General features: G+C 46.0%; 4 protein-coding genes and 1 long non-coding RNA gene across 17 annotated transcripts in view; 1 reads left to right on the top strand and 4 right to left on the bottom strand.

The window, feature by feature from the left end:
* ezh2 (enhancer of zeste 2 polycomb repressive complex 2 subunit) overlaps positions 1–6,027 on the bottom strand; it is a 7,901-nt gene extending 1,874 nt beyond the window's left edge. The window contains exons 1-15 of one of the 4 annotated variants that reach the window (XM_011618280.2): positions 5,883–6,027; positions 4,647–4,770; positions 3,297–3,425; positions 3,110–3,229; positions 2,893–3,013; positions 2,597–2,776; positions 2,235–2,337; positions 1,946–2,109; positions 1,775–1,872; positions 1,463–1,700; positions 908–1,074; positions 632–767; positions 442–567; positions 195–373; positions 24–119 (exon numbers count right to left, since the gene is read on the bottom strand). In XM_011618280.2, the coding sequence (XP_011616582.1) occupies positions 24–119; positions 195–373; positions 442–567; positions 632–767; positions 908–1,074; positions 1,463–1,700; positions 1,775–1,872; positions 1,946–2,109; positions 2,235–2,337; positions 2,597–2,776; positions 2,893–3,013; positions 3,110–3,229; positions 3,297–3,425; positions 4,647–4,763 (1,974 nt within the window). In that variant the 5' untranslated portion in view covers positions 4,764–4,770; positions 5,883–6,027. Of the gene's footprint in view, positions 1–23; positions 120–194; positions 374–441; positions 568–631; positions 768–907; positions 1,075–1,462; positions 1,701–1,774; positions 1,873–1,945; positions 2,110–2,234; positions 2,338–2,596; positions 2,777–2,892; positions 3,014–3,109; positions 3,230–3,296; positions 3,426–4,646; positions 4,815–5,521 lie in introns of those variants that run through there. The other 3 variants (XM_029842663.1, XM_003977157.3, XM_029842662.1) reach the window with 3 other exon arrangements.
* Positions 6,028–12,335: 6,308 nt separating this feature from the next.
* LOC115251274 (uncharacterized) lies at positions 12,336–13,660 on the top strand. The gene is made up of 2 exons (XR_003889848.1): positions 12,336–13,050; positions 13,424–13,660. It is a non-coding gene; the product is annotated as an uncharacterized lncRNA (long non-coding RNA).
* A 160-nt stretch (positions 13,661–13,820) lies between these two features.
* Positions 13,821–17,912, bottom strand: ssr1 (signal sequence receptor, alpha). Of its 2 annotated transcripts, XM_029842942.1 has the most exons (10): positions 17,744–17,912; positions 16,804–16,937; positions 16,595–16,691; positions 16,404–16,507; positions 16,165–16,323; positions 15,927–16,003; positions 15,766–15,844; positions 15,577–15,670; positions 15,215–15,229; positions 13,821–14,985 (listed from the first exon to the last, which is right to left on the bottom strand). In XM_029842942.1, the coding sequence occupies exons 1-10, from the start codon at positions 17,811–17,813 to the stop codon at positions 14,918–14,920; spliced, it is 897 nt and encodes a 298-aa protein (XP_029698802.1). In that variant the 5' UTR covers positions 17,814–17,912; the 3' UTR covers positions 13,821–14,917. The 2 variants fall into 2 exon arrangements, with proteins under 2 accessions (XP_029698802.1, XP_003977310.1); XM_003977261.3 differs by lacking the exon at positions 15,215–15,229 and having other exon boundaries at positions 17,744–17,911.
* A 1,619-nt stretch (positions 17,913–19,531) lies between these two features.
* Positions 19,532–21,217, bottom strand: LOC115251268 (nebulette-like). The gene is made up of 5 exons (XM_029842915.1): positions 21,077–21,217; positions 20,875–20,967; positions 20,417–20,518; positions 20,144–20,268; positions 19,532–19,979 (listed from the first exon to the last, which is right to left on the bottom strand). The coding sequence occupies exons 1-5, from the start codon at positions 21,183–21,185 to the stop codon at positions 19,803–19,805; spliced, it is 606 nt and encodes a 201-aa protein (XP_029698775.1). The 5' UTR covers positions 21,186–21,217; the 3' UTR covers positions 19,532–19,802.
* LOC101080091 (nebulin-like) lies at positions 21,119–42,548 on the bottom strand. 9 transcript variants are annotated; one of them, XM_029842909.1, is made up of 67 exons: positions 42,387–42,548; positions 42,174–42,301; positions 41,296–42,024; positions 40,868–41,178; positions 40,661–40,732; positions 39,467–39,568; positions 39,278–39,388; positions 39,010–39,120; positions 38,593–38,703; positions 38,239–38,349; positions 38,055–38,168; positions 37,855–37,965; positions 37,682–37,792; positions 37,438–37,548; positions 37,229–37,339; positions 36,694–36,798; positions 36,508–36,615; positions 35,881–35,991; positions 35,674–35,775; positions 35,477–35,587; positions 35,275–35,385; positions 35,030–35,140; positions 34,835–34,945; positions 34,639–34,749; positions 34,158–34,265; positions 33,751–33,861; positions 33,527–33,634; positions 33,329–33,439; positions 33,060–33,170; positions 32,875–32,985; positions 32,687–32,797; positions 32,328–32,438; positions 32,155–32,265; positions 31,970–32,077; positions 31,783–31,890; positions 31,486–31,596; positions 31,295–31,405; positions 31,091–31,201; positions 30,902–31,009; positions 30,421–30,531; positions 30,235–30,345; positions 29,997–30,104; positions 29,421–29,531; positions 29,107–29,217; positions 28,803–28,913; positions 28,591–28,701; positions 28,328–28,435; positions 28,144–28,254; positions 27,958–28,065; positions 27,591–27,701; positions 27,052–27,162; positions 26,237–26,347; positions 25,884–25,985; positions 25,513–25,617; positions 25,326–25,439; positions 24,479–24,583; positions 24,295–24,399; positions 24,080–24,187; positions 23,614–23,724; positions 23,414–23,530; positions 23,207–23,317; positions 22,605–22,709; positions 22,418–22,522; positions 22,209–22,313; positions 21,862–21,954; positions 21,678–21,770; positions 21,426–21,606 (listed from the first exon to the last, which is right to left on the bottom strand). In XM_029842909.1, the coding sequence occupies exons 4-67, from the start codon at positions 41,165–41,167 to the stop codon at positions 21,454–21,456; spliced, it is 7,173 nt and encodes a 2,390-aa protein (XP_029698769.1). In that variant the 5' UTR covers positions 41,168–41,178; positions 41,296–42,024; positions 42,174–42,301; positions 42,387–42,548; the 3' UTR covers positions 21,426–21,453. The 9 variants fall into 9 exon arrangements, 7 of the variants coding, with proteins under 7 accessions (XP_029698770.1, XP_029698769.1, XP_029698768.1 ...); XM_029842910.1 differs by adding an exon at positions 21,119–21,254 and having other exon boundaries at positions 21,406–21,606; positions 41,296–42,548; XR_003889839.1 differs by adding an exon at positions 21,126–21,254 and having other exon boundaries at positions 21,386–21,606; positions 41,296–42,548.
* Positions 42,549–68,933: the final 26,385 nt, after the last annotated feature.

Below are 68,933 nucleotides of genomic sequence, written 5' to 3' on the forward strand. Positions count from 1 at the left end.
GGCGGCGCCCGGCGGCGGCGTACCTCTCCGCAGTACTCGGAGATGAAGTCGTTCTTCTGGACCGGCTCTTTGATGAAGATTCCCCATCCCGCCACGTCGGACGGCGCCAGCAGCAGGTGCTGAAATCCACAAGTTCAGATGAGACTCGTGGCGGCGGCGCCCTAACCCTAACCCTGTTTATTGCGGTCCGGTACCTTCTTGGCTCCTCTCTGGATGGAGCAGTTCTTGCAGGACACGTTCTTGCTGTCCCAGTGGTCCGCAGCGCCGCAGGTCAGGCACAGGTCCGGGTCGCACTCCCTCACGGCCAGGTAGCAGGGACACTGCTTGGTGTTGCACTGGGCTTTGCACCGGCACCCGGGGAAGCGGTTCTGACCTGCGGACCGGCGGAGGGGGCTGTTAAGGCTGCAGAAACCGGGCCGGAGCGGCGGGAACGCCTCTTACATTCGGAGCTGCACTGGCAGAACTTCTCGCAGAAGTTCTGGGCGGTGACGCAGGGGCAGGAGGAGTCGCAGGGCTGCCGGGGGTGGTCGCAGGGCTGGTAGTTGTACACGTGGTTGGAGGAGCCGTCTGCAGCGGGACACAACGGGTCAGGAAAGGGGCTGGAACGGCACACGGACTCCGGTTCTGGTACCTTTCTTCAGCTGGATTTTGCGGCAGTGTGTGGCCCAGAGCCGGTGTTTCCTCTTCTTCTTCCTCGGGGGAGTGTCTTCGTCCTCAGCAGGCGCCCGAGCGATGATGCTCGACTCTTTGACCCGGAACTCGTAAACCTGCAGACGAGACAGCCTTGAATCCTGGAGCGCGACAGCCTTGAATCCTGGAGCGCGACAGCCTTGAATCCTGGAGCGCGACAGCCTTGAATCCTGGAGCAGCTGAGGCGCGCTCCAGGTGACGGCGGCCACCAACTCACCTGTCTGCAGGTCTTGGTTCCGATGAGCCGCGCGATGGCGCAGAAGTTGTCGTAGTAGGTGCCGATCAGAACCCTGAACAGGGAGGCTTCTGCTCCGTTCCACTCCACCGCTTCAGCCTCGCCGCTCAGCTTCATCTTCACGGGAGTCTGACACCGCGAGTTCCCCTCTGCACAGAGGAACCAGAGGATCCAGAGAGGAACCACAGAGGATCCAGAGGGGATCCAGAGAGGAACCAGAGAGGAACCAGAGAGGAACCACAGAGGATCCAGAGAGGAACCACAGAGGAACCAGAGAGGAACCAGAGAGGATCCACAGAGGAACCAGAGAGGATCCACAGAGGAACCAGAGAGGAACCACAGAGGATCCAGAGAGGATCCAGAGAGGAACCAGAGAGGAACCACAGAGGATCCAGAGAGGAACCACAGAGGAACCAGAGAGGAACCACAGAGGATCCAGAGAGGAACCACAGAGGATCCAGAGAGGATCCACATTGGATCCACAGAGGATCCACCTGTGGCTGCACCATGCTACAGGAGTGTAGCGATCAAAAGCACCTGAGCTGCTGGTGTTCTCGTCCTTCTTGTAGTCGTCGTCTTTGTCGTTTTCTCGCTCGTCGTCCTTGCTGCCCTCGCGGTCGCTGTCGGCGTCTTTGGTTTCCGAGGAGACGGTGGGCGTGCTGGGCCGGCTGTTGCTGTTCGGCTGTCGTCCGCGGCGACGGCCGACCGCGCGCTTCGACGGGGTCTTGGCCCGCTCGGCGAGGCCCCCGGCTGGATACTCGCTGGCGATCCCGTCCTGAGCGGCGAGAGCGTCCCAGCAGTGAGGACAGGAGCAGACACGGGCTTTAAGCAGGCGGGTCACCTGCTCACCTGTAGCAGGTACATGTAGCAGTCGAGGCCACAGGGTTTACTGTCCACCAGGTTCTCCAGGTTCTTGCGCTTGTAGGTGTTGGGGGTTGCGTGAAAAGCTGAAATCAGAGCCGGGATCAGTGGTGCGGACCTTATCTCCCGGGGGTTCGGCGCCGAGGCTCTGGGACTCACGGTGGAGGAAGCAGTCGTATTTGAAGCAGCGCCTGCAGAACAGCGTGTGGAAGGAGTGCAGGCTCTGCTCGCGCTGCACGGACCGGGCGTTTGGACCGTCGATGTTGGGCGTGCACTCGGGGGGCAGCGCACCGGGCAGCTGCTGCTCCGTCAGCTCCTTGTACCTGACGACACACACACACACACCCTCGTACTCCTATCTCTGTGAGGACATTGTGCATCATTTTCCATCACAAGTGATCTGTTCAACCACAGCACGACTCCAACAGCCCTAAACCAGGACACTAACTTCTCTTTGAGCTCCTCGGTTGAGCCTTTGTCGGGGAACATGGCAGAAATGGCCTCAAAGATCTTCTCAGAAGGAAACTTCTTGCCGTCAGCGCCGGTGCGGCCTGAATACAAACACACTCGCATCAGAGGACATGTCTCACACACACACGGGGACGGGACGAGGGACAGGAAGAGGCTCGGGGACAGCTTGATGCTCACTTCTGCTGCATGTACAGAAAATAGAAAGGATGAAATTTCCCTCTGCAGCTCTGCTGAATGAGCTCGCAGAGGAGATCTGAGTTGAAGAAAAGAAAGAAAAGCCTTTCATGTAGCAAAGGACGACTTTCTCTCTTCTACAGTTTTGTTTGTCGTTGGACTCACTCTCGCTGGTGGCGAGCACGTCCTTGCGGGTGTCCTCTGGACGCTCCTTACTGTCACACAACTCCAGCTTGTCCACCTTATAGTCGTGTTCTTCCTCCTCTTCGTCATCTTCGTTGTCACTGTACTGGGCCAGAGCGTTCACCAGCTCCACAAATATCTCATCGTTGATGAAGCCACATTCTGTACAATAGAAGAGGATTTGGGCACTTTGAGCAGGATTGTGAGAGATCCAGATGTTTTCTGGCTGCCAATCACAACTATAGGACCAAATATTAGCCATTGCTCCCAGTCCTCACCTCTGTCTCCGTGCACTTTCCCATCATAGTTCTTTATCAGCTCTTCGATGAAAGTACCGTCTTGGTCCAGGATCTCGTCTCCCATGTAGGGAATATTATGAAGCACCGTCTCATCCTCTACCTGATGGTTAGAACACAACCACCAGCGGACCCATCAACCACTGCCAACAGTAAAGTCCTGCGTTTACTCAGTGAAAGGTTCTAAGTTCTCACACACCATGAAGTTCTGCTGCAGGGGCGACCAGGAGTACATGACTGGGACTGAAGCCACAGCGTTCAGGGTCTTCAGGGGGATAACCTGCCTGGGGAACTCCGAGAAGCTGCTGTCCACCGTACACTGGAGACAAACCCACAGTCAGAACACGCGTCCACCCTTAGAGACGCCCCAACACGGCTGCACCCACCTCCCGGGTGCCTCTCAACGAGCCCACGGATGTCATGATGTGAACTGGCTGGATTCGCCTGGTCTTCCACTCCTGGTTCAAGATATCAGTTCGCTCCACGATCTTTTGCCGGTTGGTGCTGAACATGCTCTGAGAGAAGGGTCAGAATAAAACGGTGAGACCTCACAGGCTGTTTGTGGAATATTTTACTAACAGATGTGCAGCGATCGTCTCAGCGCCGTCACATTAAGCCGGCAGAAAGTTGAAGGAAAAAAAGAAAGAATCTGGTCCGCTTCTATCATAAAATCTCAGCATTATACTGGTGTGTTCCTCCGTGCTTTCTGGCTCCATCCCTGTTCACCCTCTACTCCTCAGACACCCACAGCTCCTTCACCTCCCACCTGCAGGAGTTCTCTGACGACTGTGATTGTCGGCCTCATCACCGACGGAGATGACGAGGGTACGAAGGACCGACATAGAACTTTGTGGATCTCCAGATCAACCCTGGAGGTGGTGCTGGGCTTCAGACAACAGGGTTGAGAGGGTGACCACCTACATGACAATAAACTGGACAGGTCCCACAATACGGACGTTTAGGAAGCTGACTCTTCCTACTCAGGAGACTGAGGTCTTTTGGAGAGCAAGAGACACTCAAGACCTTTTATGGTGGTGCGGTTGTCTCCTCCATCTGCTAGTGTTCCTGCTGGGCAGGCAGCATCTGAGCCCAGGACGGAGCCAACCCTCCTGACTAGCCCGTCCAAGCTCTCTGGACTCTGTGGAGAAGGTGGGCAACAGCTGATGCTGGCTAACTCGAGGGCTACGCTACACAGACCCCCTCCAGGGCAGCAGACTGTTACACCCGCCCAACCACACGTCTCTACACCCGTGTGTGTGTGTGTATATATATCCTTCTGTACTCTGTAGTTAGTTCTATTTCTTGCATTAACCCTTTCCCTGCATCTACAGACCCCCAATATTGTCCCTGAATTTTCTTTTTTCCCCTGTACCTTGCATGTGGGTGGTGATTCTTCACCATTGTGAGACTATTAAAGATTAATCTTACCTTTCCTGCACTTTAATATGAAATATGAGTGATGTTACTGACAAGATCAGCCATATACATATGCATATATTGCAGAATTCTGTTAAATTCAAAGTAACTTTTCATCTGCAACTAAACCGTCTTTCATATTAATAAAAAAAGATTTTAAATTGCAATCATAATATTAAGGGAAAATATTGCAATTAGATTATTGAAAAAAACTGTCCAGCCCAAATGTGTGAACAGGATCTAATAAGTTACTCAGAATCCAGTTTTGCTACTCAGAACTGAGTTTGTGCACTGAGTGTTTTTATGGTTGGAGGCCAAACCTTGATTTCATCGGCCCGTCTGAAGCGTTTGAGCTGGCGAAGCCTCATGTACTCGGACTTCACCCTCCTTTTCCAGCAGGCAGGTCCTTTCTCCGAGCGCTTCCCTGTCAGCACCATGATCGCCCTGCAGCCAAACAAGAAGATGCTCACCATGGCGACGGAGGCTCTGAAACGATGGTTTTAGCAGCGGCTCTGTGGCCAAAGAACAGCAGCATGAAGAGGAGAACATCTAATACATATTCTGGAAAGGCATCTCCTCAACCTCGGTGTAAATGCTGGATTACTGGTGAAAAATGGTGAACAATCCTCCACCGTAAAATGGCTTCATGCCTCCTGTGGGCAGGTGTCTCCAGGTGGAGCTTCTTTCCACAAAGGAAAGATAAACAGTCCTGACAGTTATTAGGATTCTAGCACCTGAACATTTAAGACAGACGGAGACGAGTCACTCGTATAAACTTCTACGAATGACACACGTTGGGGGAAGAAAGGCAAGAATGAATCACAAAGTCATTCAAACAGTTTCAGAATTAACACGAGAGCTGGGTAACAATAATGTCAGACACATTCCTTCACTAACCAGATGCAACTGTTTAACTCTCACAAACTTTTATATGATGCTCCCGGTGTGCTGCATTAGTTTGTAAGGGTCTGGGGCTCTTTTACTTCTAAAACTGGTCGCAGGGATATTTTAACACCGGAAGCTTAAACTCTTTACAGCGGTACAATGTTTGACACGAAGCCTTGGCGAGCTAGCTAAGAGTTGGCCGGTCAACAAAGATTGGGGCATCCGCAGAGCGTCAAGACGAGACCCGGGTCTTTTGAATCACATAGAACAGGCTGGAAATAAAGACACCGGCAATGACACCCTCTCTTACCTGCGCCAAAGGTCCTGTCCTCATCCAACGTCGCGATTTAGGGTTGATATAATAAATAGTGGCAAAGTCGCCCTTTGTGTCGAGGATTAGCCGTCTCCGTATCCAGGCTAGCTGTAACGTTAGCACGATAGCTAGCTAGCACTTAGCACAGTATGGGGAGCGACTCACTTTGAGCGACACCGGCTTCACATTCCCGGTAGTCGGCAAACAAGACACGTCGAAGATTCAAGTTCGAGGCGACGTTTCACCAAAAGTACAACATTTATAGATATCGATTTTGAAAATTATTTCCAACATTTGTTCTAAAATATTGTCGAAACACTGTTTCCGCCTCAGAAGAGCTACAGTTCAAACTGCTCACCGTCTCACATTCGCCGCCCACTACAGCCGCATCAGATTCAAGAGGCGCGAAACGGTTGAGCCAATCGCAGAGGTCGATGGAAGAGCTTCTCAGTATTGTGCTCGGCGATTGGTTGGATCTTCGACCAATGAGCTCCACAGCTGCATGGGGGGTCCAGAAAGGGGGACATGTGGACGGTTCTCTTTGTTCTCTGTAGTGTCAGCCGAATAAAATGTTAAATATGCTGGTTGACAGCTGAAATAATAAAAGTCAAACATCATTTCGTTTTTTTACCAGCGTTGGTGGCCTTTAACCAATAAGCAATTCAACAGAAAATGTCATGTACCTAATATCAAGCCGAAAACCAATTTTTATACGTAATTAGTTTTTACTGTCTAAATATCTGTCTTTCGGATTTTAATCAAGCGCCAATTGGTCCAAGTAGGACATTAGCGTGGATTAGTATCGTTACTTCGGCGATAATAGACGCAGGAGGCAAGGGTCGCCAAGTTTGTTTAGCCCCGCCCCCTTCTCGGCGTCGTCACCTTGTCTATGTTGAGTTTACGTACGTCGGAAATTCGAGTTGCAATGAAACAACATGTACCGTGCACGCTTGATACTGTGTGTGTGTGTGTGTGTGTGTGTGTGTGTGTGTGTGTGTGTGTGTGTGTGTGTGTGTGAAACATGATCCTAATATACTTGAGGGAACCTCTCAAACTATAACGTTGTGAACAAACACACGTATTAAAACTTGGTTGCAGCCTGCAAGATGGAAAACACCAGCAAGAACAAGTGGAAGTTTTTCCATCACAACAATTCAGAGACAGCTGGGACAAACCAGACCAGACAAACCAGAGGTCCCTCACAAAGCACGAAGATCTGATGCAGCAGACACAGACGTGAAGGTGCAAATGCAACAGCTCAGGCTGCTGCAGCCAAACCGCCACCTGGTGGATACTTGTGGACAAATGCAGAAGAAAAGGAAGAAATGTCTCATCAAGGTGGTCTAAAGAATACAGTCGTGTCTCAAGAAGACAGGGTGATTGGCTGAGTCCCACACTTGCTGTTTGTGTTCCCCAGTTGGATAAAGTTGTTTGTTTTCAACGGTTTTTACAGCCTGTTATCTTCTGTGGACTTTGGATGATGATAATAAAGCCATAAATTCGTCCCACTTCTGGAATTACTTTCTGTCTATTCTACTCTGGTCCAGTTGTGTTCTGGTGGATCTTTGACTTGAAGGCTTCGATGAGAGGTACGGACGCTCACCTTTTTAGTGTTGAACAGAGAAATGTCAAAATGATCCCTTCTAAAGATCATTATCTCATTGTCTTGCACGTTAAAGACTTCTGAGGAACAGCTGCATTTTTCTGATGCCTTTCAGGTGATTTCTGTAACACGTCAACCTTGTTTTCTGAATATTTCATTGTGTTCGGATCAAGTTTCCCTACAGAAAAAAACTAAACTGATAGTTGGTGAATTTCAGGAAGTTTGATTAGAGATAAAATCAAACCAACAGTGCTGAATATTTCATTTTAAGGATAAGGATAAGGATCAACTTTATTGATCCCACATCGGGGAAATGACATGTTACAGCGGTAGCCTGTGGTGTACAGTGCAGTATAGTAATAAGATCACAAGTGCAATAGAACCTGTATCTATGTGACATGGTGTAAAATAAAACAGAAACCATTATAAGTGTTTGTTACTTGAATCTTGAAACATGTTTTAAAGGCTACAGAGTCGTGAATCTGAAGCCCCAGGTGAATAAAACAAGGTGGCAACAGCCAACTCCGTCATTTCTAAATGCATTTAAATTATTTGGTTTAATCATCATCCAAATTCTCCTTTATTCCCTCCAGACAACGAAAATTGAATCACTCCACCGTCAGTTGTGTCCTGCTCAGGCTAAAACCTGAAGCCTAAAATCAAATCCAGTGAAGGATCTCTTTAGATCACTGGAAACACTTCAGCACTGATCTGATCCTGATCAGCTGCTCTTTGAGAGCAGATTTTCCTCTCTGTGACTTTAATGTTTTAACTTGTCAAAATGACTTGGGCAGAAAAGATGAGTGTTTGTGGGGATGAAGACGAGCGATCGGAGTCTTCGGTGTCCGGCCGCGTGTCCATGAAGGGCGACCGATCGCTGATTTTACCTCCACACTTCAGGAACGAACCTGAACCAGCAAACGGAGGGTAAAGATGCTGCTCAGATTTAGCAGCTTACGTTCAAACTTCTTGATTGTGTTTTAACGTTTGATCTATCAATTCTTCACTGGTCCGAACATCAACGTCTGAAGATGTGAGTACAGGCGGCCAGCAGCGTCCCGCACGTCCAGCTGCGTGTCCATGAAGGGCGACAAATCGCTGATTTTACCTCCACACTTCAGGAACGAAGCTGAATCCTCCAAAACAAAGTAAGGGCCTGTTTTTACACCCACGTGTGAAGATAAAGCCTTCGTGATCAACACAAAAGACTGAAAAAGATTTAAGACAGATGGCTGGCTTCACAGTTTCCACCATTCAAGTGGACGCGATGTGTCTGTTTCTACAGAAAAAAGAAGACTTGTGTTGACTTGGAGCAGCGGCGCTCCGGCTCTTCTCTAGGCCTGGATCACAGATCACAAACATCAAGTCATTCTTTCTCCCAGACAGAAGGTGTGTTGATGGAGAGACCGATTGTTTATACTGATAGTGAATCAATATACAGTAGAACAGGACAACAGCAGATTTCTTTTTCACCTTTTTCAGCTGGTGATCTGCAGGAGGTGCTAGAAGGTCATAAGATCAGTCTGAAGAGAAGATGTGAATATGTGACTGAAGGAACTAATGAAGCAGGAAGTGGAACCCTACTGAACAAGATCTACACTGAGCTCTACATCACTGAGGGACAAAGTGAGGAGGTGGACACACAACATGAGGTGAGACAGCTTGAGATAACCTCCAAGAAGAACATCCAGGACACTCCAATCAAGTGCCAGGACATCTTCAAAGTCTTATCTGAGCAACAGAGACACATCAGAGTGGTTCTGACCAACGGTGTCGCCGGCGTTGGAAAAACCTTCTCAGTGCAGAAGTTCAGTCTGGACTGGGCAGAAGGTTTGGAGAACCAAGACATCAGTCTGGTGCTTCCGCTCTCATGCAGGGAGCTGAACTTGATCAGAGATGAGCAGCACAGTCTTCTCTCACTGCTTCATGTTTTCCATCCAACATTACAGAAGATCAGAGCAGAAGATCTGACTGTCTGGAAACTTCTGTTCATCTTTGATGGCCTGGATGAAAGCAGATTTTCACTGGATTTCAACAACCATCAGGTCATCTCTGATGTCACACAAGTATCGTCCGTTGAGGTGCTCCTGGTGAACCTCATCCAGGGGAACCTGCTTCCCTCAGCTCTCATCTGGATCACCTCCAGACCTGCAGCAGCCCATCAGATTCCTCCCTCGTGTGTTGACAGGATCACAGAAGTACGAGGCTTCACTGACTCCCAGAAGGAGGAGTACTTCAGGAGGAGGTTCAGTGATGAAGATCTGTCCAAGAGAATCATCTCACACATCAAGGCCTCCAGGAGCCTCCACATCATGTGTCTGATCCCAGTTTTCTGCTGGATCACTGCTATAGTTCTGGAGGACATGATGGCCAGAGACCAGAGAGGAGAGCTGCCCAAAACCCTGACTGACCTCTACTCACACTTCCTGAGGGTTCAGATAAAGAGGAAGAAGCAGAAGTATGGAGGAAAGCAGAGACCAGAGGAACTGACTGAGGCTGATAAAGAACTCCTTCTGAAGTTGGGTCGACTGGCGTTTGAACATCTGGAGAAAGGAAACATCATGTTCTACTCAGAAGACCTGGAGCAATGTGGACTGGACGTCTCCGAGGTGTCGGTGTACTCAGGAGTTTGTACAGAGATCTTCAAGAGAGAGATCGTGATCTTCCAGAAATCAGTCTACTGCTTTGTTCATCTGAGCATTCAGGAGTTTCTGGCTGCCGTCTACATGTTCCACTGTTACACCAGGAAAGACACAGCGGTTATAAGTCAGTTCCTCAAATATTCGAAACCAAACCCCTTTTCCTGGTTTGCTGGGTTGTTCATAAAATACGATCCAGTCACATCTGTCAACAACTTCCTCAGGAGAGCACTAATGAAATCTCTTGAAAGTAAAAATGGCCACCTGGACTTGTTTGTTCGCTTCCTTCATGGTCTCTCTCTGGAGTCCAATCAAAGGATCTTGGGTGGACTGTTGGATCAGACGGAGAACCACCCAGAAACCATCCAGAAGGTCCTCAACAACCTGAAGGAGGTGAACAGTGATGAAATCCCCCCATTCAGAAGCATCAACATCTTCCACTGTCTGATGGAGATGAAGGATCAGTCAGTCCATCAGGAGAGCCAAGAGTTCCTGAAGTCAGGGAAGAGACCAGCGAATGGACTCACTGCAGTCCACTGTTCAGCTCTGGCCGACCTGCTGCAGATGTCAGAGGAGGTTCTGGATGAGCTGGACCTGCAGCAGTACAACACCTCAGATGAGGGACGACGTCGCTTGATTCCAGCTGTGAGGAACTGCAGGAAGGCCAAGTAAGTCCCGTCTGGTGAGGTATTTAAATCTGTAGGCGTTTAAAGGTTGGGAAAGGTTGCAACACCCAGGTGCAGAACAGAAATGGCATCTAGAACTTTTACCAAAACAATTGACCAGATCCAAAGAGGGGTGAACCTGAACGACGGCATGAGCTTCGGGTTACGACCGAATAGACAAGATTGCAAATACACGTGGCTGAAGTGAGTTTGAGAGGGGAAGAGCTCAGAACTGTTACTCCTCCAGGTTGAGAGGAGCCAGTGCAGGTGGTTCAGGCCTCTGGCCAGGAGGACGTCTCCCTGGGAGGTGTGTCAGGCATGTTCATCTGGCAGGACCCCCAGGGTAGACCTAGGTCCTGCTGGAGGGATCACATCTCTGGGCTCTTCCCCTGAAGCTGTGTGCAGCAGGAGCCATCTTGGCCTCCTGATCACGAAGCGCGTTATTAACTGCTTATTTTCTGCGTCAGACTTTTGAAGAGCGGATTCTCAGAGACTCACTGCGAGGTCGTGACCTCAGCTCTGAAGTCCAACCCTTCTCACCTCCGAGTTCTGGACCTGAGTTGGAACGAGCTGCAGGATTCAGCAGTGAAGCTGCTCTGTTCCGGACTGCAGAGCAAAAACTGTAAGCTGGAGACTCTCAGGTCAGTTCATGGGTTGTTTTAACTGTACAACATAGAATTCGCCTTCATTTGTACAGAGATTGGGCCCAAGTCAGAACTAAAGTGGGCTAAATCGCATTTAAAGGGGAACCCAGCGATCAGCGTGTGTCTGATCTGGATCTAATGGCTTTCCTTCCTTCTCCAGACTGAGCAGCTGCAGGTTATCAGAGATCAGCTGTGATCCTCTGGCCTCAGCGCTGAGGTCCAATCCCTCCCATCTGAGGGTTCTGGACCTGAACTCCAACAGTCTTCAGGACTCAGGAGTGAAGCTGCTCTGTGGTTTTCTGCAGGATCCTCTCTGTGAGCTGGAGACGCTCAGGTGAGTCCGCTGATTCTCTTCTGATCACAGATCGCTGATTATGACTGAAGCACCACAACAATCCTTTAGAAACATGTGTTAGATCCACGTGTTCGGAAACAGGAGAACGGTTCTGTTCTCCTCCAAAAGCGTCGGTTATGAACGATCTTTTAAAGATTCTAATGATGGTCCACTGGTACGGCTGCTGGCCCCGATGCCTCCAGGGTTTTCTGCCAGCATCTGATTGTGAGATTGTTGGTGATTATTTCATCGTAAATAGAAACGTGTTAAGGAAAATGTTACCTTTATTCAGGTTGTCACGCTGCAGTTTATCAGAGATCAGCTGTGACTCTCTGGGCTCGGCGCTGAGGTCCAATCCCTCCCATCTGAGGGTTCTGGAGCTGACTGAGAACCAGCTGAAGGATCCAGGAGTGAAGCTGCTCTGTGGTTTTCTCCAGGATCCTCTCTGTAAGCTGGAGACTCTCAGGTCAGACAGGAGAACCAAGATGTTATAATGATTAATGCAAACCAAAAACAGCTGCAGTGATTTTTCAATCGTTTTTCAGATTAAAGGGAAGTAGGATGTCAGAGATCAGCTGTGATCCTCTGGGCTCGGCGCTGAGGTCCAATCCCTCCCATCTCAGAGATCTGGACCTCAGCCTCAACAATCTGCAGGACTCAGGGGTGAAGCTGCTCTGTGGTTTTCTGCAGGATCCTCTCTGTAAGCTGGAGACTCTCAGGTATGCAGGGAATTAAATACTGAAATGAAAAAGACTTAAAGCAGATCTGGTTTATGGTGGCAGAAGGAACTGTCGGCTTTTCTGAACCAACACTAAATGATGAAAAATGGCATCTTTTATCTGTCATTCAGATTAAACTACTGCAGGTTATCAGAGACCAGCTGTGACTCTCTGGCCTCGGCGCTGAGGTCCAATCCCTCCCATCTCAGAGAACTGGACCTGGGTCTTAACCACCTGAAGGATCCAGGAGTGAAGCAGCTCTGTGGTTTTCTCCAGGATCCTCTCTGTAAGCTGGAGACTCTCAGGTCAGCTCTGAGTCTGTTTTGACCACAAACATTGTGTTTCATCTGTGGATTTCTAATCCACCTGTCGACGTCCAAGCTCATGATATAGTTTAATGTGGATCATCCAATGTTTTCCAACCTTCTCCCTCATTCTCTTGGGTGGGCTGTATCACTTCTGCCTATAATTTATTTGTTTCACTTTCCTTTTTAGTTTGAGCAGCTGCAGTTTATCAGAGATCAGCTGTGATCCTCTGGCCTCGGCGCTGAGGTCCAATCCCTCCCATCTGAGGGTTCTGGACCTGAGCTACAACAGTCTTCAGGACTCAGGGGTGAAGCAGCTCTGTGGTTTTCTCCAGGATCCTCTCTGTGAGCTGGAGACGCTCAGGTCAGCTCATCTTCTCTGAAAATACCACACGTTGTGGGTGATGTCTTGATAAAAACAGATTTGAATTGGAATCATTCAGATTGTGGCGCTGCAGCTTATCAGAGATCAGCTGTGACTCTCTGGCCTCGGCGCTGAAGTCCAACCCCTCCCATCTGAGGGTTCTGGAGCTGAGAGACAACAAGCTGCAGGATCCAGGATTGAAGCTGCTGTCTGATCTTGTAAAAAGTCCAACGTGTAAACTGGAGACTCTCAGGTCAGCACGTGATGGAAGGTCCATGATTGAGTAATTTACTTTAACAGACAGTTCTTTGGCTTCATATAATCAAATAAGGGAAAAATGGACCTGCAGGGGTCTGAATTTGGGCTGATTCTGCCTGGTGAGATTGATAGAACAGTAGACCAGCTAGATGAACTTTAGCTGCTCTGATACAGAACATCACACATCTGTACAGAGGCCACATTTCCACTACAAGCCAACTCATTTTTGGACTGTTTGTTCTGCAGTGTCAAGGATAAAATGGCTGTCGAGCATGTTGACACTCCGGGACTGTTAACCAAGAACTTGTTCCACTTCTGGAGCAGATGGGACTCAAGTCCTCTTTTAAAATTGAGTTTTTCTTCTTCAGATGGAAAGCTGTGTGAAGATGGAGATGGTGCTGACCAGAGATTAACCTGGGACACGTCACAAACGTCTCCTCTTTCAAACTCCGCAGGAGTCCGGGTCTAAATAATCCACATCTTTCACTCAGTCATTCAGTGTTTTTGGCTCTGTTTAAAGCTCAAAATGAACCCACGAACATAAAACTTTAAATCTTGATGTAACTTTTCAAATGTTTCAGACAGATTAAATGTCACATATCACTTATTTCACTGATGGTTTTCTTTTACCGTCGTCTAGTTCATCTCAGCTGTCTGTGTGTGTGTGTGTGTGTGTGTGCATGTGTAGGCTGGTAAAACCCAGTGTTGAGACCGATTGGACCGGGTCCACGTCGACAGTTCTCAAGGACGAAAACTCCACACAACTACAGCAAATCCGATTTTATTTCCTGCACATTTAAAAGCAGATAAAAGTACAAGCTTCTATCTGTGACAGCCCATCATTCTAGAAATCACCTCCCTGTCGATGGTGGAGTGGTTCCTTCAGGCGTGAGCTGCGTTTTTGAACCGAACCTTCAGAACCTTCGGTTCCGGTCCAAAGACACAGGTCAGCGAGCCTGAACCCTGCTGGTCAAAGTATTGCAGTGCACAAGGACCCCCCGGTAACCCGGCGAAACCCGTCACTGCAATAAATTAACGTGTTTCGTCTTCAGAGTTCCTCAGTATCGACACCAGTGCATCGGCCAGTTTTTACAATCAACAAATAAACAAACAAACAAAAACAGAGCCCCACAGCTGAGTAGAAGGGTTCTTTCTGTAAAGAAAAGCTGACTGAGGAGAGAAACCAGAAGTAAACACACGAGAGTAGAAAACAGGCACGAGCTCAGGGACAGAGTGGCGGAGCCTGGTTATAGATTACCAGGTTACCGCCGTGCTAATCAGATGGTGTCGTCTCAGCACGAGTCCGAAGTTCACTATTCAGGCTGCGGTCTGACAAATTTGGCGCGTGTCAATCAAACAGGTTCTTGCTTTTAGTTCTAAGCTTCTGAGCAGGACTTTAGACTCTGGGTTTGAGAAGGCTGCGCAGGAGACTCCAGAACCATCAGGTTTGTTGAACGTGAACAGCAAACCTGGCAACCGAGCGATTGTTAAACCCAGGTCGGTCACACAAAAGGCCTCAATCACCCAAACCCGTCCCACAAAGATGACATCAGCAGCTCTTTAGGTAGCAAATCCATTCTAAAAGAAAAACAATCCCATAGAAAATGTCCTCATGTGCCTGTAACATGTATCACTTCCCCCCCTCCTGCGACAGCTTCAGAGCGTGTGTGTGTGTCTGCGCATGTGTGTGTGTGTCTGCGTATGTGTGTGTGACAGTTTTTAAGATGAAAATAGAAAACCAGCCATTGCTGTGCTTGGCACTGGTTAAAGTTCCTCAGAGGATGCTCAGTGTGGCCTCCTTCCTCCTCTTCTTCCTCCTCTTTCTTCTTCTTCGTCACAGAAAGGTGTGTGAAGATCGCCCGTCACTCATCTGAGCCAGCGGAGCGTTTCTGACTCCTCTTGCGAGGAGATCTTTTGGGAGAAGCCTTGTCTGAAAAGGAGACACCATTCGGTTGTTTTGAGTTGTTCTTCAGTTTGGGGTTAAAGTTCAAAATCTGCTCTAAATATAAGAGAAGCGCTCAGATCAGAACACAGACAGAGCTACTGTAAGTGGATCAACCAAAGACAGGCGACACGGAACATCAGCAGGGTGGAAGGGTTAACAGAGCAGGGCTCCACGCACACGCACACACACACACACACACACACACGAACCTCACCTCTGCGACTCTGCACTGAAGACAGGGAAACATGACAGCGAGGAAGGCGGAGAGAGAAGAAGAGAAGAAGTGAGTGTTCATGCACAGTGACGGTTTAAGGAGCAGCAGCTCTGCTTCATCAACGATCCATCACGTCTGAGCTCAGAACCTGTTCCACCGTCCACACTTCACTCAGCCCGACGGCGCTTTCAAAGGTTCCTAGAACCCAAATTCTTGTGCGTTTGTTCAGAGACGGAGCCACCGCTGCCCCAGGACACCAACAGAACCGGAGCTAAACTGAAGACGTGTGGTGGGACGACAGCGCGGGACACACGAGCGGACGGGACCACAGAGAAGGTGCACGAGAGCAGCGTCACACTTACTGATCTGGTTGAGTGTTTCCTGGGGGATCCAGCTGAGGTCCACGCCGTTGTGGCTGGAGGTTCCCATTTCCACCTTTGGAGCCGGGCGCCGTCTCTGCAGGGAAAACGCCACCGCAAATTAGTTTAGAGTCATCTCGAGTCAACATGTTCAGTTGATAATTTAAAAAGAATCTACACAGGTTTTTCTACCTTTCTGGACTCCAGCAGCTGATGAAGACCGATGATGACGAGCAGTCCGAGACCCGACAGGAAGACGTACATGAAGATGCTGGGGAGGAGAAACGGGCGGCACAATCAGGGCGACAGCAGGCAAAGAGAAGCCAAGAAGGCTCAAAAGCAGACACACGTACGTCTCTCCATCCAAGCCGTCTTCCCTCTCTGTGATGGTAACAGTCTGGTTGAAAACTGCATCCTGGAAAATGTTTCCCTGAACAAAAAGAAAACTAAATCAGGTCCCAACTCTCTTGAAACCAACTTTCTCCTAACAAAGGAGACAAAGTTGTGAGAGGCAGAGTTTTCCCACAGATTTATTACCAATTCTGCTCAATTCGATGAACTGAGACTCATTTCCGACACACGTGCACTTACACTGTTGTCCTTGTAGTTGAGGTTGATAACGAGTCCGAACGGCCGCCCCCCCATCGGCTCTGCAGGGATAAACGAGTACTCAAAGGTGGCCTGACGCGCAGGAGGAACTATGGTGCCGAGCTGAAGAGCAGTGAAGTTCTGGATGTAGAACTGGAAATCCTGAAAGGAAGCAAACAGAACTGAGCCGGGAGGTCCAAGATCTCAGCTGGCAGCAGGAGCAGAACTGCAGGTTTCTCTACCTGAGGGTAACGAAAAGAAGCATCCAGAGACTCCACAACGAAGTCCTCCGAGCCCTTGTTGGTGAAGCCCAGCAGGAACTTGACGATGTTGTTGGCGGGGAAGTCTGAAGTGATACACAGCTTTAGTTTAAACCGTGGATGTTATTATTTTTTTTTTATTGCTGCTGCCAGGTCCTCAAAAGATTAGGCACCTTCTCCCTTGACAAACAGAATCGTGGTGTCAGCGTTGGGCGATGCTTTCACTTCTCCAACCAGAGCTTCTTCTTCTTCATCTTCTTTTTCTTCTGTCTACAGACACCCCAGCACCAGTTTCAGTTAATTCCGTTCAATAGTAACATCGTGTCTACTGTGTGTTATATATACGCTCAGTGTATGTCTGATCAAGATCGAATCTGCTCACCAGCTCTGTGTTTTCATCATCCTCCACTTCTGCCTCATCATCTTCATCCTCTGCCGTCACGTCTTCTACTATGTCTTCGTCCACAGCCTCGGCCTCCTCATCCTCAGTCAGGTCCTGGGCACTCACCTCTGGACCTGATGGTTACAACAGAATTCTCAATTACATCTGTATATGAAAGGCTACTCTAAAATGTCTTATAAACCTTTCGTATGGCAATAATATTTTTTCTTTTAAGCCGAATCAGTGCAGCCCCGAGATTAATCAGAATCTATCAATACCCCAGATTTATTATCACAAATTTAATGTTTAAACAGATTTGCAGTGCAGGATGACCGACAAAAACAATTGTTGCTTTGTTTCAATCAAACGATTTGTGGCCACTTTGGGCTAATTGGGGAGGCCACTGAGGACTGATCACAAGTTAATTTCCTTCAGAAGCAAGAAACTGACTCCAAGTTGTTAGCTTCTCCGTTAGCAACGAGCTTACAAGCACACCACATAATACAATTTGGTGCAACATTCGTCCTCAATATATTTATTGGAATACATTACAGCATCAACTCCGGCGCAATTACGTTTAGAGGTTTTAATACGCGTTTGGGTGCAGTTAAAACATTACCGGAACCAGATAGCCTTGGTGCTAACGGCTACATTGAGACACTAAGGACACGTCAGTGTAAGCAGGAGTAAACATTACCGCACTAAGGTCAATCGAAGACAACCACACTAACATTACACATTTGTTGAAAACATACAGCCTTAGTGAACGAAATAAATTTAGAATAAGAGAAACCAACTTTTGGCAACTCATGTCTGAGGAAGGATGGCCTTTACTCTTTTCAAAGCAGCTAGTTAGCTAATAGGCTAATAGCCCCATGTTAAACCCAGCAGCTAATTATAAAATGTCTTTCCTTTGTAGAAAGCCTTCATAAAGACTTACCTTTAATGAGTAAGGACGCTGGGAACGCTAACAAAACCAGCAGCAGCAACTTCGGTAGAAATTTCATCATTTTATAGTCGAAATCAGTGCGTTTTCATTCAGTGTTGGTCAGACCAGCGACAGCGTCGGACTATGTAGGAGGGTGCACCGCTGCTTCCGGTTTGGTCACTTCCGCGCATGCGCACATCACACTGGCCGGAACGAGTTATAACAAATGTTGCCAAATTCCGAATTCTGTCTGATCAAGACTTAAACGACGAAACGACTTGTTAAACGACAAAGATGCACCTGAAACTGAGCTCAGGACCTTCCAAATCCAAGGAAGAAATTAATCGCATTAAATGGGAAGTAGTTCAGACACAACACCGGAAGTGGAGTGGCTGCAACAGACGCCCCCAAACCAGACCCGTACTTTTATTTTTACTCCAAAAAATTAATCTGTCCTCGGTTAATATATATACATATGTGTAAAAGATTTTTAATAAATAATCTTAAATAATCCCAGATGCTTTAAAGCGAATGGCGTGGCCAGCTCAATTTAGGGAAATAGTACTCTTTATTATATCATTTTAGACCAAGATTATTTCACGTTTTTATTAAACAAACACATTTTATTGTCAAATTATATTAATATAACACATTACACTGCAATTAATACATACAAAACAAATGAGAGTGATGTATAAATTCAAAAACGTAATGATTTTACTCTAATCTGTGTTAACATACAAACTAAATCCAGACTGGTAACATTTAGAGGCCAAGCTTATCTTCAGAAAGCAACACAATGAACATAATGATTTTAGTAAGTATAATCCTATTGTCTTTAGCTTTTATTACAAATAAATAGACAAAATAAAAACAGCTGTCAGGACATGCCTTAGTTTAAATCTACACAGCAGGAAATGAAAAACTAAAAAATACCAAAAAAACAAAAACAGATTCAGACCTGTTGAAACATGTGTGGTTTACATAAAGGAGAATTTATGAATAAAGGTGACACACAGATGTCTGTTCAGATTATATAAACTGAGGTGAAATTAGGAAGAAAATGGAAAACATTACAAAACTGAGTCAATGTTCTAATGAAAGAATAATTTGATATTAAAATTGTTCTTTACACAGGTTAGCATAGCATGAATATCCGACGCTCAAAATGAAACAACCCAAACACACGAACATGAATTTAAACTCGCAACCATGACAGATCTTGAAACGTGTTGACTTTAATTATTGGGTCTCTTGAACATGTTAAAAGTTTTCATTTCACCACGTTGACCTTAACGCTTCCTTTGGTTGATCATTCTGAGCACAAACACGTCAGAATTGAAGATTAAATTTGATTTACTCGTCTTTCCTTCCTCTGAATTCAGCCACCAAAGCTCCAAACTTAACATAAATACAGCTCTGCGAATAAAACCAGGTTATCCTTAAATGAAAACCACCCATCAGCAACATTAAATGAGGAATCATCTAGATTTTGAAGGGCATTAATCCAATCAGATTCACTAGAGGGCTGTAAAATGTGCCTGCCAGAGAGGATGATGGGAAATAAAATCATCAGAGAAAGCGACGAGTGATGTTAAATTTTAGTTTAGGACCAATGGGAGATAACGAGGTTCCATGAAAGAATGAATTTATTGCCAAACCACATTCTGACATCTGAGAGAGTGACAAGTTTTTTTTTTTTAAATTCCAAAAAGGTTCTGCGTCGTCTTCCTGTCCAAACATTTAAAAAAAACTGCTTTAACCATTAAATTTCCTCTGTGCCATTTTTAATGAGATGCGATGTGTCATGAGTAACACACTCTATTACTCTCTTCTCATCTACACTTTCATACATCAATCATTTCCCCCAGTTTTTGTCAAATTTAGTGGCACTGCTTTTCCTCAGTATTAATGTTTCAGGGGTTTTTCAGGTGCTCCTCAGCTCCAACCTCTAACCAGGACCTGTAAAATAGGGTATCAACAGCATGCGCTTCCTCTCCTGCTCCTCTCCCACAGATCTTCCCCCTGAGCCGCCTCCAGTCCTCCTCCTCCCCAGAAGATCCTCGCTCCTCTAGTTGTAACTCTCAACATAATTGGCCGGCAGCATGCCCGACTTGCCGGTTCGCTGCACAGTGCCGTACATCCAGCCCTCGTCGATCGGCTGAGCATTGATAATGACGTCACCGTCGCGGAAGGAAACCTCGTCGTGGTCCTGAGCTGCGTAGTCGTACAGCGCCCGATAGACGCGCTGCAGGAACAACAACAGAGTTTGGACACCGAAGAAAACCACATTTGCTTCTTTCTTGCTGCATTCGTGGTGCTCAGACCACAGTTTGGGGATCAACGGGCCGAAGGGGCCGACGCATCACTTCCTGTTTCACTTGCTTAAGTGAGGTTTCGTGCTGAACCTACCGGGGTGGCTGCGTGCGGAGGGGAGGTGACGGATCTGACAGAGGACATGCTGGTCTGGTGCATGTAGCCATGGTGCTGCTGCTGCAGCTGCACTCCCTGATGATAAGCTCCAGGAAGCACCGGAGCTGGAGGAAGAAAAAAGCCACACAGTTAAAAAGACTCTTCTGCTGTGAGCACAGAAGTTCAGGGTTGTGATTCCACCTGTTAAAACATTACAAATGTGTTAATTTTGGATGAGAGAACTCAGAAGATGAATGACACCAGCTGGGCTACCGGGTGTGTTGGTGCTGCTGCCGTCCCAGAGGTCAGAGGTCAACGAGCTGAGAGACTGAGACTGCTGCGAGTGCTGTCTGCTCAATGTGCGGTTGGCCCGCTCTAACGGGGCGCAGAATTCATCCGGCGCCGACGACACGTCCAGGGGAGAACAGAGAGAATTCAAGGTTGCAGGAAAATACAGACGCGGCCGAACTGAGACGTGCAATTACAAACCGTCTCACTCATGTTAATCAAACTGGGCCAAAACGTGCACAAAGTCACTGCACACGCCCTCCAGGAATCATTCATTTAACAGAAAGAGGCTTTAAAGCCGAGGTGACTGATGTTAGATCACTTTCCCAGCACAAAAGCAAGAGAAGGTGAAGCAGAAAGGCAGCGGAGACTGTGAGGGGACCACGGGGCGTTAATGACCACGGGCGTATTATCTGAATGGGAGGGGGGCTCGGCTGGACTACCAGACATCCTACGAAGACTAATGGACTGTATGTTGTCCTCCAGTGGGTCGAAGTCAAAGATGGAGCCGGGGTCTGTCCTCCACACCTTCAGGTCTTCAGAGAGGACAACCTTGTGTCACAACAACGTGGACGCAGCCGAACCAGGCGACGTGGGAGAGAATCGTACGTGACCAGGAAACAAGCGATAGGTGGACTCACTGACCCACTATGATGCCTCCGGGTCGCCTGTCCAGCTCCATCGACTGTGGGTGGATTCCTTTGCCGTAACCGCTCTCCCCCATCATCTGATTGGCCCGCTGGTAGCGATCCATGCAAGGATTTTCCAGCCCTGGTGCGCAGCCCCGTCCACGCGTCCGCTCAAAGTCCTCGTGGTACTTGGCCTGTTAGAAGAAACACACATCAGTGAAGAAAATAATGCAGACAAGGTCTCTCACACACACACACACACAGACACACACAGCCAGAGCATTTGGTCAGTGAGCAAACAAAAGATTTGGATGTTTGGACACATGACATTCTGTAAGCTGCCACCCAGGTTTCTGTTAGCATCGGTGTGTCAGTGGTGCCACGTCACTCATGTTAGCTCCTCCCACAGCCAGGCAGGAAGGATGACGGCCAGCCAGCTACCATTGAGACCACTTCCTGTGACCTCCTGACACGCCTGTATTCAGGCGTGTCCAGCTCAGTGCAGCTCCGCCCCTTCACTTCCTGGAGGCCTCGCTGATACTTCACCTGTCGGTGGGAAACAGAACATGAAAGAACCCGAGACTCAGGCTGCGTGTGCGTGTTTGTGTGTGTCTTGCCGAGCTGATGTTCTCCTGGTTTTGTTTGACTCGCTCTAGCTCGGGTGTGTGTCCGAGGCTGCGGGCCTTCTGTGCCCTCTGCTTGTATTTCACCTGCAGCAGAGATCAAAGCCTCTGTTATTCTGCTCTCTGATAACATGGATGCTACGGGATGATGTCGGGTGCTACGTGTGCGTCTCCTCACTGAGCTGATGTTCTCCTGGTTACGTCGGACTCGCTCCATCTCAGGTGTGTCTGTGACAGCGGTGCCGCTGCCCACTTCCTCTCGATACTGGACCTGGGCAGAGAGGACGTATGCTGACGTACTCTTTAGGAGAGCGTAGAGGTCAGAGGTCGAGGCAACTCAATTCAAACATATAATAACCTTAATAATACAATAATTATGAACGTAGTTACGTCATGTCACAGATGCGGCAATCAAAAAATGATTGGAGATTCGTAAAAGAGCAACTTCTGATGAAGCAAGTGGTGAATTTGCTTGTGCTGTATCCACTCCTTAATGTACTCAACATAGGAAGTTTAAGGGCATACTTGGCTGATCTTCCTGCTGTTCTCCCTGGCCAGGATGATCTCGGGCGTCTCTGTGCTCGAGGACATCAGGCTCTGCGTCAGCTTGGAGTCCCAGCTGTAGCGCAGCTAGGGGGCGACAGAGAGCTGAATGACTACTGTGATTGTGGTGGTTATTGCACATTTGTGGTTCTGTGAACGGCTCACAGCACAGAACAAAACTGGCGGCTCACAGAACTGATGTGCTGCTGATTGGATTTCACTCGCTCCATTTCAGGTGTTTGTGCACCCAGACAGAAGCGTCCCTTCAGACGCTCAGCTTCGTCTTTGTATTTCTTCTGTAAGGCCAGAGGAAACTTCATCACAAACACCCCCCACACACGCACGCACGCGCACACACACACACACACACACACACACCTGGCTGTAGACATCTTTCAGGTAGGAGGCGTGCAGCAGGTCAGGGGTGTCCATTACTGTCCCATATGAGTTTTCTCTGAGCTGCTCTGTCTGCTTATAAGATTTCTGTAACACAAACAAACACAGTTAACGTTCAATAACATCCTGATGACATGAAATCTCTGTATCACTGATTATAAAATCAGAACTGCAGCCATTAGCTGAGCTTCTGGACCAGGACTGGACTCAGAGACAGTTTTGGTTATAATAGAAGCTTTATGAATAATGATGAATTTGAAGGTTTGAAGATCCCAGATACAGAGAAACAGTTTTAAATGCTTTTAAAAAATTGAATTTAGGATATAAAACTATTTTCTACTGAGCTCTGTCAGTCAGGAGCACAGGGGGAGGGACAGAGCAGAAGACCCTTGTTGTCCATGAGAGCAGGAAACTGAACAACAGAATTCTGTTCAACAGGGATGGATGCTACAACAGGAAGTAGAAGAGATTCTAAAGGAATCTGTGTGATGGAACATCTTCAAAAACAGTAGAGATGCGCATAAACACACACACTCAAAAACAATCAAAAATCGTTCCGTATCTTTTAGAAAGAAAAAAGTCACCTCGCTCTGGATCTCTGAGGCTCTTTTGGCTCTTTGTATCTCCAGAACTCCTGCACTCAACTCCATGCCTTTACCCACAATCTCCTTCTCCAGATCCTTGCGGTAGTGCTTCTACAGACCCCCCCCCCCCACACACACACACACGTGCACATACACAAATTAGAGAGAGAACATTTGCATTTTTTAGCAAGTGTCTGTGTGCATCACCTCATTCAGTATCTGATTGGCATTTTTAACCCTCAGCAGCTCAGGCGTTTCCTCCAACCCTACACCAGATAAGCCCCGCCCCTTCACTTCCTGTTCCAGGTCTTTCCTGTAAACCTTCTGTATACAGACAAATAAAGGCATTTAAGCAGATCTGCATCTCTTTGTGTGTGTGTGTGTGTGTGTGTGTATGTATGTCTTACCTCACTCAGCAGGCTGCTAGCATGGCAGGCTGTGATGTATGCTGGTGTTTGGTCTATGTCGACTAAAGCTTTGCCCTTTATCTGCTCCTCATAGTCTTTTCGATACTCTTTCTAAGAAACCAGCACACACACACACACACACACACACACACACACACACACACACACACACGTACTGTGTATCAAAATCATTATCTTCTTTGTTCCTTCCAGCCTGGTGAATATTTGCTCAGTAAATTAGGCACGAACTCAAGTTCCTTTAAGAAAGAAATTTGATGTTTGCTCCAGAAAACATTGACCTGCTCCTTTATTCACTTTTAAGGACAACGTGCTGCTCTTCCAAAAGAACACTCATTATTAATTCAAATGTGTGTCTGAGAGGCTGATTCTGTTTCAGCTGAAAGATAAAACACGCTCACGCAGGTTGGTGCTACGCCGTCTCGTTAAGAAAGTGGCTTTTCTTTACCTCACTTTGCATCTTTTGTGCTTCTTTAGAAACTCTATAAGCTTCGGTGTCTCCAAACTCCATCTGAGAGCTTCCTTTGCTCCGCTCAAACTCTTCTCTGTATTTCACCTTCACCAACACAGACAGTTGTGATTTTGGACGAGTTCTAAGAGTCGTTACGGCCTTAAACAGGGTGAGAAATTGTCTTGTGCCTGTCAGATTACATAAATGGGCACCTGACTGTGCAGCACTGCGTTCTCCTTGTGGTGGAGCTGTTCCGCTGTGTCCACAACCAAGTGGTACTGAGCCTTTGTCTGCTCATACTTCTTCTTATAGTGCACCTGAAGACACACACAGATCAGAATGGATACAGGTGACATCAGCAACAGCGTCACGCCTGTGACCCCGCGTGTGTCCTACGTTGCTCTGCAGCTTGCTGGCATACAGAGCGTGTTCCAGCTGCAGCAGGTTCGGCAGGTCTGAAGAACCTTCTTGCTTCTGGTCCTTGCTGGCTTTGTACTTCACCTGGACACCAAAAAGAGACGAGAGACCACCTGATTTCACAGGACTGAGACTGGTCTCTTAACGTCCTGTAGCCAAACCGTGTTAGTACGAGAGGCTTCCTACATTTCTGAGATCTGTCCTGATCAAAGAGCTGATCTCTAATAATCACATTATGTTGATCTTCTGCATGCAAACGTGCAAGCGGGGCTTCAGCCCTTCCCAGAGGAATTCACCAAAAACGTCACGCACTCATTCAAACAGCAAAGAGAGATTTTACGTGTTTCTGACAGGACAAGAGGACAGCACCATGGTTATTACTGGGCTCCCGTCTTTAATTGTTGGCTCCCTTTGAGCCCACATTTGTTCCAGATTGAGTCAAAACGCTTCCTATGCATCCTAATGAGTGTCTCTGCCACCGCGAGAGGCTTTGAGCAGCCGCCAGCTTTAACACAACAAGCTGTTACGTAATACTGTGACAGTGGTTGTGTGGGCAACGGGTGTGCGCATGCATGCATACGTGCACGGATGTGTGCATGTGTATTTCTTAGTGTGAGGATATAAATATATATAAATGAATAATCACATCTATGCAACGAAGAACAAAGAAGTGGGTGCATCTGGTATTGTGCGTTCTTCACCCTCAGCTGCTCCCATTCACACAACTTTCTTTATTTGTCTCAAAGCTGCTATGGCAACTCCACACAACCTTTTGGGAGGGGGGGATTGGAGGGGAGATAGGACAGAAGAGGACAGGATCTCGCACCTGACTGGCCAGAGCAGCAGCAGCCTGAATGTGTTTGAAGGAGAGACATTCCAGAGGGTTGTAATGAGGCCGCTGGCCCTTTAAGTGCTTGTCGAAACCCTCCTTATACTTCACCTGCAGGACAGGAATCACACCATCAACCCAGTGCATGCTGGGTATATTGCATGATTTGGTCTGTGTGTTTCACCTGGCTGGTCAGTTTGGAGGCTTCCTTTGCATGATTGATGTCAGTTCTGGCCAAGAGGGAACTGTCATTGTAAACTGGCAGCTTGTTCGTATTCTTATACACAACCTGTGAACATGCACACAAACACACACACAATGTAGGGCACTCTTACGTAATGTCAGTTCAATGTTTGCGGCAGCGTGCTTTCTATAATTAATCAGCACTTGACTCAGAACAGCTGAAGAACAGGAACACTGTGAAAAGCAACACTGGACCTCACACACACTCACACACACACACACACACACACACACACACACACACACACACACTCACACACACACACACACACACACACACACACACACACACACACACACACACACACTCACATCACTGGCCAGTTTAGCTGCATTGGTGGCACTGATGATGTCAGGTCTGTCAGCCATCATGCTGAAGTGATGAAGCTCCTCTTTTCCTTTTCTGTAGTTGACCTTCGGCCAGCAGGGGGCGACATATACAAAAGTTAAACATTACCCTATAAAGGTCACGAACTAGAAAACATATTACCCCATCAGTGTAACGCACTACTGCTAATGATCCTATTGAGAGGTGAATTCAGAGATCTTGGCTATCAACCAGTATTTAGTCTCTCTGGAAGGGGGATCATCTAAACTGGTTTTGTGTCTGTCAGCTGCTTTTGATCCACTGGACATGAGTGGTGTACAAATGTGTTGTCACTTACGTTGCTCTGGTGCTTGTTGACCTCTGTGGCGTGCGCCACCTCCGGCAGCATTTTCATGCTGGTGAAACTTGATTTCCCTTTTTCCCGATTGAACTTCTCCTTGTAGAATTTCTACAGATATGAGAAGAAAGGTGACTTTTTCATTTTTATGGCTTCAAACATCCTTAATAACAACTATAGTGTCATAAAGTGACACCTGAAGAGACACTGGACTCTGACTCCACACTGGTTTACCTGTAAGTCCAAACTCCAGCTCCGTTAACACATTTCACATAAAGCTCACTGATTAAAGTTAAATCACAGCTTTAAAAATGTAAAGCAGAACAGGATTTGTCGGCACTGCGGTGCTTTATGCTCCAGTTAGTGTCAGATTGCTCGGTCAATAGAAAGGAAACCTAAAAGCATCTGACAAATTTACCCCGAGGTAACATTTTCTGCCCTTGTGGGGCGGCCGACATTCACGTGAGCCCCCGCTCAACGTTCACCGTGCTGAGCTGCACGTAAACAACACATAACATGAATATGAAGAGGTGCATTGGAACTAGTGAATGATTAATAAATAACAAACACACAACAAGCAAATTTATATTAGGTTAATTTTCTGATTTCACATGAGGAGTGTGTGTGTGTGTGTGTGTGTGTGTGTGTGTGTGTGTGTGTGTGTGTGTGTGCGTGTGACGGCAGTAGGTCAGTGTCCATGTCCTCGGGCTGTAGAACAGCTGTTCTTTCACACAACGCCCCGCCTGTACAGCGTCATGGCTGTTTAAATGCACAGATATAAAACACTGACAGGTTTGATTGGTGCAGAAACTCACGTCGCTCTGAGTCTTTGTCAGCTCCTTGGCAAAGACGGTCTCGATGGTTTGGGGCATTTGGGCGTACAGGCTGCAGCTGGCGTCTTTCTTACTCCCCTCTTTGTACAATTTCTACAAAACATGTTTTAAGTGGATATGAAAGGTCAGAATATTTCCCTGGAGGAAAACCATTGTTGCCTGTCCAACACGCGGCAAGTTACAATTCTACATTTCAGGAAAAAAAAGGTGAATTCTAAATCAGATTAAAACAATTCGATTTTTGACACAGGACTCAGGACCAGAAGAGATCAATTCATCTGTAACTTGCATAATTAATTAATTACAAAATAGGAAGTAAACAATGGTGAACACAGCTAAGACAGCTGTAATTACCTAAGACCACATTTCCCAGAAGCCTTAGTGTTTGACAGTGGGAAACAAATTAAGTTTAAAGATGACATTTCTGGTATTTGCGTGTTCATGGGTTGTGTTTGTTTGTTTTGTGCGCCCGTGCGTGGTGTGTGTGTGTGTGTGTTGTGTGCATGTGTGTGTGCGTGTACCTCGCTGCACAGCTGACTCTGTTCTTTAGCATGTTGCATTTCTTTGGTCTCAGGCAGCAGAGAATAAAGACAGTTGACCAGCTGGTTCTTCCCAGTCTGCCTGTATTTTAACTGTAAACAGAACCACGTGTGGTCACATGACCACGTGTGGTCACATGACCACGTGTGGTCACATGACCATCCCGTCAGTCTGACGTGAGTTTCAAAAAAATCACGAAAGAGTGAAACATGATTCTGAGAAGAACCTGAAAGAAATCTTTGAAAGAAGATTCAACCAAGACAATAAAGATGAGCAAAGAGTAAAGTTGAATTCTATTTGCTTGGATGAGCCTAAAGAAAAATACCGAGTCAAATTCCAGTTTCTCACCTCACTGTGAGTTTCAGCCATTTCTTTGACAAACTGAGTCTGCAGCGTCTCCGGTAGCAGAGAGAAGAGCGTGTTGGGCAGATCCTCTCTGTCCTTCTTGTACTTTGTCTAATAGATGTAAAACAAATCTGTAAAGACGGCAAACGTCAGTAATGCTGAGGCGATCTGATGGCAACAGGCCGTCACCTGACTCTGCAGATCAGAGATCTGCTTCACAAACTCCGTCTGGCTGGTTTCTGCCATCCGATGAAAAACACCGCTGCTGAGCTCCCGCCTGCCTTTCTGCTTGTATTTGTTCTGCAACACACATTCGGGTAGGTGGGTTCTACACTTCCATATTCATTTGTGCCACTGGCACCTTCACACGTACCTCGCTCTGAAGCTCCGTGGCGGCTTTAGCGAGCTTGATCTGTTCGCTGTCGGCCATGGTGGCGTACAGGCTGGAGCGGAGCTCTCGTTTACCCTCCTGATATTTTATCTGCATATCACAAAGGCAACAACAGTTCTAATCAAACCCATCGTCTGAAAATAAAAAAACAAGATCTTCAGAGTTTCTGGACAAATCAAAGGAAGCAACTGAGAAGGTTTTACATGATTTTAAAGGGGGAACGGTGAGCGGACTCCAACGTGTACCTGACTCTGCCGCTCGCTGGCCTCTTTAGCGTGTAGCGTCTCCAGCGTTTCGGGGAGCTGGTGGTACAGGCAGGTCTTTGCTTCCTTCCTGCTGGCCTCCCTGTACTTGGACTGTGAAGCACATTTCCAGGCAGACATGGCGGTGAAATCAGTTCAGTGATGAACTGGAAGAGCAGCCCACTGATGTAAAACAACGTGGACGCCAGTCTCACCTCACTCTGAAGCTCGGCGACGGTCTTGGCGAGCTGGGTTTCAGCAGTTTCTGGCAGCTGTGAGTAGAGGCTCCGAGAAAGGCTCCTCAGCCCTTCCTCCTTGTATTTATTCTGGACGGGAAACATTCAGAGCCGGAATTAAGGGAAACTTTATTGATGTTTAATGATAAAACTGTGAAAACAAGCGGCCTCTCTCGCAGCGGTCAAGAGAAGGACTTTCTAGTTTACTCCCATGGATAATTGGGGGTCATCAGCATAACAGAGACAGAACCAGCAACGATGAATCGTCACCTGTGGTGGTTACCTCGCTCTGCAGGGCGGCCATCTTGGCAGCAAGCTGAGTCTCGGCCGTTCGCGGCAGCTGAGCGTACAAACTGGACGACATCAGCTTCTTTCCACTCTGCTTGTACTTGTTCTACAGGAAACAGGGTCCAACCAGCTGACATGGACTGATGCTTCCCAAGGAGCTCCACGTGGCAACTAAGACTCAATGCTTCACATCTGGATCGACACTAGACTCTCACAGGTTCTTTCATCATCAAGCCTTTATCGATGATTCTAAAATGTATTTTTGTAACCTGCCGAATAGCAAGAACCTTAAATAAAGAGTGCGTTTACCTCGCTCTGCAGCTCCGTCACCTCTTTAACGCGCTGCGTCTCCAGAGTCTCAGGCAGGTGATGGTACAGAGACGTGGAGGCTTCTTTCTTTACTGCTTCCTTATACTTAATCTAAAGGGTTAAAACAAATCGCAATGCTTCACAGTTCTCAGGAGAAGACACAAACTGAAGTGCCAGGGTGGGTGACCAACAGAGAGCACAGGAGGAGGAGGAGGGAGCGAGAGCGAGCGAGGGGGAGAGAGAGAGTCTGAAATATTTCTGATAAGAAAACCAGAAAAAGCAACAGTGTTCAGATTATCTGAGGTGTTTGTGACAGAACAAGTCTTTGTCTCACCTTCATGTCTCCTCAGGAAACACAACGGACAGCAGGAACTGAACTATTTTTACTGCTATTAATTAGTAATAATATATTACAATATGGTGTACACACAAGTATCATCATTGGCTCCAGCGAGAAAATTCTTAAATGTTTGATTTGTCAATGCTGTAAAAGCTATTTTGCCTGTCTTATACCTGTTATGACGAAATACAACTTAATATAATCATTCTGAAAGCCTGTGCGTGCTTGTTTCTCACCTCACTGTGAGTTTCAGCCATTTCTTTGACAAACTGAGTCTGCAGCGTTTCCGGTAGCAGAGAGAAGAGCGTGTTGGGCAGGTCCTCTCTGTCCTTCTTGTACTTTGTCTTCAAGCAGAAAAATCCACAGCACATTAGATAAATATCCTTAATGTCTACGTCCTTAAATGTCAACACCGGTACGATCTCCGTGTGATGCACCTGTAGACCGTCAGAATGATGCGTTCATGGTCCTCACCTCGCTCTGTATCTCTGACATCTGTTTAGCAAACTGCGTCTCTGCTGTCTCAGGCAGAGCCGAGTACAGGTTCTTACTCAGCTCCTTCTTCCCATCTTCCTTATACTTCAGCTGATGAGCGGACATCAACAAATCTATCAGACGCTGAAGCTGATGGCCAGGAATTATTTTAACGACGCTCCTCACCTCACTGTAAACGCCGGTCAGCTCTTTAGCCAGCCGCGTCTCCGACGTTTCAGCTAACTGCTGATACAGCGAAACGCTCATTTCCTTCTTACAGTCCTGCTTGTATTTCACCTTCAATAAAGATAAAAAATTGAAAGAAAATAAAAAAGGAAACTAGTGTCTTTTCAGCTAATATCTTGTCAAATGTAATAACAGTGTTAAATTGCGTGGAAGAAGCCATAAAATCAGCCAGTATGTTACCAAAGACTTTAACTGTGACAGATATTAACTTCCATTTTTGTTACCATCACATGACATTCGCCAGGTTTTATAGCTTCAAACTTCATTTAGCAGTAAGATAATTACACCAATGTTGACGCCTTCAACAGGCAAACTGACGTGAACCTTGCTCCTGATTACCATAATATTCAGCCATGCTAGTTCATTTGCGGCAAAAACACCTGAATTCCAGAGTTTTAAACTCTATTTCTGCATCCTGCACCTGACTCTGCAGCTGTGAAGCCTCTTTAGCGTGAACAGTTTCCAGAGTTTCTGGCAGCTTCGAGTATAAACATCTGGAGACGTCGGCCCTTCCTGCTTTATATTTGTTCTAAAAGAGAGCGCGTCAGATGTGACATTTAGACTCAAAATCACAGAAGAATATAGAATTCCTCGAAACTTCAGGCTGTACCTCACTTTGGACTTCAGCAAGACTTTTGGCAAACTGGGTGTCGCTGGTTTCTGCAAGCTGAGAGTAAACGGTGACACTCTGGCTCTTTTTCACACTCTCCTTGTACTTGTTCTGCAAAAAAACACATCTGTTGCACATCCTTTTCAGGATAAAGACCTCTGGTTACCCTACGTGTGTGTGTGTGTGTGTGTGTGTGTGTGTGACCTCGCTCTGTATCTCAGTCATCTCTCGAGCAAACTGTGTCGCAGAGGTTTCAGGAAGCCGAGAGTAGAGAGGTGACGCCAGCTCCTTCTTCCCCTCATCTTTATACTTATTCTATTGGAAGAAATTAGAACAAACCGGTCCGATTCCAACGGGACAGAGAGGGCGATTTGACTGGTTGCTCTGGGGCTCACTTCACTTTGCAGTTCTGTCACTTCTTTGGCATGTTTGGTCTCCAGAGTTTCAGGTAGTGTGGAGTAAAGTGATGACGCCATCTGCTGCCTCCCTGCCTGCTTATACTTCACCTGATCAATGAACACACACACACACACACACACACACACACACACACACACACACATGCACACACACACACACACATTTACAGGGAACAAGGTGATGATCAATGTTTCTGCACTGGTGGATGTTGTTGGTGTTGAAAGAATTGCAAAAACCCTCAGATTTAATAAAAATAGGAGAGAGTTTCTCACCTCACTGTGAGTTTCAGCCATTTCTTTGACAAACTGAGTCTGCAGCGTTTCCGGTAGCAGAGAGAAGAGCGTGTTGGGCAGGTCCTCTCTGTCCTTCTTGTACTTTGTCTAAATAGGGAAAGCCATTTCTCATCAAAGAGAGGAACAAAGGGGAGGCAGAGAGAAGTGAAGCAGAACAAAGCTGTACCTCACTCTGGATGTCTGACAACTGTTTGGCCAAATGAGTCTCGGCGGTCTCAGGGAGGAGATGATACAGTGGTGTTGATGTGTCCTTACCATTTTCTTTGTATTTTAGCTGAAATTCCAGTATCAACAGTAATCAGAAGTGTGCCTGAGTAAGAGGTCACATGATCAGAAGCAGAGCGTAGTCACTTGACTCTGAAGCTCCATGGCTTCCTTGGCGTGCTCCATCTGGAGGGTTCGTGGGAGGCTGGAGAACAGGCACGATGGCAGCTCCTTCTGCCCCTCCTCTCTGTATTTCACCTGCAAGACAACAGCATGAGCGGGGAGTCCAAAATGATCAGATCTGGGGCGTAATTGTGTACCTGGCTCTGGAGCTGCGACGCTTGTTTGGCGTGTTGGGTATCGAGAGTTTCGGCCATCACAGAATACAAACAGCTGCCGGCTTCCTGCCTCCCAGACTTTTTATACTTTGTCTGAAAATATGAAATATTAGTTAAATGAATACATTTATAAAACAATATTTGCATAACGTGTGAAATACAATAAAACTGTGGCATTTCCCACCAATTAAACCATAAAAAGCATTAAGCGTGTTATAATTGGATGTCGTATTTTTGGAACCACAATCTGCTTCTGCAAGTTAATGAAAGAGTTTGTTTCTGAGCTGCTGTTTCCAGATGTCCTGACAGGTTTGTGCGGCTCTGGTTGAGTTTTGGGTTACCTGGCTCTGCAGCTCAGAAACGGCTTTGGCAAACTGAATCTCTGCAGTTTCAGGCAGCTGAGAGTAGAAGCTCTGACTGAGGTTCTTCAAACCATCTTCCTTGTACTTGTTCTAGACCCAGAGACAGGAAACAGTGTTGATGGATGGATGCAGATTGATGAACGGCGCCTGACTCTGACTTCTCCTACAGCGCTCTGCATGTCGGTCAGCTCGTGGACAAACTGGGCCTCTGGAGTGTCGGGCAGCTGATGGTAGAGCGGGTGGCTCAGATCCTTCTTAACGGCATCTTTATAACTGATCTGGAGAAAACAGAATGGAGAGTGTGTGAGAACTGGTGGTGAGTTGTCTGCACAGGTAAAGGTTGTGGCTGTACCTGACTCTGCAGCTGGGAAGCCTCTCGAGCATGCTGAGTCTCCAGAGTTTCAGGTAGTTGCTGATACAGAGATGTTGATGCCTGCTTCTTTCCAGCTTCTCTGTATTTAATCTGAACACATTCAAGTTTTACACTTTCACGGGACAACAAATCCATCATGTGAGCTGAGATTCCAGGTGCTCTATAAATCATTCTTCACGGTTTATCTGCTTCATCTCCAGACGATTCCCTGTTAAATCAAAAGCAAATCCATTCGAAGCTTTAGCTACCTCGCTCTGCATGTCTCCCAGCTCTTTAGCATGCTGCATATCGAGTGTGTTGGGCAGCACCGAGTACAGGCTGACTCCCATCTCCTTCCTGCCGTCTTCTTTGTACTTCACCTTGTGATTAACCAGAAGAGAACAAAGACAGAACAATGAGGAGAGCTGCTAGGGCCTGAAACCTGTGGTGGAGGTGGAGCACGCTACCTCACTGAGCATGTCCATCTGCTCCCTCACAAACTGAGTCTGGAGGGTTTCTGGCATCAGGTGATACAAACTGCATGAGCCCGTCTTTGAACTCTGTTTGTAGTTCAGCTGATCGAGGGGAGAAGGAAAATGAACAACAGCTCACTGAAGCTCTGGAGTTATATCCATCTAACTTTGCTCGTTACCGCCGCCACATTTCTGTCACTTTAAAGGTTAAACTTCACCTGGCTCTGCAGCTCTGAAGCCTCTTTGGCATGCTGGGTTTCCAGAGTCTCTGGGAGAGTCGCGTACAGAGAAGACACGGCTGCTTTCCTTCCCGCTTCTTTATATTTCCTCTGAAATGGGTCATAAACCAACAATTAAGCTCGTCTTTTTCGTACATTCTTCCTTTTATTCACAAGCGTTCACAGTTTCTCTCCCGTTGAATTGAGCTTCTGTTCGTGTTGTAACTTTTATAGAAATGAGTCTCTGACCTCAGGTTCATTAATACTTAACAAGAGTCTATTAATAGTAAATAAAGTCTCATTCAAACCTAACTGTCGTTTTAAGAACAGCTGATATGGCAGAGGAGCATCTATGGAGAGGTTCAGAGCTCCTCCCTGTTTGGGTCTGACTGCTCGGTGTCGCTCACCTCGCTCTGCAGTTCAGACACACGTTTGACAAACTGGGTCTCAGATGTTTCTGGGAGCTGAGAGTAGACGCTCTGACATAAGCTTCTTTTTCCTTCTTTGTACTTGCGCTGGAAAAAACAATGAAATGAATGTTCAATTGCTTCTTTAAAAACAAACTGCCTGCGAAAGCTCTTTGATTCTGGTTCTGATGCTGGAGCCTCATATGAGCCTCATATGAGTCTGGGAGGTATTAAAATTTCAGAAATCATGGGTAACGACACAGAGATGATCTATGTCTGATCCAAAAACATTCAGTTACAGCAAATCCAGAATCCTTCCTGAGTTTAATACAGAAAACGGCAACTATGCTGTGAAATCTACTGATTATCCTTGAAGGAGGGTGTTGGAGTTATTTTCAGCAATGGATTAATGAAGATTTGGTAATGCAGTCAGAATCTCGGTGCTTTTCCTGGGTGTCACATGACCATTGCGTGTATTTACCTCACTCTGCATTTCAGTCATCTCTCTGGCAAAGCTAGTTTCCGCAGTGTCGGGCAGAGTGGCGTACAGGCTGCTGGAGACATCTTTTATCCCACTTTCCTTGTATTTGACCTGAAAGATGACAGCAGTAGTAAGCCGAGCACACCAGACTCTCTCCAGCCGTAGTCTCGGTGGTCTTTTTAAACAAGAGATTTACCTGCCTGAGCAGCTCAGCAGCTTCTTTAGCGTGTTGCGTGTCCATGGTTGCAGGCAGGGTGGCGTACAGACATGAGTTCATCTCTTTCTTACCTGCCTCCTTGTACTTGACCTTGGAAAAACAATAACACAAAGGCGTTGACCTTGGCTTCCACTTCTAGTGCTGATGATGTAAGTTGAGGTGTGAGTGGCCTACCTGACTCTGCAGCTCGGACAGCTGCCTGGCCAGCTGTGTCTCACTGGTCTCTGGCAGCTGATGGTACAAGCTGCTCTGAAGCTGCTGCCTCAGACCTTCTTTATATTTGACCTTCAGGAAGCACAAAGACTCCATAAAACATCCGGTATTTCACACCTATGTACTAGAAACATGAATTAAAGAACTAGAACACTGCACTTTCATGCATATGGGTGTGATCAAGAGAAATTGTTTGGTGTGAGTACCTGGCTGCACAAGTCTGAGGCTTCTTTGGCATGTTGGGAGTCGATAGTCTCAGGCAAAACAGAAAACAGGTTGATGCTCATGTCCTTTCTGTTATCATCTTTATACTTCACCTGAAAAAGAAACAGGAGTACTGATGTTTACCCAACAGCACCATGAGCTCCTTCATGGAAGTGCAGGCCAGCCAGTCTGCACTGACGTCACCTCGCTGAGAAGCTCAGAGACTTCCTTGGCGTGGGCTGTCTCCAAGGTTTCTGGCAGCAGGTGGAACAGTGTGGAGGAGAGATCTTTCTTCAGAGAAGCTCTGTACTTCAGCTGAAACACGCGGGAGCAGAGACAATTATCCGTGTTTAAAAACCGGCAGGGCGAGGCATGAAAGCGGAGGTGTGCGTCTGCGTTACCTCGCTCTGAAGCTCAGAAGCTTCTCTGGCATGCAGCGTCTCCAGAGTCTCGGGCATGGTGGAATAAAGGGACCCTTCTGCCTTTCCCTGCTTGTACTTCAACTACAACAATTAAAACAATTACAGCTGCTGGACTGACTGTAAATCCGAAGGTGCATGTAGAAATGCAGGTTTGTGTTGGTGTCAGTGGAAGAAATAGGCCCTTACGTCACTCTGCACCTCAGAAACGTTGCGAGCGAATTGCGTCGCCATGGTTTCAGGCAGCTGACTGTAGACGCTCTGAGAGAGGCTCTTTAGACCTTCCTCCTTGTACTTTATCTGGAGAAGACATCATTTGATGAGATTCAGTTGAAGCTCATTCAAGATGAGCATAAATTTTACCCTCTGATGAGGAAAAAGAAAAACCTTCTGCAATTTTTATTTCCTTTCCTGGTTTTGAAAAGAACACATTGAATAATTTATGCCGCAGCTGTGAGACATTTATACTCTGTTCACAGGCATTATCGTGTTATTGTCTACTATTGATGGTGAAATAAAAACCATCAGATGCTGTGAAGAACACGTCTTTGTGTTTTCACAGACGAGCCTCGACACCCACTTGAGCCTCACTGGCCTTGATCCCGTGATGGTTAAAATGCAAATGAGAGGCCGCGGCGCAGAAAAACTCTTTGATCCTGTTTTCACACTGCTGGATTTATGAAGGAAAACATCAGAGTGAAGCTCAAACGGGTCCAAATATCCTGATCAGTGTTACGCCATCTCAGCTGAAAACAGTTTTAAACCAACCTCATCTGAGTGATCGTCTGGATCATTGAGGATTAGCAGATTTCCTACCTGACTGATGTTGTTGCTCACTTCTCTGCTGAAGATAGTTTCTGGTGTTTCAGGCATAGTGGAATACAAACTATTGGACATCTCCTTCCTGCTTTCTCTGGATGCCACCTAACGATAGAGAAACATAATGAGTGGATCAGCAGAACCTTTTTAAAAGTATCCAGGTGATGCTGCTGCGTTCTGGACCTGACTGTGCAGCTCTGCCGCCTCCTTAGCATGCTGAGTCTCCAGAGTGTCGGGCAGACGTGGGTATTCACAGTTCTTCACCTTTCCTGCTGCTTTATATCGAACCTGCACACAACATAAATGAAAAACTTTTAAACCAAATGACTTTTAAGAAGGAAATTGTAAATGTGTTTCAGTCACTTTTTAAAAACTTGAGTTATCGTTTAAAGTTGTAGTTTACAAAAACTTGAAATGTAGCCATTTCAGCTAAAATGTAAAGGTCATTAGCAGGATCCACTCCTGCATATCATCTCTTGAAAAAGACTCTTGTGAGCATTTCATTAAGGTTTTACGTCATTTTTACCCTCCAGGACATGAAACGATCATCTAGCTGCTGATGTGCTGCATTAAGTTAAAATAAATCTAACATTTGTTTGTTTTATCTGCAAATAAAAGGTCAAAGCTGATAGTCCACTTAGGTCCATAGACGTAGTGCCAGAAGAAGGCTGCAGTTCTGCTTGGTGTTCCTGTGTGGGCTCAACGTTACGTTTCCTACCTGACTCTGCAGCTCGGACAGCTGCCTGGCCAGCTGTGTCTCACTGGTCTCTGGCAGCTGATGGTACAAGCTGCTCTGAATCTGCTGCCTCAGACCTTCTTTATATTTGAGCTGCAGAAAAGAATGAGTGATCCCGTCATCGTACGATCACAGTGACGCAAAAAAGTTGTGAGAGTAGCAGAGAAGCACAAAAGGACGTATTTGAGTACATGGCTCTGCAGGTCGGAGGCCTCTTTGGCATGCTGGGTGGCGATGGTTTCAGGTAGCACAGAGTACAGGCTGATGCTCATCTCCTTCTTACCATCCTCTTTATACTTCACCTGGTTAAAGAAAACAGGCCTGGGTGCAGTTACCTACTGTCAGAGGTTATCTTTATGTAATTATACTAATGCCTGACAGCAAAACATACAGTAAAGAGGCACAGGTATACCCCACAAAATAAACACCGTGTACCTCGCTGCAGAGCTCAGACGCCTCCTTGGCGTGCGCTGTCTCTATCGTCTCTGGGAGCAGAGAGTACAAACAGGAGGCCACGCCCCTCTTGTCCGCCTCTTTGTACTGCTTCTAAAATTCAGAAGAAGTTAAAACTTCTTCAGATTTAGCATTTGAAGACATACTGATCTGACCTGGCTCTGCAGCGCCGCAACACTCTTAGCAAACTGAGTCTCTGCAGTTTGGGGAAGCTGAGAATAAAAACTCTGAGAGAGGCGTCGTCGGCCGGCTTCTTTGTATTTACTCTGAAACAGAAATAAAAGCATGCGTGGTATGTGAAGTGATCCTGGATCAATTCGAGGTGACTGAGGTGAATGTTCCTGGTGTGTCCTACCTCACTCTGCATTTCTGTCATCTCTCGAGCAAACTGGATCTCCGCAGTGTCAGCGAGCTGAGAGTAAAGAGAGGATGGAGCTCTTTTAACCTGCAACTTAGGCCGATAGTTCACCTGAAAGAGACAGACATGAAAAGAGAGGATGAGAGACCCAGGACCTGTGTGTGTGTGTGTGTGTTTGTACCTCGCTCTGCAGCTGAGAAACCTCCACAGCGTGCTGTATTTCTGGGGTGTCTGGCAGTTGAGAGTAGAGGGAGATGGAGGCCTTCCTTTTTCCATCTTCTTTGTACTTTTTCTGAGACAGATTGAGAAAGGCCACCGGCATTTTTAACGTGCGATTGGTGAACATGATGCAGATCATAGCTGAAAAGGTTTTTCCCCTTTCATGCAACTGCTGCATATTAAAATGTTCCTACACAGCTAGCGCAATTAGCTGCGTTGCTAATACCAGAAGTTCTGATGCAAGCTGGACCAGAATGATGCGATTGATGAAACAGCATCACTGATAGAAATCAGAATAAAGATCTCGTTGCTGTACCTCGCTCTGAAACTCTTGCACCGTCTTTGCCAGCTGCATCTCGGCGGTCTCAGGAAGTTGAGAGTACAGACTGGTGCTCATCTCTTTCTTTCCTTCCTCTTTATACTTGTTCTGAGGAACAGAAGGTTCTGAATGTGACAAATGGAACGGCGCCAGAAAGCTTTTCAGTTAAGTCTGGTCTGAAACAGGTTTCCAGGACAAACAGAATTTAATGGTCCAGAATGACCAGTAAAGGCTGCTTGTTATTCTCTGCTGCGCTGCTGTTAACTCATATAGAGGAGCTGGTTTTTCCTGACTCAAGAATAACTGGACTCATCTCTGAAGTGGGAGGAAACAGTCTGAGACCAGATGGAAGACAGAAGAAAAGGACAGAAGTAACTTTCAGCATCCATCATCCATCCATCCATCTATCCTGACCTCGCTCAGCATCTCTGTGAGCTCTCTGACAAACTGAGTCTCGGCTGTTTCTGGGAGCAGGGAGTAAAGAGATGAGGAGAGCTCGGTCTTCATGTTTCCTTTATATTTAACCTGGAAATGAAGCAGAGACCAACCAGCTTCCACAGTTATTATTCAAAACGAACATTCTGATCTGTCTAGATTCTACAGACTTTAGGTTGGAGCCACTGAGAAACGTTTGAAAATGTCTGTTCTTTGTGCTGCTCCTCACAGACACTGACATCAGTACCTCACTCCGCAGCTCTGAGGCCTCTCTGGCATGTTGGGTCTCAGGAGTCTCAGGTAGGACCGAGTACAGAGACATGGAGGCTTCCTTCTTACCCTCCTCTTTGTACTTGGACTGAAACAATAACACAAACCAGATTAGTGTGACCGTCTGTGTGTGTGTGTGTGTGTGTGTGGGGCTGTGTGTTCAAACCTCAGATATGACAGCACTGATGTTCTTGGCATGAATGAGTTCTGCTCCAGGAACAAACAGACTCTGACCTCTCATCTTCTCCAAGTCCTCTTTATATTTCACCTACAGGCCAGAGGAGGAACGAGCGTGTTCACGACCGCACACAAAACATCTTTTAGTGCTACAATCCAGAACTGTCGTTGTCTGTGTAATAAACCCAACGATGGCTGTGTTGTCGATTACTAAAAGAACCTTTTTTGGGAAGTGGTGCAGCCTGGGAGCAAGAACAAGACCACTCCTCTCGAACAATGTCTGACATTACTGTAATGAGGACAAGTGCCGCATAAATGGAACAATGGGATTGTTCGCCGTCTTCCCCTGTTTGTGTTGAAACTGTAACATGTGACGCAGTTCCCGTCATGCTCTTGCATTCTTCTGCTGGATATTTCTGGTTTCTGTCCACACAGTTGAATAGTTGATTGTTTTTTGTCAAAGGCTTGAACTCTACAGACTCACTGATCTTTAGGTGTTGCTACAATCACACACTACTGTGACATTACTACTGTAGCAATCAGACTTTGTAATCAGGTCAAGATACAGTTTTGTAGAAATCTTTAAAAAACAGAAAGAAACAATGACAAAAATGTTCTTGTTTCATGAGCTGGAGCTCAGAACTGTAGAGAACTGCTGGTGGGTTGACCTGATTTCAGCGCAGCTGATGAGTCACGGTGCTGAACGCGAGCTGCCGTGTTGGATTCACCTCTGCCGACCCGCTTCTCACCCTCCCACATGCAGCTACAGTATCCAGCCTCATTCACCATTCGGTTGTGAGATGTGAGCTTCAGAGGACGCCAGCAGCGGTCAAAGGACTTCTAGCTGTTCACGTATAGTTAAAAACAGCCGCTGGCTGGTAGTCATGGCAACCATGTGCTCAAATCTGAAGAGGTGGAGGAAGAGCGTGAAGGCCTGCTGCTGCCAGAACTAACCCGAGTTTAGATCCAAACAGCTCTGGTTCGCTGAACAACAATTAGTATGTTCATATTTTGGTCAGAACCTTCAGAATAGCCGACAGTGGACTGATTTACCCCTCTATTACTGGTCCACCTACGGTGTCCTGCCTCAGGGGACGGAGGTATAAATGCAATAAAATAACGGAGCCTGACAGCACCACAACGGCGCAGTGACAGAAAGCTCAACCGGACTGAAGGAACTCACATCACTGGCGAGCAAACTGCATCTCCTGTTGAACGCCGGGTCTGGAAGTGGAGGCTTCACACTGGACCAGAGCTGCAAACGAGCAAACAATAAGCAAACGAGCAGAGAGGAGAATTCCTTCCGTCTCTCCACTGTAATGTTGTGTTGATAGAAGGCTGGAGGGCGTCACTATGGAACCTCCGCTACCTTTCTGCTGAACGTCCTCACCTCTGATTCCCACAGCCCCGTCAACTTCTTTGCTCGACTCTCCTCTTCCTCCTCTCCGCCTTTCATCTCCGTTCTTTCCTTCTCCAGCTCCTCTTCTTCATCGTCTTCTCCCTCTCTTATTTTGTCAGTGTCCTCCGGTTCTTTCTCCTCTGTGTCGGTCTTTTCATCAAGGGTGTCGACAGCTGTTGTTGTGACCGTCGTAACTACGGTCTCTTCCAAAGATTCTTCCTGCTTTACCACCTTTGTTGTAACCTCCACCACCTCACCGACCATCTCTGCAGGGGCCTTCTCTACCTCCATCTCAGTCTCCTCTAAGGACAGAGGACATCTCACCTCTGTACGTTTCTTATGCTACACTCAAAAGTTAAGAAAAAGCAAAGGAACCCCAGAGAAATTCAAACAAAATCTCAATTCAATCTTGTGCTCACCTTTTTCACGACGGGCTCAATGAACTTTACTTTTGACCTTCCCTCCTCTCTTCAGTCAAGGTCGTTGTTTGGAAGGTTCCTGGAGCTGTGACCTTTGGGGGTTTTCTGATCCGTCTGATGCCAGTAGGACTGTTCCAAGCCTTTAGCTCTTCGTTGTTGTCGTGTTCTCCAGCTCAACCTTCTCACGTCTTGGTTCTCTGATTTCTAACGTCCTCATCTACTCGTCTCCTCAATGTCCTCTCATCAGGAAGTCGTTATCACTATTAATGTCCACATTTAGCCCTCCACTTAAGCCCTTATCGGTGCCAAGCCCTTCAGCCCCGTCAGTGCCAGCCTCGGGTTCACAGGTCTGAAGGGCACGTCGGTGAACTGGAAAGAATTTTCTGAGTGTCTGATGCCGCCCTAAATATGAAGTCATGTTTTTAAACCATGTCCCTTTTTGATTTGACTTCTCATGAGTGAAATGGAACTACATGTTATCTGCTCCTGCTGCCATTATATGGCCATCGACGACGCCATCGTTTACAGCTGTGACAAGATGCCAACACATCATCACAGATGATAACATCTTAAGGCAGCATGAGCCTGATCCTGTCCTGATGGGATCCACCGTTAAAGCTCATCACAACTGACATGAAGGCAAAGCTGGATTCCAAACATCATCTTCACACCAGCTCCATCTATCAGACCTCAAACCTCCTCTTCTCTCATCAGGTCAACCTTGAAAAGCTGAGTAGCACATAAACATGTGGGCTGATACTATTGAAGCAGAGGCTGTGTGTGTGTGTGTGTGCATGTGTGTTTATTTAAAGAGGAGCGTGGGGCGAGGAGGAAGAATATGTGGTGTGTTAACACAGTGGACTAATATGATTACTCACCCAGGCAAACACAGGAAGAGAGCAGAAGACTGATGGGACTCTGTCCATCCAGGACAGAAAGGATCACATCGAACAAACGTAAAAACAAACAACTAAAACAGGAAATTAAATCACTTTTCCAGAAAACCCTGAAAAACGAAAACAAACTTTGAATGAATAGTTTGTTATTTATTAGTTAAAACAACTAAATTTAGAAGGAAAGAGGCCACTTACTCAGTTTTTGCAGAAATTCCTCTTCAAACAGATAAAAAGGTGTGTGTGTGTGTGTGTGTGTGTGTGTGTGTGTGTGTGTTTGTTCACTGACCAAAGCACCCAGCTCTCATACACTTCACAGTTTAAACACACATTATTGAAAGATGAGATGTGTGTGTGTGACCATACAATACTGATCTGCTCCTGAGTTCTTCTCAGTCTCTGCATCTCTGGGGTGTCCGACACGATGCTGAACCCTCGACCTTTGCTCTCCTCAAAGTCCTTCTTGTACTTGACCTGCAGGAGATCCAAAAGGTCAGAGATATTTTTCTACTTAATCCTGATTTAAACACACACACACACACACACACACACACACAGCACGCTCCCTGTTGTCTGCTGAGTAGACATCTGTGCTTTTGTACACTTGTCTACAGGGTTCCAACAAACACACTCTCTCTCTCACACATGCAGGCAGGCACACACACACCCACACACACGAGGACATATGGTACAGAGGTATGGGTGATGTTGTCAACACGTCCTCTCTGGGTTTCAGGAGCACAACTGTGTGTGAACACCGATTGTGTGGATCCCAGCGTTGTTCCAGATGGGTAGAGATATGAAACGTTATGACACAGTGAGGACAAACCTGGCTCTGCAGCTCGCTCTGCTGCCTCAGTCTCAGATTCTCTGGCGTGTCGGCCACAATGGTGAATGAAGTCTTGGGGTAATGTCTGAAGACAGACGGTTACAGTTATACACCTTAAATAGACACAGGAGGGAGGTTGGAGAGTGCTAATATTAGGGCTATACTTGCTAGCGTGAGGCCAAATACGGACTTTCTTCCTCTTTTAATTGAGTAGAAATACCTAAATACAGCAGCAGTCACACAGAAAACCTATAATGGTTTTCTGGTTCCATTTTTCCATCATTTCACCATCAGTTCTGTTTATAACGCACACACACACACGCGCACACACACCTTGGTCATTTGAGGTAACTCTACAGCCTGATCAGGTCATTGATTGTAGTTTTTTTAGATTGTTATATAACTCATTTTTTAATCAGCATCAAGCTTCAGAGTGACAGAATAAAACTAAAACATGTCTCCATGCAGATGAATCTCTCACACTTCTGCTTATCATGACTGATGCCATGTTTGAAGAATCACAGCACCCGTCCACCTCTGGCGTTCTTTCTAAAACCGGAGGTTAGAAATCTTGAGTAACATTTGACAATGTTTAAAATTTGATAAGCAGATTAGCTCTGCTCTCAAGATGAGCCTCTACAGCTGCGTCTACGGGCCAGAACTCAAGCTGTTCGGAGACAGGCAGGACCCGAGTCCTTCATGAGTTCACCGTTGGACTACTGCAACGCTCTGAACATCCTCCCTCTCCTGTTGTCATCACTCCACAAGCATCCAGGTCATTTCAGAACTCATTTTAAACTCTAGAGGTTTGTCTTAAAGCCTTTAACGACATGGCACCTCTCCATTTATCTGAGCATTTAATTGTCCGCCACCATAGCAGAGTCCTGTGTTCCTCCACTGTGGGGTAAATGTTGTCTTTTCTGAAGCACTTTGGGTTCGTTTTTGGTTTTTGCGAAGTGCTGCACAAAAAAAATGTGGAAGTATTGTTTTCCAGGAGGGAGATAATCCCAAAAAAGCAGCAACCAAAGGGTCAACAAATTAAAATAGGCAATAAAATGCAATAAGAAAGAAGGAAAGAGATAAGCAGAAAAGAGTAAAAAGAGAAGGAGAGGAATGGATGAGAGCTACCAGCGTTCCTCACCCACATGATGAATAAAAACAACAACAGAGGGCTGTTTATGGACACGGTCCTTCTCACACCGGGATGCCTTCTCCAGTCATCTGTCCTCACTGTCCTCCATCTTTCTATTTGCTCGTTCATGCGTGAACCCCTCAGTGGGCCTCCAGTACAGCCCTCCTCCCTCCATCCTGTTTCTCCTCTTATGATGATGCTCATCCTCGAATCCTTCCTTTAATTTTGGGTGTGTGGGGGGGTTGCACGCGCTCCATTCTGATCTGTCCTCACTCGCTGCACTTCCAGTGGTTTCATTTCATCCATGTTTTCCTTCTAAGTTGTTTTTGACACCCCCGTCATGAGGGCAGGTCGCTCCTGTGGCCATCTACTCCGACTGCATGAGGGTCCTCCAGAGCTCCGGGGATCCAGCATAAAACGGATCCAGGCTGCGATTCCTCTGTGTCGGTAGAATAAACTCAATGTGTGCACGAGCTCATACAGGCAGGTGAAACACTGGAGTATTTTACTGCGAAGGTTAAAACAGAGAATAATCGGGAGTTACGGGTCAGACAGCCGCTCAGTCTTTTGACACCAGCGCAGATCCACTCGTGCACAGATGCTTACAGATGTGCTACAGATGTGCTACAGTGTTTTCACACTTGACCGATGCCTTTGGTTGACGACCGCTCTGTATCCATCGACAGGTATCGCTGACCTCTGACCCCACTGACCCGCTCAGCTATTACACTGACAGCTTGTTGTAAACGTATTGCATGATTTACGTCTGCCTGCCCTCCCCCTCCTCCTCCCTCCCTGCCCTGGGGGTCAGGCCTTGGGATTCTGTACAGCACCTACAGACCATCTTGATTGCAACATAAACAAAGTTTGATTGATTGATTGATTGATTGATTGATTGATTGATTGATTGACGGTGAGATGTGAGTATTTCTGTCGCCACTCAGCACATTTAGCTGCTTGTAACGATTCCAGAGGTGCTGCAGACGTTCCGGTAGATCCAAGCTGTAAACAGTAAAGATGGTTGGGTCCAAAAGCCACGTACTGAATTTACCGGATTATTTCGTCTTCACAACAGAACCATGAATGATGTTCTGTCCAGGAGTCCTGAAATGATGATTAGTTCTCTCTGGCACATTAAGATCTGAGTAATCTGTGTTATGTGGGCAGATGCATTACGTAATCACACAATCTTTACAACAACAGCACTTGGAAAATATTCCACCAAGATCTGAATTCATGTTTAGACGTCAGTTTGCACACAGATGCAGAGAGAAAGAGACATTTTTTCCCTGTTTGTCATTGTCAATTAGTAACTTTTCCTTTTTTTAGGGTGCAATGGCAAAATACAGATATTAGAGTTTTTACAGCAAGTCTTTGATTATCACGGTAAAATAAATGTTGAATTTGGATATCTAAATGAGTTAAACTGTTAAAATGTTCTACAACATGCATCAGTGCTGCTTTTATATATTTCTCAAGGCCTCTAACAGTAAATAAGATTCACACCTGTGTAGCAAACAGGGCAGAAACACAGAAAACAACATTTCTACTGCAGGAGAAACGAGCAAGTCGGAGATCAGAAGTTCAGGAGGCGTCACAGAGCGTAAACGAGCAGCACTCACGCGTTGCAGTACGGCTTCTTGTCGTAGCCTTTGTAGTTCTTCATGTTCAGGGTCATTTTACAGACTTCACAGTGGAAACATCCTTTATGCCAGTTCTATAGAACACACACACACACACACACGAGTAAATATGATATCCAAACAGCCAAATAAATGGGAGTCAAAAGAAATCATTGAAATGAATCAGTATGTTTCCATCAGTGGTTAAAAATCCGATGAATGTGATCATCAAAATGCAAATTCTGTCTTAAATCAGTATCAGCCGTCTTTGTTCATTTAAATATATGGAGCAGTGATCCAGGATTAAACGTTGCTGTTGTCCAAGATTACTGACTGATCCATGATGTGTAACAGATTTCTATTATATCCATTAACCTGAATGTTTGCATTGAAATTGGACAGAAATCTGCAGAATGTAAACTGTATAAAAGTTCACTTTCCCAGAAACAGTTGCAGTCTCATTATGGGCTGTAACTGGAGGAGCTCCAGCTTATGTCATTAGAATCTACATGATTCAGTTTATTCATGCTTTTAGTGCTCTTTTGACTGAATTTTACCAGATAAAAATGTACCTTTTCTGCCCCCAATACAAGAGTTCCTCTGTGTTCTAAGAGTTTAAAGAAATGCAATTAAAAAACTTAAAACGAGGCCAGATTTCCTACAAAAGCCTGGTTTGACCAGCAAGTCTGGCTCATTTACAGTTATTGATGAGCTCTTTTTCTGTGATATCTGCCATTTAAGTCCTAAAAAGCTATTTAAGGGTCGTTTTCCTTCCACTTCTCAATCACCGACGTGTCCAACTTCACAGGACCTGCCCAAAGGTTCCCGTTTCTGTCATCCTCGCTAAAACGGACTAAAAGGACGCTTCTCCGGCTCATCCAGCTCACCTTGTCCAGGCAGCTCACTTTCTCTGTCGGGTAGACGATCTTCCCACAGCGGGCGCACTGAGGGTTCATCCTCGGAACCTCCTCCGCGGTCTCCTCCGCTTCTTTAAAACAGATATAGTTGCCGTCGCCGGCAGCCGAGCGCCAGAAGTTCCAGCAAACGTTTGACAACCAGCAGCGACGACAAAATGTAGAGATACAAGTCAGTAGGAGACAGACGGAGCCTCTGTGGACGCACGAAGGAGCCGCGTCCGGGCTGGAGACTCGCTGATGCTGCGCTGACAACCACCGTCAGTGACAAGCTAGCGAGAGTTAGCTCACGAGACCGGAAACTAGCGACAGGAACCGGAAGTAGTAAAATAACAAATACATTGAAACTGAACAGAAAATATAAAGACTCATCAACTTTATTTGTACCCAAAATGTAGTTTCTATCATTACATAAACTTCCTCTTGCAAATATTTCGACAGTATGATATTAAACTATTAGAATTACACAAATGTATTTTTAACTTATGCCAAAATGTACATGTAAAAATGTTTTGATCCTCAGTCACATAACACAAAGCAGATAAACACATAAGGAAACACAATAAAGTTTCAAATTTTAAAAAATATCAAATCTATATCAATATATTCACAAAAATAAGCATAAAAATTAAATTGAGAATCTGTGACTGTGTACTTCGCAATCCCTTGCTTATTCTAAGATTATTCTTTTTCTTATTTTAATTATTCCGTTTTTAGAATAGTTCATTGTTTGAAGCCAGAACCTCAGGACGGAGGCAAAGCTTGATATGCGGAAAATGGGTGAGCTTCTTAATCACGGAAGAGGAATTTTAAAGTCTTGTTTAATGTGAAGAGGGAGAAATAATCAAACGATTAGACTATTTCAGACACTTTCAGCCTCAGCTGTATCTTTTATTATTATTTATTTTATTTTATTTTTTTTACAAAAAGCATCTTTACTCTTTGGCCCCATCTACTGTCTGTTGTGTTTCTAATTTGATCCTGCTGGTTGTGTTAGCTTTACCTGTGCAGAGGTTCCTGCTACAATCAGGAACAAACTCCACTTGTTTATTCTCACAGTCTGCTGATAAAATCTATTCTTGTTCTCCTAAAGCTGCAGAAAGCAGCAGTGGGCCTGACTTCATGCTACACCTACAAACCCGAGAATGGAGCCGAGCTTTATTGCTAAACAGGATTTTTTCCCCCGTGCTAAATGGAAAGTGTTTGTCCTTTGGTGGTCCAACAGGACAACGATTTGGATGGATGGATGATTTGACGTTATTGATAATGAAAACAGCTGAAAATGGAAGCGGAGATGTTTCAGAGCACCAGAGTTCAGAAAGAGTTTCTAATCAAACACTGCCTTTATCTTTCAGAATATGGTTTCAACCCCTTTAACATGATCAAATAGTCATAACAATGAACAAGTATCACTTGTCCTTTTATTTATACTTCTGCTTCTGGTTACCACCCGCCATCTTCAGATCGTCCTGCTCCATCAGCGTCAAATATTTCCCCTTTGACTGGCAGAACTGCACGCTCAAATTCATGCATGCACGGGCAGGATTTTTCATTGTTGTTTGAAACGCAGACAAACTGTGACATGATGCTTTAAACTGAGCTGAGTCAAGATTTTATAGAATCTAAACACATGATATTTGATGTTCATCATGGTGGTGGTGACGGTGGTGGTGCTGAACTGTGTGGTCGTCCTCAACCTCCACTTCAGGACGCCGAGCACGCACGTCATGTCTGAGTGGACCAAACAGGTAAGACACACACATCCTGTTGTCCCTTTGTTGAACAGATGAACATCAGGATATATGAACATGTGACTTAATAACATATGAACGAGAATATAAAGGATATATGAACAAATGACTTTATAACATATGAAAGAGGATATATGAACATGTGACTGAAGAACATATGAAAGAGGATATATGAACAAATGACTTAATAACATATGAAAGAGGATATATGAACATGTGACTTAATAACATATGAACGAGAATATAGAGGATATATGAACATATGACTTAATAACATATGAAAGAGGATATATGAACAAATGACTTAATAACATATGAAAGAGGATATATGAACCTGTGACTTAATAACATATGAAAGAGGATATATGAACATGTGGTTTTTCCACTATAACACACAGACATACACACATCAGTATCAGTGTTCCAAATCCTGTTTTCTTTTCCTGCCAGCTCTTCCTCGAGCGATTACCCCGCATCTTGCGCATGTCCCGCCCTGCTGAGGCAGAGCCGTACTGGGATGGAGCGTTACCGCGGCGATCCAGCTCAGTGGGCTACATTGCCTCGGCTGAGGAGTACTACAGTGTGAAGTCCCGCAGTGAGCTGATGTTTGAGAAACAGTCTGGGAGACACGGACTGGTGACCCGAGTCACACACACTGCCAGTACGTTTCCAGAAACATTTAAACACATGAGATATAGAAGCATCAGTAGCTTCATTTGAGTTCTGAGCTTTGGTGTCTGTGTGGAGCTGTGAAACCACAAGAAGAGGGAGGAGCGAGCGATCAGCTGTACGCAGAGATCAAGCCGGCTGTGGATGGAGCCACTACATCATTAAACACATGCGCAACAAGAACGACTACAATGAGCTCAGATGGTTAAAACAGAGTCCTCAACCCAAAGTCTGATTAAAAAAGATCAAAAGTGGCGTAAATGTCTGGTCCTGACAGGAGAAGGATAACTGGAGCGGCATCGCTCGTACAGTAGACCGACTCTGCCTCTTCCTGGTTACCCCGGTGATGACCTTTGGCACCGTAATCATCTTTCTGAGGGGAATCTGTAACCAACCTCCTCATCTGCCCTTCAAAGGAGCCCCGCATGACTCCAGAGAGGAGAACCCACGCCTGCTGTGATGCACACACACAGCCAGGGCTTTTTCCATCGCCATCGTTTCTCTGGGGGAAATGTTGCATTTCTTTATCTTAATAACAACAAATCTTTAGTTTGTTCTATAGGAGCTCCATATGTTTAGTGTCAAAGACTTCTTAGATTGTGTTAATTGCTGGCACATAAAGAAAAATGCTTTGATTTTACTAAAGTGACACAAACCCATCTCAACACTGTTTTTTATATCCTCTATATTATTTTGTGTAGTCTGTGTAACTGTTGTGCTTTATTTCTGCTGGCTTCTTTAATGTGATGTAAACCAGCCTGACATAATACCAGTTGAGTACTTTATTTTATGTTGCCAAAGGTTTAAAAACAGCCTGAGAGAATAAGAAATTGTGAAACTTTAGAGGATGAATTATACCTGGTGGGATCTGATCTTGAACAGCAAATTGAAAGAGTATTTTATAGGGAAGTGAAATAATGATTGGACCTCTAATCAGGCAAAGAGAAAGTTGTTAAGACCTGCTCTAAAAACACCACCTCAGGGGGACTATATCCAAATCTCTCCGTTTACTGATGGGACGCTGAAACGTCAATACGCGGATTCATACATTTAGAACTGGACGTTGCACCAGAACTGGAAGCGCGGACTGATACATTTTTAACAGCGGTCCTGCTTCAGCCCTCCGGGGCTTAATAACAAAATACGAAAAATACGAAAATTTTAATTTTGGAAACATTGTTGTGACTTGTCGGCTTTTGCAAAATTGCTAAATACACGCTAGCATGCATGTTTTAAGCTATCGTACCGGTTTGTTTTACCATGCCCGCGCCCTATAATCCGGAGCGCCTGATGTATGTGTTAAATACAGAAATAGCACCCGTAACTGAGGCTGCACCTTTTAATACGGTGCGCCCTTTGGTCGCGAACATACGGTATATAGAACATAGGGCACGTTTGTGCGTGATATCACTCCGCGTCTGCTCAACGACCACAACCTCCTATCTTTAGTATTGCTGCGCCAACTGGTGGTCTTTTGGGTTGAGGATAACGGTGAACTATATGTACCTATATGTAGCTATAGCGTCATTGGCCTCCACTCCAGCCGCTCCTGGTAGTTCCTCAAAAACACTGAGTTTTTAGTGGATGCACAATCTGTGGAAGCCAACATAGAAACTTCTGAAGAGCCAAAGTTTTTGCAACAAAAATATAGTCCCCAATTAGGTTGTTTTGTTATCACACGACCCCGTCCCCATTATCTTAAGAGAATATAAAAGAATGAGTGGAGACAGAAGAGAGAATGAGACGTTTTTGGTGCGTTTTTGTGTTTATTTTTGCAGTAAACTTAAAGTCACTTTATGTTTGATTCCATTTAAGCTGATATTCCATTCTTGACATCTTTAAATTTACTGTATTCATGGGAGTTTTATTTGGTCATTTTGCTTCTTTTTATTTCCTATTTCCCACATTTATTATTTGTTTTTATTAGATTGCAATAAATCCTATAACATTGAACAGACTGACTAAAGTCAAATGACCTGTGGTTCCCACCGATAGCCGTCATTCTGATGGGTTTTTGCTGGCTGCAGCTGAAATATTCCAATGCTCCATGTCACAGAGACAGTAAATACTAAACCCTAAAGATTCTGAAGGCATGATGTAAAATAGTAACGTATAATACAGACATTTGAAGAGACAATTAAGAGAATGTTTCCATGCTGATAAGAGTGGCCGAGGAGCCATTTAGAACTTTATAAAGATGCATTGTGTGATACCAGGAACTAATTTAACTTCAAGGCGAAGCTGCTTCTGCTTTGTCGACCATCGACTGATCTCCTGAAAGTCCACCAGCGCTTTTTAAAAACTGAATTCTTCATCTATGGAGGGAGTAGATGGCAGATGTTTCCACAGATGCTCTTCACCAGTGGTCAGTGAGTGATGCAGCAGATGAGCGGGAGTTGACTGGCTACAACCAGCTACTGTCTCAATGTCTCCAGCCCATAGTGTGGATTCTCTACGAGATCAGACAGCAGCTTCACTCCTGAATCCTGCAGCTGGTTCTGACTCAGGTCCAGTTCTCTGAGATGGGAGGGATTGGACCTCAGCGCCGAGGCCAGAGAGTCACAGCTGATCTTTGATAAGCTGCATTTCCTTAATCTAAATAAAGACGGGAAACTTTTATAAGGTTATAAGTGAAACCAGTATTAATCTGAAAGGTTAATCAAAGGCATGATCTGTAAATATTTAATTTAGTTACAGCTTAAAAAATGATAGTAATATGTAATTACCACAATTCCAACCTCTCAGGTTTGCACTGTTCCAAAGGAGAATATATATTGTTCTGGCCCTCACTCTTCCCAGGTTCTCCCACCTCTTTCCCTCCCATCTCATCATGGAGATCCATCTCACCTGTGGCTCATCTTTAAAGGCACAACGGCTGTTTCCGACTCCACACCCTCGTTCCCTGTTCACTACTCACTACATGGGGGACATGGATTGAGTAAACTACGTAGCTCACTCAATTTAAAGTTAGTATTCAGACAACGGCGTCATTTACGGCGCACGTAAAGTGACGTCATGGTGTCGCATAATAATTACGAACTGGTCGCCGGGAAAAGTGGCCAGGTCCATTTAATTATTTTAACCCATCAGAAATACATTCAGCGGTCATTTTTATGAAAATGAAATATTTTACCCTATTATTAAATTTATTTAATAAAATGAACTATTAATGTCAATAATAATACAATAATAATTACTTATTACCGAAAATAATTAGTGTCCCTTGACATTTTCAAGCCAAGACGTGATGGAACATTCTCTAGTCATATTCCGCTGTAGTGAAAACATTTAATAAAGCAATTTTTCATCAGAAAATGGATCAAAGCTACTTTTCATCTTTGTAAATATTCTTTTACTGAGATTCTGTCGCCTGGTGAGGAACAGACGATTCCGAAGAACAATTTTAAGTGGGGGGGGGGATCAGTGAAGAATGATTGATTTGTTTTTACACATTTATGTTGTAATATTTTAAGATGATCATATTGGACCCCTACTGAAAAAAAAAATCTTATTTCCAAAAATTTCATATATCAAACCGCACAGTAGAAATTACGTTAAAAAATGTATCCCATCAGCCTTTACGGCTGGGGGCTAGGGTGGATACATTTTCCGAGTTAGGGTGCTCGCTTGTACTTTTTGCAGTGCATTGTGGGATACATTGAGTGCACTACATAGGGTACAGCGATGCTCACTAACAATTCGGACTCTATTTCAAAATGGCGTCCACACTATTGAGTGCACTATGTAGGGTATAGGGGGTGGTTTCAGAAACAGCCAACCTGTCTTAGATGACTTCCTGTCTCCCTCACCATCTCCCTCCTCGTTGGCTGGTGTCTACCAGGCACCCTCACCTAGTTTTGTCTAATTTTGGTTCCATCTGTCGGCTTTTTCATTGTCCTTGAATCAATTTATCATGAATAAGTGGTCCCCGTGTGGCCCTCCCTCCTGAAGGAACTGGGCACAACACACACACTCAGAAAGTGTGAGGACCCTCGGATGGAATAATGGACATTTTTGAGAATGGTGTTTACCTCAGAGTTTCCAGTCGGCAGTTTGGAAAGTGGAGAAAACTACAGAGCAGCATCACTCCTGAATCCTGCAGCTGGTTCTTACTCAGGTCCAGTTCTCTGAGATGGGAGGGATTAGACCACAGCGCCGAGGCCAGAGAGCCACAGCTGATCTCTGATAAACTGCAGTATTCTAATCTGAAAAATGCAGGATGAGGTTATACGGTGCAGGTCTGCATGTTATCTGCGTCAGTACTAAACCTACGTTAGTTGGGTCAGACCTGAATTCACGATATTACAAGGAATTTCTTTAATGTGGTGCATCACAGCAGTGTTGAGAACAGCCTCACTTCACCATCTTAGCAGCTGGTATATAGGTAGAAAAATAAAGACTGACCTGAGCCTCTCCAGTTTACAGTTTGGACTCTCCAGTCCAGAACAGAGCCGCTTCACTCCTGAATCCTGCAACGGGTTGAGGCTCAGGTCCAGAACCCTCAGATGGGAGAGGTTGGACTTCAGAGCTGAGGCCACAGAATCACAGCTGGTCTCCGATAAACTGCAGCTACTTAGGCTAAAATAACAATTATTTTGAGAGAAGACAAATAAAAATCAACATGTACCAGAGCAAAACACAGCTTACAAGCAACAAACCTCTGGTCCTGCACCGGCTTATCTGCCGTCTGTTCCTATTTTGGGTTCTTTCAGGGCGGTTGGACAAGATCTACACCGTATGTAAAGTGTGTGGGTCAAAATACCTTCCAAGTTTGTGAGACCACATTTCTCAATAGCACTCAACTCTTGTCAGGAGTTGGGACAAAGCGACCCACTCCTGACAGCTTGTGGGCGATGCTGCAGCGACCCTGCAATCCCTACACTCTCTGGTGAAACCAAATCAAAGGTTTTAGACACTGCTGGATGCTGGAAGGGTGGCTATAGTCTGGACGCAGAGTTCCCCTGACTGCACATTTCTCCAACAATGATTGGCAGCTGGTGTCACTTGTTCTCCAGATGAGAGAAGGAAAGAGAGCCCCCCCACAGTGTGTTTGATTGCCCCACTGCAAGCTCAATGCTGCCAGAAAACATTGCAGGAGCATCAATTCCCCTCAGGGCATCAACAAGGACCTCAGGAAAAGGTGCAGCTGCCACCTACTAGAGACAAGCACACTGAGCTGAGATTCAAAGCCCTCTCCTCCCAAGAGAAGAGCTTGTTTGTTGGAGGCTCTTCTGGGCGATACCTGGTGCCACAGCTCCAGCTCAGCCCGTCTCTGGAGCTGAGGTGGAGCTTAGCAAGTTTCATGGTTCTCCACCACTTCCTCTCGCTGAGGACCTTCTCAGCTGGTGGTTTCTGCTCCACCTTCCAAGTTGAGCAGGTGATACTTCTGCATTCCTGCCACCAGTGTCTCTGCAGAAAGAGTCTTCTCTCCTGTTTTATATTAGATTGTATAAAATTAGGATTTTTGGTTGATGTCTTAGATGTTGTTGACTAAGAGCAGCTTTTTCTTTAATAACATAGAAAGATGTGATGAGAAGAGCAAATGTATTATTTTATGAGCTCCTTCCACTACTATTATATTCACATACTTCCATATTGTCTTAGATTGCAAGCTGCACTTATTGCATCGTTCATAGAAAGTCATATTTGTGAGGAGAAAAACTCAAATAAGGTCATTTTCTTTAATGACCATTACAAAAGAAGGAGGTGATGAACAAACAGATTTATATAAAAATGTGTGAAAACTTATGGATGGAAACCTTTTTAAAATGGTTGCATTGTGTAGAATCGGTGTAGAATCAACTTGTTGACTTCTGATTTGGACTCCAATGGAAGTGAGGTGCAACAATTGTGGATGCTGAAAGCTTCAGATCTTCATGAAGGTTTCTGTGGTTGGACTGACCTGCTGCCCCTTTAAGAGGGAGGCAGGTTTGGGCTTCTGGCTGGAATGAAGCCACCTAAGATGAGAATGACTGCAGGCTTTCGGTACCAAGGTTTAACAGGGTGCTCACTTCACACTTGGGCTTTTCTCTTTTTTGGGATGGGTTTTCTCAGGAGAGAAGGGGCATGGCACACTGCAGCAGCTTTCTTTTTGGGTTTCTAGTTTTCCTTCTGATCTTTAAAAGACAGGAAGAACCATTTTTGATTGGTCTGAATGTTTGGGCGGTTTTGTGGCCAGCCTAAAATAAAACAAGACAAATCTACAACTGATACTTCCTTTCTAGTCATTGATGACCATCCTCACATGGGACAGATTTCCTCAACCAATTTAATACTGCAAATCTGTCCTGTGTGGTCTTTTTTCTGAGAACTGTAACACTACGTTTATAACAAAGATCAAACATGTAAACATTTATTGTCTAACTAGTTACACCTGGGAAAGTACTGGATCATCTCTGACTGACCTGAGAGTCTCCAGCTTACAGAGAGGATCCTGGAGAAAACCACAGAGCAGCTTCACTGCTGGATCCTTCAGCTGGTTCTCACTCAGGTCCAGAACCCTCAGATGGGAGGGATTGGACCTCAGCGCCGAGGCCAGAGAGTCACAGCTGATCTGTGATAAACTGCAGTCACTCAGTCTGGAAAAGGAATCATGGCAAGAAATGATCTCTTATTGGAGGAAAAGTCATATTACACTTTCTCAAAATCATTATTTCATTTTATTTCATTATTTAATCAGGGCCCTTGGAGTCAGGAGAGCTCTGCCCCCCACTGATAAACTGGGATATTACAGCAACAACATAGTTAAAAAGTATCTATAAAATTGACTTTCAATGGCTCATTTAAATTCATACTAAACTTCTCTTCTCCAAAAGTCAATGGAGTTTATCTTGAAGCCTTTCATTGTTTAGTTGTTATGTGGAAGATAAAAGAAAGCTGACCTGAGAGTCTCCAGCTTACAGAGAGGATCCTGGAGAAAACCACAGAGCCGCTTCACTCCTGGAGCCTTCAGCTGGTTGTAGCTCAGGTCCAGAACCCTCAGATGGGAGGGATTGGACCTCAGCGCCGAGGCCAGAGAGTCACAGCTGATCTCTGATAAACTGCAGCTGCTCAGTCTGGAGAAGGAATCATGGCAAGAAATGATCTCTTATTGGAGGAAAAGTCATATTACACTTTCTCAAAATCATTATTTTATTTTATTTCATTATTTAATCAGGGCCCTTGGAGTCAGGAGAGCTCTGGCCCCCCACTGATAAACTGGGATATTACAGCAACAACATAGTTAAAAAGTATCGATAAAATTGACTTTCAATGGCTCATTTAAATTCATACTAAACTTCTCTTCTCCAAAAGTCAATGGAGTTTATCTTGAAGCCTTTCATTGTTTAGTTGTTATTTCGAAGATAAAAGAAAGCTGACCTGAGAGTCTCCAGCCTACAGAGAGGATCCTGGAGAAAACCACAGAGCCGCTTCACTCCTGGAGCCTTCAGCTGGTTGTAGCTCAGGTCCAGTTCTCTCAGATGGGAGGGATTGGACCTCAGCGCCGAGGCCAGAGAGTCACTGCTGATCTTTGATAAACTGCAGCGCGACAACCTAGAAAACCAATAAATGGGGCAAATAAAAACACATTTCTAAATATGAAAATGAAGAGAAAAGCAGGAAATGTAAAGAAATTTAGAAAAGAGCAACAGAGGCCTCCTGACCTGAGCGTCTCCAGTCTGCAGTTTGGATGCATCATTGCAGAAGACAGTAACTTTGCTCCGGCATCTGTCAGGTTTTTGTTGTTGCTTAAGCTCAGCTCCCGTAGATGAGAAGGGTTTGACGTCATTGCTGAGGCCACAACTTCCCAATGCCTCTTTGAAAGAAAACTACCAGACAGTCTGTTGTGTATGAAACAAAAATAGTGAGTCAAACTTTGGGATTTCTAATCAACTTATCTGAGAATCTACCTCAACACAAATGTAGCTCATTTCCTGGAAAAGCTAAATTCAACACCGTAGAGCAACAGTTTGAACGACCATCAGATCTGAAATGCAACTGAATTATTCTCAACATTTGTCTTATTTTAGAACAGCTCATAATTACTCAATATTTAAAATGATTACAGCAAATGGTTTAAAGAAACGTGCATCTTTTTATCTGTCTATCGGCTCTTTGGATATTTTGCATTTCATCCAATTTGTACGATGGTGCGTCAAGTCTTAATTCAGCGATCCGATCGATGACATCAGAGTCTCTGGTTGCATCGATTGCCCTCAGCTTCTGTTCTATCTGCCTGTTTTCCTTCAAATCATTTCACTGCACCTTTTGTTGCTAGTGATGAAGTTGCCACCTAACGGGTGTGGAAAGGGTCAAACAACTTTGTGGGTCACATAAAGGCTCCAAACGGAGCCGCCACAAAGACCTAAAACACCCATTTAAACCAACGAGGCCGGCTGTTTTTACGTTGAACAAATGAAGCAAAATAGTCACGTGTCGTTAGTTAAAATGTGTTTTTCTGTCGTTTGAATACGATGTACACAAACAAACAAAAGTTATTTAATGACATGACAGTAATTTCATGATAGTCAGTTAACTTGTGGCTCCTATTATTCCTGCCTTATGTTGGTTTGTCTGGATTGACCTTTGAACTTATATCCAGCCGGTGTTGAACATTTCTGGATGAATTGTTGTTGTTTTAATTTATGGACGCTGCAATGGAGATAAAGAATTGAAGGAATGACCACTGGAGGGGGTATTGCTACCTGACATGATCCACTCGGTTGATTTAAACGCTGATGTCCGGCCCCAGAAATCTGTACTTACTCGACCTTCCTGCAGTTCCTCACAGCTGGAATCAGGCGACGTCGTCCCTCATCTGAGGTGTTGTACTGGTGCAGGTTCAGCTCATCCAGAACCTCCTCTGACATCTGCAGCAGGTAGGCCAGAGCTGAACAGTGGATCTCTGACAGTCTCCTCTCTGATTTCTTCCCTGACTTCAGGAACTCTTGGATCTCCTGATGGACTGACTGATCCTTCATCTCCATCAGACAGTGGAAGATGTTGATGCTTCTGTCTGGGGAGATTTCATCACTGTTCACCTCCTTCAGGTTGTTGAGGACCTTCTGGATGGTTTCTGGGTGGTTCTCCATCTGATCCAACAGTCCACCCAAGATCCTCTGATTGGACTCCAGAGAGAGACCATGAAGGAAGCGAACAAACAAGTCCAGGTGGCCATTTTTACTTTCAAGAGATTTCATTAGTGCTCTCCTGAGGAAGTCATCAAGAGATGTGACTGGATCGTTATTTGTATGCAACCCAACAAACCAGGAAAAAGGGTTTGGTTCCAAATATTTTGAGAAAGACTCCATAATCCTTTTATTGATGATGTAACAGTGGAACGTGTAGACGGCAGCCAGAAACTCCTGAACGCTCAGATGAACAAAGCAGTAGACTGATTTCTGGAAGATCACACTCTCTCTCTTGAAGATCTCTGTACAAACTCCTGAGTACACCGACACCTCGGAGACGTCCAGTCCACATTGCTCCAGGTCTTCTGAGTAGAACATGATGTTTCCTTTCTCCAGATGTTCAAACGCCAGTCGACCCAACTTCAGAAGGAGTTCTTTATCAGCCTCAGTCAGTTCCTCTGGTCTCTGCTCTCCTGCATACTTCTGCTTCTTCCTCTTTATCTGAACCATCAGGAAGTGTGAGTAGAGGTCAGTCAGGGTTTTGGGCAGCTCTCCTCTCTGGTCTGTGGTCATCATGTCCTCCAGAACTATAGCAGTGATCCAGCAGAAAACTGGGATCAGACACATGATGTGGAGGCTCCTGGAGGCCTTGATGTGTGAGATGATTCTCTTGGACAGATCTTCATCACTGAACCTCCTCCTGAAGTACTCCTCCTTCTGGGAGTCAGTGAAGCCTCGTACTTCTGTGATCCTGTCAACACACGAGGGAGGAATCTGATGGGCTGCTGCAGGTCTGGAGGTGATCCAGATGAGAGCTGAGGGAAGCAGGTTCCCCTGGATGAGGTTCACCAGGAGCACGCCAACTGACGATACTTGTGTGACATCAGAGATGACCTGATGCTTGTTGAAACCCAGTGAAAATCTGCTTTCATCCAGGCCATCAAAGATGAACAGAAGTTTCCAGACAGTCAGATCTTCTGCTCTGATCTTCTGTAATGTTGGATGGAAAACATGAAGCAGTGAGAGAAGACTGTGCTGCTGATCTCTGATCAAGTTCAGCTCCCTGCATGAGAGCGGAAGCACCAGACTGATGTCTTGGTTCTCCAAACCTTCTGCCCAGTCCAGACTGAACTTCTGCACTGAGAAGGTTTTTCCAACGCCGGCGACACCGTTGGTCAGAACCACTCTGATGTGTCTCTGTTGCTCAGATAAGACTTTGAAGATGTCCTGGCACTTGATTGGAGTGTCCTGGATGTTCTTCTTGGAGGTTCTCTCAAGCTGTCTCACCTCATGTTGTGTGTCCACCTCCTCACTTTGTCCCTCAGTGATGTAGAGCTCAGTGTAGATCTTGTTCAGCAGGGTTCCACTTCCTGCTTCATGAGTTCCTTCAGTCACATGTTCACATCTTCTCTTCAGACTCATCTTATGACCTTCTATCACCTCCTGCAGTTCACCACCCTCTGAAACAAACCATCTTTTAAATCCTTTTACAATTGTCATCTACAGCAGTAACACAGATGTCCTCAACTGGAAAATATTCTGTCATGTTTGAATGATAGAAGCAACAGTCGGGTAATGACCCATCTTACTGTCACTTTGAAATGTTATGTCTTCTTATGTACACCTATTCTTTTATTTCATTGGGTTTCAATGTAATTTAGTATATAACAACCATTTCCATGTCTTCTAAGAGTTTGCTTGGACTAAACAGCTGGTAAAAGCTGGATGATATTTAGAAAAACACATCAAACCTTCTCCAAACACATCATACTCAGCAGACCCATTGTCCTGTAAAGGTCACCTGCCTTCAACTCTTTAACACTTTCCAGAACTAAATGACTAAATGTTGCTAAATACTGTCTAAGCATTTAGGAAGGTCTTCAGAGGGTCCAGGGGTTCCAGTGGAACCAAACAAGAGCTCTCTGGATCTTCTCTTGCACATTGTAAATACACAAGTTGTTCCTTTATTCCGACCCAAAAGTATCTTATAAATACAAATGTACGAGCTTACGTGAGACGCTGTTGTTCAGGTCGGCGGTCTGCAGTTCAGTTCTCCGTTTCTTTTCACCCTCGGGACAGGAGGAATCTCCAATGGAAGCAGACCGTTTCTGATAGCTGTCAAAAATGGGAATAGTGGTTATACATGTCTACTGGGCGTTAGCAACGCCTAAGAAAGGCTGCGTTCACTTCTACTTTCAGTTTGCTCTGAAAGTTGAAGATTGAATGAACATTGAGCAAAAAATATAAAGTTATTTACGTTCTAACAAGCTCGTTAAGTTGGAGAAAAGTGTATTTGATCTAAGTGTTTAGTGGCTTTTCTTCATTGTGAATTAATGTTAAAAATAAAAGTGCCAAATCAGGAATATAAACTCATAGAATAGAACAAAAGTTCTCCATTTATGCTCCAAATACAGTCGTCTGGTCTCTGAAACTGATCATTAAATAGCACAGAGGTCACGCGTATTCAAAAGCTTATTTCAACCATTTAGAAATGACTGATATTGTTGTCTATGGGTTTATTAGAACCAGGAGCCTTAAAAATAGACTTTTTAATGAATTTTCATGACATGTGGTGGAACAGTGTGACAGAACAAGCTGCACAGACCTGCCATGTCTTACCCATCCGTATCTAAATGGAGAGCTGGAGCACTCTGCAATGATGGATATTGTTGGGAAACTTTTTGTGAGATGATGTTAACCCATGTAGGAGAAATGACCAGTTAAAAACACAAGCAATTTTCAGTTTTAAAAGATTTACCACACTAAAATTAACATGGGAGTTAATGGGAGCAAACGCCTGACATGTTGGTGCACCGTTTCATTTAAAGGACCTGATGAATTTCATTTTTCACGATAGTGGAGGCTAATACCTACAAAATCATGTTTTGTATGGTTGTGAAATGTTCTAAGGCAGAGTTATGTGGTTCAGAAAACCTTACTTTAAAGGTGAGCCTTGAGGTCCAATACCAAAGTTTAAAGGCTGCCACACAAACACATCATCACACTTTAGTTTTCTTACATTTTGTCTGAACATCTGAAGTCTATCATTCCATCTTTGGACATGTCACTCTTCAGGGACACACAGCTGGACACTGTGGACTCTGCTCTGTCCTCGTCCATCCTGAGGAAACATCAGAAATAGTGATGAGACTGTGATGAAGGTAAATAATCTGTAGAGGTTGTAGTTAAATAATCCCAATTCACTGCATTTTTATCAAACAGGAACATTTCAGATCAGGGGGCCGTTCTTCCCAATCACACCTCTCCAGGTCTCACTGTCGCTGCCGACGTGAGCATTGAAGTCACCCAGGAGGACGAGGGAGCCCCCAGGAGGAGCACTCTCCAGCACTCCCTCTCAGGACTCCAAAAAGGGTGGATACGCTGAACTGCTGTTTGGGCCACAGGATCCGTCCCCCCACCCGAAGGCGAAGGGAGGCTACCCTCTCATCCACCGGGGTAAACTCCAATATCCAGGCACTGAGCCGGGGAGCAACCAGAATTGCCCCCCCGCCCGTCGCCTCTCACCATCGGCAACTCCAGGGTGGTAGAGAGTCCAACCCCTCTCGAGAAGACTGGTTCCAGAGCCCTTGCTGTGCGTCGAGGTGAGGCCGACTATATCTAGTCGGAACTTCTCAACCTCGCGCACCAGCTCAGGCTCCTTTCCCACCAGAGAGGTCACATTCCATGTCCCTAGAGCCAGTTTATGCAGCCGGGGATCAGACCGCCAAGGTCCCTGCCTTCGGCCGCTACCCAACACACAATGCACCCGACCCCCCCGGCCCCTCCTGCAGGTGGTGAGCCCACGGGAAGGGGGTCCCATGTTGCCTCTTCGGGCTGTGCCCGGCCGGACTCCCTGGGCAGAGGTCCGGCCACCAGGTGCTCACCAACGTGCCCCGGCCCCAGGCCTGGCTCCAGGAGGGGGCCCCGGTGACCTGCATCCGGGCAAGGGAAACTTGGCACCAATGTTGTTCAGCATCATTAGGGGGTCCTGGACTACGCTTTGTCTGGTCCCTCACCTAGGACCTGTTTGCCATGGGTGGCCCTACCAGGGGCATAAAGCCCCAGACAACGGAGCTCCTGGGATCACTGGGACAGGCAAACCCCTCCACCACGATAAGGTGGTAGCCCAGGAGGGTATTGGACTCCTGTGCTCGTCTCAGATTGTCCATAACAAACATCTTGTTCAGGCATAAAGGCGTCCACATGTGCACTTGGCTCCAGGACGCCTTAGGCTGCAGATCGATGATCGACTTTGTGGTTGCGTCATCGGATTTGCGGCCGCATGTTCTGGACACTCGGGTGAAGAGAGGGGCGGAGCTGTCAACTGATCACCACCTGGTGGTGAGTTGGCTCCGATGGTGGGGAAGGATGCCGGACAGACCCGGCAGACCCAAACGTATTGTGAGGGTCTGCTGGGAACGCTGGCGGAGTCTCCCGTCAGAAGGAGCTTCAACTCACCCCTCCGGGAGAGCTTTGACCATGTCCCGGGGGAGGCGGGGGACATCCGTATCTAAATGGAGAGCTGGAGCACTCTGCAATGATGGATATTGTTGGGAAACTTTAAAATATATGCCTAGGAATTTTTGTGAGATGATGTTAACCCATGTAGGAGAAATGACCAGTTAAAAACACAAGCAATTTTCAGTTTTAAAAGATTTACCACACTAAAATTAACATGGGAGTTAATGGGAGCGAACGCCTGACATGTTGGTGCACCGTTTCATTTTAAGGACCTGATGAATTTCATCTTTCACGATAGTAGAGGCTAATACCCACAAAATGATGTTTTGTATGGTTGTGAAATGTTTTAAGGCAGAGTTATGTGGTTCAGAAAACCTTACTTTAAAGGTGAGCCTTGAGGTCCAATACCGAAGTTTAAAGGCTGCCACACAAACACATCATCACACTTTAGTTTTCTTACATTTTGTCTGAACATCTGAAGTCTATCATTCCATCTTTGGACATGTCACTCTTCAGGGACACACAGCTGGACACTGTGGACTCTGCTCTGTCCTCCTCCATCCTGAGGAAACATCAGAAATAGTGATGAGACTGTGATGAAGGTAAATAATCTGTAGAGGTTGTAGTTAAATAATCCCAATTCACTGCATTTTTATCAAACAGGAACATTTCAGATCAGGGGGCCGTTCTTCCCAATCACACCTCTCCAGGTCTCACTGTCGCTGCCGACGTGAGCATTGAAGTCACCCAGGAGGACGAGGGAGCCCCCAGAAGGAGCACTCTCCAGCACTCCCTCTCAGGACTCCAAAAAGGGTGGATACGCTGAACTACTGTTTGGGCCACAAGATCCGTCCCCCCACCCGAAGGCGAAGGGAGGCTACCCTCTCATCCACCGGGGTAAACTCCAATATCCAGGCACTGAGCCGGGGAGCAACCAGAATTGCCCCCCCTGCCCGTCGCCTCTCACCATCGGCAACTCCAGGGTGGTAGAGAGTCCAACCCCTCTCGAGAAGACTGGTTCCAGAGCCCTTGCTGTGTGTCGAGGTGAGGCCGACTATATCTAGTCGGAACTTCTCAACCTCGCACACCAGCTCAGGCTCCTTTCCCACCAGAGAGGTGACATTCCATGTCCCTAGAGCCAGTTTATGCAGCCGGGGATCAGACCTCCAAGGTCCCTGCCTTCGGCCGCTACCCAACACACAATGCACCCGACCCCCCCTGGCCCCTCCTGCAGGTGGTGAGCCCACGGGAAGGGGGTCCCATGTTGCCTCTTCGGGCTGTGCCCGGCCGGACTCCCTGGGCAGAGGTCCGGCCACCAGGCGCTGGCCAACGTGCCCCGGCCCCAGGCCTGGCTCCAGGAGGGGGCCCCGGTGACCTGCATCCGGGCAAGGGAAACTTGGCACCAATGTTGTTCAGCATCATTAGGGGGTCCTGGACTACGCTTTGTCTGGTCCCTCACCTAGGACCTGTTTGCCATGGGGGGCCCTACCAGGGGCATAAAGCCCCAGACAACGGAGCTCCTGGGATCACTGGGACAGGCAAACCCCTCCACCACGATAAGGTGGTAGCCCAGGAGGGTATTGGACTTCTGTGCTCGTCTCAGATTGTCCATAACAAACATCTTGTTCAGGCATAAAGGCGTCCACATGTGCACTTGGCTCCAGGACGCCTTAGGCCGCAGATCGATGATCGACTTTGTGGTTGCGTCATCGGATTTGCGGCCGCATGTTCTGGACACTCGGGTGAAGAGGGGGGCGGAGCTGTCAACTGATCACCACCTGGTGGTGAGTTGGCTCCGATGGTGGGGAAGGATGCCGGACAGACCCGCCAGACCCAAACGTGTTGTGAGGGTCTGCTGGGAACGCTGGCGGAGTCTCCCGTCAGAAGGAGCTTCAACTCACCCCTCCGGGAGAGCTTTGACCATGTCCCGGGGGAGGCGGGGGACATCCGTATCTAAATGGAGAGCTGGAGCACTCTGCAATGATGGATATTGTTGGGAAACTTTAAAATATATGCCTAGGAATTTTTGTGAGATGATGTTAACCCATGTAGGAGAAATGACCAGTTAAAAACACAAGCAATTTTCAGTTTTAAAAGATTTACCACACTAAAGTTAACATGGGAGTTAATGGGAGCGAACGCCTGACATGTTGGTGCACTGTTTCATTTTAAGGACCTGATGAATTTCATCTTTCACGATAGTAGAGGCTAATACCTACAAAATGATGTTTTGTATGGTTGTGAAATGTTTTAAGGCAGAGTTATGTGGTTCAGAAAACCTTACTTTAAAGGTGAGCCTTGAGGTCCAATACTGAAGTTTAAAGGGTCGACTTTGCTCTTCAGGGACACACAGCTGGGCACTGTGGACTCTGCTCTGTCCTCGTCCATCCTGAGGAAACATCAGAAATATCATGAGACTGTGATGAAGGTAAATAATCTGTAGAGGTTGTAGTTAAATAATCCCAATTCACTGCATTTTTATCAAACAGGAACATTTCAGATCAGGGGGGCCGTTCTTCCCAATCACACCTCTCCAGGTCTCACTGTTGCTGCCGACGTGAGCATTGAAGTCACCCAGGAGGACGAGGGAGCCCCCAGGAGGAGCACTCTCCAGCACTCCCTCTCAGGACTCCAAAAAGGGTGGATACGCTGAACTGCTGTTTGGGCCACAGGATCCGTCCCCCCACCCGAAGGCGAAGGGAGGCTACCCTCTCATCCACCGGGGTAAACTCCAATATACAGGCACTGAGCCGGGGAGCAACCAGAATTGCCCCCCCTGCCCGTCGCCTCTCACCATCGGCAACTCCAGAGTGGTAGAGAGTCCAACCCCTCTCTAGAAGACTGGTTCCAGAGCCCTTGCTGTGCGTCGAGGTGAGGCCGACTATATCTAGTCGGAACTTCTCAACCTCGCGCACCAGCTCAGGCTCCTTTCCCACCAGAGAGGTCACATTCCATGTCCCTAGAGCCAGTTTATGCAGCCGGGGATCAGACCGCCAAGGTCCCTGCCTTCGGCCGCTACCCAACACACAATGCACCCGACCCCCCCTGGCCCCTCCTGCAGGTGGTAGCCCAGGAGGGTATTGGACTTCTGTGCTCGTCTCAGATTGTCCATAACAAACATCTTGTTCAGACATAAAGGCGTCCACATGTGCACTTGGCTCCAGGACGCCTTAGGCCGCAGATCGATGATCGACTTTGTGGTCGCGTCATCGGATTTGCGGCCGCATGTTCTGGACACTCGGGTGAAGAGGGGGGCGGAGCTGTCAACTGATCACCACCTGGTGGTGAGTTGGCTCTGATGGTGGGGAAGGATGCCGGACAGACCCGCCAGACCCAAACGTGTTGTGAGGGTCTGCTGGGAACGCCTGGCAGAGTCTCCCGTCAGAAGGAGCTTCAACTCACCCCTCCGGGAGAGCTTTGACCATGTCCCGGGGGAGGCGGGGGACATCCGTATCTAAATGGAGAGCTGGAGCACTCTGCAATGATGGATATTGTTGGGAAACTTTAAAATATATGCCTAGGAATTTTTGTGAGATGATGTTAACCAATGTAGGAGAAATGACCAGTTAAAAACAGAAGCAATTTTCAGTTTTAAAAGATTTACCACACTAAAATTAACATGGGAGTTAATGGGAGCGAACGCCTGACATGTTGGTGCACCGTTTCATTTTAAGGACCTGATGAATTTCATTTTTCACGATAGTGGAGGCTAATACCTACAAAATGATGTTTTGTATGGTTGTGAAATGTTCTAAGGCAGAATCATGTGGTTCAGAAAACCTTACTTTAAAGGTGAGCCTTGAGGTCCAATACCGAAGTTTAAAGGGTCGACTTTGCTCTTCAGGGACACACAGCTGGACACTGTGGACTCTGCTCTGTCCTCGTCCATCCTGAGGAAACATCAGAAATAGTGATGAGACTGTGATGAAGGTAAATAATCTGGAGAGGTTGTAGTTCAATAATCCCAATTCACTGCATTTTTATCAAACAAGAACATTTCTAATCCATTCTGAATAACAACTGAATCAATAAATCAATGATGTCTCTGTATAATTTTCATGTTTTCAGAGTTTAAGCTGCTTTTTTTAACTGTTCCCTGCAGTGAGAAAAGAACTGGCACCTTTTCCAGCCCCTCATCCTGCAGCACTGAATGTGCTCTAAAGTTCTTTCCAGAGCAAACGTCTCTGCACTTGCAGCAACATGTTGTAGTCATGGATCCGTGAGGAGAACCGGATACAGGAAACGCCCCCACTTTGATCCCAAAAACCCAACTGGTGGCCAACGGTGGTCCGGCAACGACGGGGGCGCTGGTCCATCGGGCCGACAACACTGGTTTTCCACAGGCCAACATGGTGAAAGGACTGTCTTCAGCTCAGCTTTTAAACTGTCACAAAATGTCGCTCTTCCTGCTTCGTCTGAACAGAATACTTTCACTTTTAAAACTTAATCAACAGATTTATGGCGTATACATTACTACCATTAAAGCATTCTGGGAGGGTTTGAAGTTCTTTTAGGATCAGTAGCAAAGAGCAGAAAAATAAACTAAACTTCACTTAGAAAGACTATTCAACTATAACTAAAGCCAGACTATAAGAAAGTTAAATAAGACCGATTCATTTATAACGTATAACGATGCTTTGTGCTAAAACTAAATATGAAGTCTAGTTGATTCAAATCTTGATTTTATCTCCAAACACAACTGTCAATTCTTTTCTATAATGCTCTTCGTTTACTCACCTTGTCGCTCTTCAGTCTTCCTTCTGCCCTCAGCTAAGAGCTTTAGCGGCTTCAGCAACCACTAACGTTCAGTGTCGATGTAAGAACATACATTCACACTCATTTCTGTGCGTAGAATAACTAACCTGAGGTCTTAACATTAGCAATACGTAGTATTTTGAATAACAACAACAATAGTAAAAGATAACATGAATTTACAGATTATGCCTTTGAGAAATGCAAAGTAACAGGAGGAGCCAGACTCGATCCAGGAGCGACACGTTTTTCTTATTCTGCTGCACTTTTATGTCGCACTTCCTGCTTCCAACCTTCCCCACGAGATTCTTTTAAAGGGTCAGTAACCAGATTAGCTGTAGACTGAAAACTTAAATCTGTTAGAACACAAAACTGAGGGACAGAATAGTCTTCCTGCTTAGTCTGAAAGGAAAACTTTAAAAAACTGGTTTGTTGGGTTCCCAGTTTCTGGGACCGTTGTTGCTGGTGTCTACCTGCAGGGGGCGTGGAGGAGCCGCTCATCAGCCACAGTGGCCCCGCAGACACACGCACCTGCGGTCTCTCTTCAATCTCCCGTTAGATTTAAGGACAGAACTCCCGTCTGCCAGCGGCGGAGGGTTTTCATCCTCATCGCCAAACCCTGACTTCTGTGGCTTGACTATTTTTGAGAGTTTTCCGAGCGGACGTGTTTTGGACTCTCTCGAGGTCTCTCCGCCTCTCTGTGAACGCGGACCGAACTGTTCTTGTTCACTTTAAAATAAAGACGCTTCTCGGACACCATTCTCCACCATTATTGAACCTAGTTAAATAAATAAGATTTATGATGCTTTACAGATTTTAAAGACTTGTAAAAGCAGCATATTTCTGCAGCCCTGGAGTCCAGGAGGAGCAGCAGAGGTCAGAATGTGTCGGAGCGCGTTTAACTATTGTCTGCAGTTCCACGCGTGTCCACCGGGTGGCGGTAAAGCACCACATGATATTTCTCCTTTTTGGAACTCCTTCAGTTATTTTTGATTAATTCAGATGACGACTGAAACTGTCGATGACCGATAGAAAGTTCGTCCATTTTTTCACTTTCATTATTTAATGTCATTTTTGGGTCTAAACTGGACCAGTTCTGTGAGCTGTTTTGCTTTTTCTGTGGACCAGATGTTCCAGGCAGGTTCCATCATCGGACACAGACGGAGACAGGTCACGTGACAACAGTCAGCCTTTAGTTCTTTATTACAGGAGGATCTGGTTTATATACAGACACGAATCTGCAAAATACTAAAAAGTATATGAACCCAAAGTACTAAAAAGTCTACATCCACGCACACGCGTGTATTAAGTGTTTATACACACGTGTGCGCGTACGTGCACACTGTATATTCATATAATAACTGTTAGTTTCTAAAACACCAAAGTAGAGTCACTGAGGCACGGCTTCACCTCCTTTACACCGAGGTTTCACTGAGCAGGTGTGATGAACTGTTGCAGAAGGAAAAGCATGGAACATGTTAATAACCGGACACAAAAACACTCCG

The sequence above is a fragment of the Takifugu rubripes genome, chromosome 10 (assembly GCF_901000725.2).
Source record: "Takifugu rubripes chromosome 10, fTakRub1.2, whole genome shotgun sequence".
In the NCBI taxonomy this organism is placed as follows: domain Eukaryota; kingdom Metazoa; phylum Chordata; class Actinopteri; order Tetraodontiformes; family Tetraodontidae; genus Takifugu; species Takifugu rubripes.

What these genes read in the sequence shown, in the direction of transcription:
- ssr1 (XM_029842942.1), bottom strand. Translation starts at nt 17,813, where the DNA reads ATGATGAAATTTCTACCGAAGTTGCTGCTGCTGGTTTTGTTAGCGTTC. An exon ending in GACGGCTTGGATGGAGAGAC is followed by an intron (nt 15,845 to 15,926) that starts GTACGTGTGTCT and finishes TCTCCTCCCCAG; the next exon opens with CATCTTCATGTACGTCTTCC. An exon ending in AGCTGCTGGAGTCCAGAAAG is followed by an intron (nt 15,671 to 15,765) that starts GTAGAAAAACCT and finishes TTTTCCCTGCAG; the next exon opens with AGACGGCGCCCGGCTCCAAA.
- LOC115251268 (XM_029842915.1), bottom strand. Translation starts at nt 21,185, where the DNA reads ATGGATCGCTACCAGCGGGCCAATCAGATGATGGGGGAGAGCGGTTAC. An exon ending in TAGTCTTCGTAGGATGTCTG is followed by an intron (nt 20,519 to 20,874) that starts GTAGTCCAGCCG and finishes GCGCCCCGTTAG; the next exon opens with AGCGGGCCAACCGCACATTG. An exon ending in CAGCAGCACCAACACACCCG is followed by an intron (nt 20,269 to 20,416) that starts GTAGCCCAGCTG and finishes TTCTTCCTCCAG; the next exon opens with CTCCGGTGCTTCCTGGAGCT.
- LOC101080091 (XM_029842910.1), bottom strand. Translation starts at nt 41,167, where the DNA reads ATGGAGGTAGAGAAGGCCCCTGCAGAGATGGTCGGTGAGGTGGTGGAG. An exon ending in CCTCCGACCTGCAGAGCCAT is followed by an intron (nt 37,340 to 37,437) that starts GTACTCAAATAC and finishes TCTTTTCTGCAG; the next exon opens with CTCAAATATAAAGAAGGTCT. An exon ending in TGTCCGAGCTGCAGAGTCAG is followed by an intron (nt 36,799 to 37,228) that starts GTAGGAAACGTA and finishes TGTTGTGTGCAG; the next exon opens with GTTCGATATAAAGCAGCAGG.